The following is a 72,089-nucleotide window of genomic DNA, read 5'->3' on the forward strand; positions in this document are numbered from 1 at the left end:
GTGCAGCAAGGTGGCCCAATCCTTTTTGTAGCAAAGGACAAGCCTGGACAAATTCTTATAATGAGAAAAGCGCTCCCGAGAACACATGGGAATATCGTCAAGCTAGTTTTCGTCACGTTCAAATGATTCGTGTTCGGTACTTTGATAATCTGATATGTGGGTGGACCAGTGCTTGGGTACTGCACTTACTTGGACAAGCATCCTACTTATGATTAACCTCTATTGCAAGCATCCGCAACTATAACAAAAGTATTAAGGTAAACCTAACCATAGCATGAAACATATGGATCCAAATCAGCCCCTTACGAAGCAACGCATAAACTAGGGTTTAAGCTTCTGTCACTCTAGCAACCCATCATCCACTTATTACTTACCAATGCCTTCCTCTAGGCCCAAATAATGGTGAAGTGTTATGTAGTCGACGTTCACATAACACCACTAGAGGCTAGACAACATACATCTTATCAAAATATCGAATGAATACCAAATTCACATGACTACTAATAGCAAGACTTCTCCCTTGTCCTCAGGAACAAACGTAACTACTCACAAAGCATAATCATGTTCATAATCAGAGGGGTAATAATATGCATAAAGGATCTGAACATATGATCTTCCACCAAATAAACCAACTAGCATCAACTACAAGGAGTAATCAACACTACTAGCAACCTACTAGCACCAATCCCGGACTTGGAGACAAGAATTGGATACAAGAGATGAACTAGGGTTTGGAGATGAGATGGTGCTAGTGAAGACGTTGATGGAGATTGCCCTCTCCCGATGAGAGGAGCGTTGGTGATGACGATGGTGATGATTTACCCCTCCCGGAGGGAAGTGTCCCCGGCAGAACAGCTCTTCAGGAGCCCTAGATTGGTTCCGCCAAGGTTCTGCCTCGTGGTGGCGGAGTCTCGTCCCGAAAGGTTTCTTCTTATTTTTTTCTCATCGAAAGACTTCATATAGGAGAAGATGGGCGTCGGAGAGCCACCAGGGGCCCCACGAGGTAGGGGGGTGCGCCCAGGGGGGCACCCCCACCCTCATGAGCAGGGTGTGGGCCCCCTGGCCTTCATCTTTGGCGACGATTTTTCTTTATTTATTTTAAGGTATTCCGTGAGTTTCAGGAATTTTGGAGTGCATAGAATAGGCCTCCAGTATTTGCTCCTTTTCCAGCCCAGAATTCTTGCTGCCGGCATTCTCCCTCTTCATATAAACCTTGTAAAATAAGAGAGAATAGCCATAAGTATTGTGACATAACGTGAAATAACAGCCCATAATGCAATACATATTGTCATAAAAGCAAGATGTAAAATGGACGTATCACCTGTTGGGCCCACGTGTCAGTCAGCCAACTACACCAGCAGTTAAGTAGAAGCAACATTCTTCTCCAGCGCAGCTCTCCGACTCCACGTCGCTGCCAAGAAGCTAATCGGCCGTCAATGGTCAACCCGCCTAGCTTGGCTTCAATCAGAGGATAGCAGGGGTGGCCTTACTTGGACCCGAGCGGCGGCGACCTACCGTGTTCTACTCTTCCTTGTTTTCTGTGTGGCGCGGCCTCGTTGGCAGCGGGGCAGGGCCTCGGCGGAGCCGGCGATGTCCTCTGTCTCGTTGCCGACGGGCGGCGCCTCAGCGGAGCGGTGGAAATCCTCCCCCACGTTGCTAGCAGGGTGGGGCCTCAGCTGAGCCGGCGATGTCCTCTACCTTGTTGTTGGTGGGGTGGGGCCTCTACGGAGCCAGCGGTGTCCTCTGCCTCGTTGTTGGTGCCGCGGGGCCTCGGCGGAGCAGGGCCTCGTCAACGCCAGCAAAGCGGGGACTCGTCGGAGCTGGCATTGTCCCCTGCCTCGTCCTCGGTCTCTCCAAATAGCGCCTCGCCCACTTCATCGACCTCTTTGCTAGCCTCTTTGTAGGCGGCCGCAGCCTCCGCCACCCGTATGCGGTACCGCCAGCACTCGAGACAGCCCTTGCGGGCGGAGCGGTACGAGTCGTGCAGCGCCTCCAGCTCCGCCTGCTCCGCGGCGATCTGCTCCTCCGCCTGCAGGTGCTCCTGGAGGAGATGGTGGTTGTAGGCGGCGTCAGCCTGCGCCTCCCAGAACTGCTCCTCACACATCTGCCTCACCCTGTCCATATATTGGGCACGGGCCTCACCGATGGTCATAGTGCAATGCACCAGCGAGGATGGCGCTGAGGAGGGGGTTGGCGCCGGATCGTCGACTACCATGTTCTCCATTGGGACGTCGTCGTCCTCCGGCTGCCTGCCGGCCAGCCGGTCGGCAACAATGACTGCCATCTCCTTGTGGTCCGTCGTCCGCCCGTCCCAAAGAGCGCTGGAACGCGAGGAAGCCATGGTGGGCAGTAGTGGTGTGGACAGGAGAAAGGGAACAGATGCGGATGACTGCGGCTATGGCGGGCGCAACAGTTTATATAGCAATGGTGGGCGGGCGGAGGGACGGACATGTGGCGCCGGAGTAGCCGCCTCAGCAACCGCGTACCATTAATGTGGGCGGCAGATGGACGGACGGACGACACGTGTGTCGTTTGAAGGTGGAGAAATCACCTGCACCGAGAAGCTGGGCAAGCGACGCTGACTGTTTCGGGCGGGAAGTGTGCGCGGGCGAGGAGATGACTTTACTTGGAGAGGATGACAATGGGGACCCACCAGGTCCATGGCCTCACGTATGCAAGTGCCTCCTTATTATATATATATATATATATATATATATATATATATATAACTATAGTTTATTTTGCTTCTTCCTGGTTTCCTGACATCACGGTCCCACACCATTGTCAACCTATGTACTCCCTCCTTTCCGGTTTATAGGGCTTATCTCAAAAGTTTAGTTTTTCCATTTTGTAAGGCTCAATTTGGTTGTTTTCCATCACATGTTCAAATTCCAAGGTGCATTAAATCATTGCATGCAAGTATTAAGAGAAAATTGACCAATGCATGTACTTTATGCATGCATGCATTACAATTAATGCATTGATAAACATATTTTTTTGAGGACAACAAGAGCATTAATTAGGTGCTTTTGCAAAACTATAAAAAGTATTCCACCACTCGCCATCTACCTTGATTGGTGAGATTTTTGAATTGAGCACTATAAACCGGAAAGGAGGGAGTAGTCAATAAATGAGAGAATTGCACAAGAAGCGGCCGACAGCTGGGACCAAGTAGCTCGAGCAGTATTTGTGTTTTTGAGGTGTGAGCACTGCAGAGTTTTTCGATGTTTAGCCCAGATATTAATTTTTCTCCTCTGAACAACAACGAAAACATCGCTGTAGGTATTAACTGGGCGGGTTGTGGCCCGTCTAGCCCAGGCCAGATATCCAGCCCAGATATTGATTTTTTTCAAGCTGAAAATGGCTAGCCCAACTATCCTTTTTTTAGGAATACCCAGGCAAGGTCAAGTTGTTATTCTCCGTCCCGCTGGGCTGCAAATCTTTCCTAGGAGGGATGCATTAGGCTTAACAAGAAAATAGGCTTTAAGAAATAATAAATGGGATGTAATTATAAAAACTGAGCAGTAACTTAAAAAAATGCACCAAACACGTGATTACTTTATAAAATATTATTTTTGGATATTGAAATTTTTAATTTCATTAATTGTTGCGAGCGCAATGTTTCATTGGATATTTACGTAATATAAATTTATATTGAAATTGTATTTAATCTGACTAGAAATTTCGGGATAAAAATATTTCGGATCCCATCAAAATGTGGGAAATTTAATTGAATTCTGCTTTGAATGGTTGGTTGAAATGGGCTGTACTTTTAACAAACTGTAAATGGGCTGTAGTAAATTCCATTAGAATTCAAAAATGGGCTACACATTCTTAAAAATCTCAAATGGGCTATAAGTTCTCTGCCACACACTTCTGGCCTTACTAAGTTGACGCGTCCCCTAAAAAAACAGAGTTGACGCGTATGCAAGGCTTTGTCAACTTATAGTCAACACACGGTTCTAGCAGTAGTGGCTGTTGGATGTCCATCCAACGGATGCCGTGCTTCTTCTTCAATCTCGGATATTCTAGCTTCACCCGCCCAAAAAATGATTCCTCCCCCTAACATCTGGGGCACACCGTTTCGGAAGCTGACCTGTGGGCCTACTAAGTTGACGTACCAAGGGCTTTGTCAACTTAGTCAATATAAACGATTCTAGCTGCAGGGACCGTACGATGTCCATCCAACGGCCGTTGTGCTTCTTCAACCTCTGGTCTTCTTGCTCCAGCCGCCCAAAGCAGCGCCGGTCGTGCCACCTGCTCCTGTCTCCCGTGGCCGGCTGTGCTGCCGCGGAGGCCTCACCGCCCCTACTACTCCCACCGCTGGACATGCCATCCCTCCACTCACCCACACCCCCTGTTATTCTACGGCGATGGCAGTGCAGCCGAACCAGTGAACCCTCGTACCTCTCTCCGCGTGTGCATCCACTATCGCGTCTTCCCCGGCTCCGTGTTGTCCCCTTCCTAGGTCTCACCATCGTCCACCGCCGTGGTGCTCTCGGCACGGCATGGTCAACGTGGTCAAGGAACGACTTCCATCGGACGTGGACTGTGCGTGGAGAGGCCGACAGCTGGGTCCATGGCAGCCGCAAGGAAGTGCCTCCTTATTACGCGCAAAATAATTATTCCTCCACCTGACAGCGGGGACCCACCGGACGGGCCACCGTATTTCTCGAAAAAAATGATTCGCCCCCTAACTGCTGGGACCCACAAGCTACATCTTCGCACGCAAGGAAGTGCGTCCAAAAAAACGATTCACCCCCCTGACTGCTGGGACCCACCAGCTACATCTTCGCATGAAAGGAAGTGCGTCCGAAAAAAACGATTCGCCCCCCGACTGCTGGGACCCACCAGCTACACCTTCGCACGCAAGGAAGTGCATCCGGGCAAAAAAAAAACGATTCGCCCCCGTGACTGCTGTGACCTAGCAGCTACACCTTCGCACGCAAGGAAGTGCGTCCAGGCAAAAAAAACCAAAACGATTCGCCCCCCTGACTGCTGGGACCCACCAGCTACATCTTCGCAGGCAAGTAAGTGCCTGACAGTCGGGACCCACCTGGTCAAAGCGTATGTAGCATTGTCATTCTGGTCGCGAACGTGTACGTACATATATACTGGTCGATGTAGAGGCGCGCATGTGTCATAGTAGAGGCACGCACGTAGCATGTACACGTACGTACAACGGCCAGGGTGCAAGAAAGAAAATACGACCACGCACATACATACGGACAGGGTCTCGAATGCCTACTCGTGCATACGTACATGGCTAGGTCGGAACGGAGAAACAACATCATCGTCGTGTTCATGGGGAGCCAACCGGCTGGGTCGGAATGGAATGCGTGGTCGTGTTCATCGGGAGGGCTAGGACGGAACAGGCGATGGGAATGAGGCCTGGCTTACCGCAGAACGGAGGGAACGGACCTCCTACGTTCGGAACGGGGTCCTGTTGATCGGGAGGGGTGTGGGGTACCGCAAAACAGAGAAACGGACCTCCTACAGTCAAAATGGGGGTCCTATTGATCGGGAGGGGTGTGGCGTATCACAAAATAGAGGAGACAGACCTCCTACGATCGAAACGGGGGTCCTGTTGATCGAGAGGGGTCTGGCGTACCGCAAAACGGAGGAAACAGACCTCCTACGGTCGAAACGGGGGTCCTGTTGATCGGGAGGGGTGTGGCGTACCGCAAAATGGACGAAATGGACTTGTGTTGGAGCGCTACGGTCGAAACGGGGGTCCTGTTCATCAGGAGGGGTGTGGCGTACTGCAAAACGGGACTCCACGGGATACTGTTCGTCTCCACCGTCGACCTCCTCCAGCCTCCACGGGCTCCTGTTCATTCAGCCTCCACCGCGCGCTACTCCACCGGCTACTGTTCAACCACCCCTCCACCATCTACTGTTCATCCAACCCTCCACCAAACCATTGGGTCTTGTTCAACCACCCCTCCACGGGCACCCCTCCACCGTCTACTATTCATCCAGCCCTCCACACCACGGGGTATTGTTCATCCGAAGGCAACACCACCGCTTACTGTTCATCCACCCCCCCCCCCCCCCCGCAATGCTCACTGTTCATCCAATCGATCAGCTTCAGTTAGCAGCATTAGCAAAGGAATCGCTCGATCGGGTTCAGTTAACAACCATCGATCGATCGCTCGGGTTCAGTAACACGTAGCCTGCAGTGCAATCGCTCGGGTTCAGTTAGAGCCCAACGCCTTGCTCGGGTTCAGTTAGAGCCAACGCCTCGCACACACGCGCGTACGTGTACAAGAGAAACGCACATCGCTCGGCCCTCGGCCTCCCACCATAACCGGGAACTCCCCGAAATTTTCCTCGCCCTTGCTTCTACCATTGTTTTTTCCGTCATGGACATCCCAAAGAATGTCATGCAGCTGCGTCTCCGGCCCGTCTAGGACGAAAATCCCATTTTCTGTCATGATTTTTTGTCATAGAAGTAGGAGCCCACCACATCCATGATGATACCGGGTTTTGTTACAATTATCGTCATAGAAGTGTCATATGTATGATAGAAAAAAAATTCGTTCGGCCCAAAATGTCACAGATGTGTCTTTTTTTTGTAGTGCTTACTGAAAACCGCTTGTCATTTCCTTTTGCTCCTCGTTGGGTTCGACACACTTACTTATCGAAAGGACTACGATAGATCCCCTATATTTGTGGGTCATCAACCACCAGGACAATGATCGGTCACACGGTTGGTGGACGATGATGTAAAGGACTAGGGGATCCCTCTCGGCCCAGTCGGAGAGGATTGGTGGCGTGAAGAGAAAGCACTTGAGGCCATCAAAGGTTGATTACATCCCATCATTACACTCAAAGGAATCAAACTTCTTGAGGAGTTAGTAGAGTGGCAGTCCCTTCTCGCCAAGCCTGGAGATGAACCGACTGAAGCTGCAATGCACATGGTGAATCACTAAGCATCCTTCAGATTATTTTGTGTGGCCATCTTCATGATTGCTACAATCTTCTCCGGGTTGGTCTCGATCTCTCATCCAGAAATGACGAAACCAAGGAGCTCCCTTGCAGGTACTTTGATGATACATTTCTATGGGTTCAGCTTCAAGTTAATCTGCTTGAGGTCTACGAAGGTTTCTACCAAATCCGCCAGGAGATCATCCCTACACTTTGACTTACCACGATGTCGTCGACATAGGTGTGGACATTTCTATTGACCTGGTAGTGTAATTTTTTTTGAATACGCCACTAGTAAGTCGCACTAGCATTTTTCAGATCAAATGACATCAAAATGTAGTAGAACGTTCCATAGGGCGGGATGATGAAGGAAGTCTTGCTATCGTCTGACTACTTCATTTTTATCTAATGATAGCCTAAATATGCATCCAAAAAACACAAACGCTCGCAACTTGCCATGTAATTGATCACTTGGTTCAGGGGTTGGTAGTCAACACACATGCGCCAAGTGTGGTTCTTCTTGGGATATGGTGCGACCAAGGAGGCCGGGGATTGAGAGAACGATCAAGAGAGAAAAGGAATCGAGGATTGACAGGGAGAAACAACCAGTGGCAGAGGCATCGGGTGGCCAGTATTGGCCAGGAGCCTCCCCAACATGATGATTTTGCTTGTATATACACAAAAGTACCATCATTTTTTTGTATTTTAGGGTTTAGGGTGGCAGAGGCATGGGGTGGCCAGCATGCTCCCTCCCTCAACACAAGTACTTGAAGAATCCTGCACCGCCATGATGACCCACAAGTATAGGTGATCTATTGTAGTTCTTTCGATAAGTAAGAGTGTCGAACCCAACGAGGAGCGGAAGGAAATGACAAGCGGTTTTCAGTAAGGTATTCTCTGCAAGCACTGAAATTGTAGGTAACATATAGTTTTGTGATAAGATAATTTGTAATGGGTAACAAGCAATGAAAGTAAATAAAGTGCAGCAAGGTGGCCTAATCCTTTTTGTAGAAAAGGACAAGCCTGGACAAATTCTTATAATGAGAAAAGCGCTCTCGAGGACACATGGGAATTATCATCAAGCTAGTTTTCATCACGCTCATATGATTCGCGTTCGGTACTTTGATAGTTTGATATGTGGGTGGACCGGTGCTTGGGTACTGCCCTTACTTGGACAAGCATCCCACTTATGATTAACCCCTATTGCAAGCATCCGCAACTACAAAAGAAGTATTAAGGTAAACCTAACCACAACATTAGACATATGGATCCAAATCAGCCCCTTACGAAGCAACGCATAAACTAGGGTTTAAGCTTCTGTCACTCTAGCAACCCATCATCTACTTATTACTTCCCAATGCCTTCCTCTAGGCCCAAATAATGGTGAAGTGTCATGTAGTCGACATTCACATAACACCACTAGAGGAGAGACAACATACATCTCATCAAAATATCGAACGAATACCAAATTCACATGACTACTAATAGCAAGACTTCACCCATGTCCTCAGAAACAAATGTAACTACTCACAAAGCATATTCATGTTCATAATCAGAGGAGTATTAATATGCATTAAGGATCTGAACATATGATCTTCCAGCAAGTAAACCAATTAGCATCAACTACAAGGAGTAATCAACACTACTAGCAACCCACAGGTACCAATTTGTGGTTTTGATACAAGATTGGATAAAAGAGATGAACTAGGGTTTTGAGAGGAGATGGTGCTGGTGAAGATGTTGATGGAGATTGACCCCCTCCCGATGAGAGGATCGTTGGTGATGACGATGGTGATGATTTCCCCCTCCCGAAGGGAAGTTTCCCTGGCAGAATCGCTCTGCTGGAGCCCTAGATTGGTTCTGCCTCGTGGCAGCGGAGTTTTGTCCCGTAAGCTTGCCTCTGGTTTTTTCCAGGGTAAAAGCCTCCATATAGCAGAAGATGGGCACCGGAGGGCCACCAGGGGGCCCAAGAGATAGGGGGCGCGCCTAGTAGGGGTGGGCGCGCCCCCACCCTCCTGGCCAGGGTGTGGGCCCCCTTTGGTGTTTCTTTCGCTCAATAATTCTTATTAATTCCAAAACTGACTTCCTTGGAGTTTCAGGATTTTTGGAGCTGTGCAGAATAGGTTTCCAATATTTGCTCCTTTTCCAGCCAGAATTCCAGCTGCCGGCATTCCCCCTCTTCATGGTAAACCTTGTAAAATAAGAGAGAATAGCCATAAGTATTGAGATATAACGTGTAATAACAACCCATAATGCAATAAATATTGATATAAAAGCATGATGCAAAATGGACGTATCAACTCCCCCAAGCTTAGACCTCGCTTGTCCTCAAGCGGAAGGCAAGATCAAAAAATATGTCCACATGTTTAGAGATAGAGGTGTCGATAAAAATAAAATACGGACATGAGGGCATCATGATCATTCTTAATACAGCAACATAAATAGATTTTATCATATGATTTCTTATGCTCAAGTAACGATCAATTCACAATGTCAAGTATGGTTCAGAAACTTCATTGGGAACTAACAAACTATAATCTCAGTCATTGAAGCAATTGCAATTTATCATAACATCAGAAAGAGTCAAGAATAGAGCTTTTCAGCAAGTCCACATACTCAACTATCATATAGTCTTCTACCATTGCTAACACTCATGCAGTACTTGTGGTTATGGAGTTTCAAACGGACATTGAGAAAGATAGGGGCTTATTGTGTTGCCTCCCAATGTATTCACCTTTGGGTGATGTCAACAATAATAATTCATGCTAACTTACATCCAATTGGATATATATATATCAAGATCTTTCAAACACGAGGAGCTTGCCAAAGGATAAAATGAAAAAGGGAAAGGTGAAGATCACCTTGACTCAAGCATAAAGTAAAAGCATAAAGTAAAAGATAGGCCCTTCGCAGAGGGAAGCAGAGGTTGTCATGTGCTTTTAGGGTTGGATGCACAAAATCTTAATGCAAAAGAACGTCACTTTATATTGACACTTGTATATGGACCTTTATTATGCAGTCCGTCACTTTTATTGCTTCCATAACAAGATCGTATAAAGCTTATTTTCTCTGCACTAATAAGTCATACATATTTAGAGAGCAATTTTTATTTCCTGCAACATGACAACTTACTTGAAGGATCTTACTCAATCCATAGGCAGGTATGGTGGACTCTCATGGCAAAAACTGGGTTTAAGGATATTTGGAAGCACAAGTAGTATCTCTACTTGGTGCAAGGAATTTGGCTAGCATGAGGGGGAAGGGCAAGCTCAACATGTTGGGAAGATCAATGACAATATACTTTAACTGAGATGTGAGAAAACATAAACCAGTATGTTGTCTTCCTTGTCCAACATCAACTCTTTTAGCATGTCATACTTAATGAGTGCTCACAATCATAAAAGATGTCCAAGATAATATATTTGTATGTGAAAACCTCTCTTTCCTTATTAATTACTATTAATTGCAACGATGACCAAAACTACGTTTGTCAACTCTCAACGACTTTTATGCATCATACTTTTTATGTGTGAAGTCATTACTATCCATAAGATCAATATGAACTCTTTTATTCTTTTTATTCTTTCTACTTTCTCAAGATCATGGCAAGATAGCAAAGCCCTTGACTCAACACTAATCTTTATTATAGATAGCTCATGGACTCAATTACATAAAGAGATCACAAAGCAAAACTCAAAACTAATTGATACTAAAACTTCAATCTACTAGATCAAGATACTACTAAAAGGATAGAACTAAATAAAACGGTAAAGATAGGAGTGTCATGGTGATACGATACCGGGGCACCTCCCCGAAGCTTGGCAGTTGCCAACGGGAGTGCCCATACCCATGTGATTATGTCCTCGGAGGTGGTGAAGTAGGAGTTGTTGATGATGTAGGCTTGTCGTCCATCTTCCAAGGCATAGGCTCACCATCATAGAAGGATGATCGAGTCCCCGGGGTCCTTAAATCTGCAGCCAAACTCATCCTCTTGAATCTATATTCATACTCACTATTTTGGTTTTGCAGGTCATAGATCTGGGCTTGGAGGTGCTCGATTTTCTCTTGAAGCTTGAAGATGGTCTCCCCAATGACCTTGACATCTAGCTTGTGGTTGTTGGTGAACTGCGTGATCATCATCTGGTCGTTGAGTCCACGCTCCACCATCCCTTGGCACTTGAAAACTTGTTGCTCCATGGCTTCGAGCTTTGTCTCCACGCTTCCGGTACGCCTTGGTCCCTCCACATCGTGGATGTGCAGCACCCCTTCGTGCATCTCAATGGTTTGAGGGTGTTGCAGCACCTCCGCGATATAGGGGTTGATAACCCTCTTGAAAAACTTGTCCTTGGGAGCCCTTGGAGATGTCATGATGCTGTAGATCTGTCAGAAAAACAGCTCGAAATGAAAACAGAGGATATTTGCGTGATACGGTGGTAAAAGCCTTCGGGAGATTATATAATGAATTTTCACCGACCAAAATTTGTAACGTGCAAGAAAACGGAGTCCGGGAGGCACACGAGGTGGCCACGAGACAGGGGGGCGTGCCCAAGAAGGGTGGGCGCGCCCTCCACCCTCGTGGTGGCCTCGTGTCCTTCCCGAACTACTTCTTTCTTTCCAAAATTCTTAAATATTCCTAAACGGATAAAAATTGCCATTAGAATTGTTTTGGAGTCGGTTTACTTACTTTACCACATACCTATTCCTTTTCGGAGTCTGAAACGTTCTGGAAAGTGTCCCTTATGTATTCCTCCGGGGTTACGGTCTCAACAATTTTAGTTTCAACATTGATAGGATTACTTGAGATAAAATGTTTAATTCTTTGGCCGTTCACCACCCTTGGACTTGTGCTTTCGAAGTTGTTGATTTTTATGGCACCGGAACGATAGACCTCCTCGATAATGTAAGGACCTTCCCATTTAGAGAGAAGTTTTCCTGCAAAAAATCTTAAACGAGAGTTGAATAATAACACATAATCACCTACGTTAAACTCACGCTTTTGTATCCTTTTGTCATGCCAACGTTTGACTTTTTCTTTGAATAGCTTGGCATTCTCATAGGCTTGGGTTCTCCATTCATCAAGTGAGCTAATATCAAATAACCTCTTCTCATCGACAAGTTTAATAGCCCAATATGCTTTATGTTCAAGTTCAAGAGGTAAGTGACATGCTTTTCCATAAACCATCTTATACGGAGACATACCCATAGGATTTTTGTATGCGGTTCTATAGGTCCATAATGCATCATCAAGTTTTTTGGACCAATTCTTTCTAGATCTATTGATAGTCTTTTGCAAAATTAATTTGAGCTCTCTATTGCTCAACTCTACTTGACCACTAGACTGCGGGTGATAAGGAGATGCGATTCTATGATTAACATCATACTTAGCAAGCATCTTACAGAAAACATCATGAATAAAATGTGAACCACCATCAGTCATAAGATATATAGGGACTCAAACCTCGGAAAAATAACTTCTTTAAGCATTTTAATAGAAGTGTTATGATCAACACTACTAGTTGGAATAGCTTCTACCCACTTAGTAACGTAATCAACAACAACTAAAATATGCGTGTAACCATTAGAGGTAGGAAAAGGTCCCATATAATCAAAGCCCCAAACATCAAATGAATCAATAACAAGAGAATAATTCAGAGGCATTTCTTGACATCTACTAATATTACCAATTCTTTGACATTCATCACAAGATAAGACAAACTTACGAGCATCTTTGAAGAGAGTAGGCTAATAAAAACCAGATTGCAATACCTTATGTGTAGTTCTATCTCCAGCATGGTGTCCTCCATATGATTCAGAGTGACACTTGCGTAGGATCTATTCCTGTTCATGCTTAGGTACACAACGTCTAATAACACCATCTACTCCTTCTTTATAAAGGTGTGGGTCATCCCAGAAGTAATGTCTTAAATCATAAAAGAACTTTTTCTTTTGCTGGTATGTGAAACTAGGTGGTATAAATTTAGCAACAATATAATTAGCATAATCAGCATACCAAGGAGCAGTACGAGAAGCATTAACAACCACTAATTGTTTGTCAGAAAAACTATCATCAATAGGCAGTGGGTCATCAAGAACATTCTCTAACCTAGACAAGTTGTCAGCAACGGGGTTCTCAGCTCCCTTTCTATCAATAATATGCAAATCAAATTCTTGGAGCAAGAGAATCCATCTAATAAGTCTAGGCTTAGCATCTTTCTTTTCCATAAGATATTTAATAGCAGCATGATCAGTGTGAATAGTAACTTTGGAATCAACAATATAGGGTCTGAACTTATCACATGCAAACACAACTGCTAAGAGTTCTTTCTCAGTGGTAGCATAATTTCTCTGGATAGAATCAAGAGTTTTACTAGCATACTGGATAATATTCAATTTCTTATCAACTCTTTGACCTAGAACAATACCTACATCATAATCACTAGCATCACACATAATTTCAAAGGGTAAATTCCAATCAGGTGGCTGAACAATAGGTGCAGTGATCAAAGCTTTCTTAAGTATTTCAAATGCTTCTACACAATCATCATCAAAGACAAAGGAATATCTTTTTGCAATAAATTAGTTAGAGGCCTAGAGATTTTAGAAAAGTCCTTAGTGAACCTCCTATAAAAACCGGCATGACCAAGGAAACTTCTTATACCTTTTATGTCCTTGGGACATGGCATCTTTTCAATATCATAAACTTTAGCTTTATCAACTTCAGTACCTCTCTTAGAAATCTTATGCCCCAAGACAATGCCTTCATTAACCATAAAGTGGCACTTTTCCCAATTCAAGATGAGACTAGTGTCTTCGCATCTCTACAAAAAGCGATCAAGGTTGCTCAAGAAATCATCAAAAGAGGATCCGTAAACGGAGAAATCATCCATGAATACCTCACAAATCTTTTCACAAAAGTCAGAGAATATAGGCATCATGCATCTTTGAAAGGTAGCAGGTGCATTACATAAACCAAAAGGCATATGTCTATAAGCAAAGGTACCAAAAGGGCAAGTAAAAGTAGTTTTTGATTGATCCCCCGCTGACACAGACATTTGAGAGAAACCAGAATAACCATCTAGAAAGCAGAAATGTGTGTGTTTGGATACTCTTTCTAGCATTTGATCAATAAAAGGTAAAGGGTAATGATCTTTCTTAGTAGCTTTATTTAATTTATGGAAATCAATTACCATCCTATAACCTGTAATAATTCTTTGCGGGATCAATTCATCTTTATCATGAGGAACGACAATAATACCTCCCTTTTTAGGGACACAATGGACAGGGATTACCCAATCACTATCAGCAACGGGATAAATTATACCTGCCTCAAGGAGCTTTAGTACCTCCTTTCTTACCACTTCTTTCATCTTAGGATTTAATCATCATTGAGGATCTCTAACTGGTTTGGCACCTTCCTCCAATTTAATTTTGTGTTGGCATAAGGTGGGACTAATGCCCTTAAGATCATCCAGAGTATATCCGGTAGCAGCATGACGCTTCTTCAGAGTTTTCAATAATCTTTCTTCTTCTTGCTCTGAAAGGTTAGCACTAATAATAACAGGATATATTTTCTTTTCATTAAGATAAGCATACTTAAGATTATCAGGTAATGGTTTGAGTTCAAACACGGGATCACCCTTGGGTGGAGGGGGATCCTCTAGAATTTCAACGGGTAGGTTGTGTTTCAGAATAGGTTCCTATTGAAGGAACCCTTCATCTATTTCCCTTCTTTCATTCATAAACATATCACTTTCATGGTCTTGAAAATATTGTTCTAACGGATCAGTAGGAGGCATGTCAATAGAAGCAAGACCAATAATCTCATCCTTACTAGGTGATTCTTTATCACGGGGCTGTCTACGAAACTTAGCAAAATTAAACTCATGAGACATATCCCCTAAGACAATTGTAATAGTATCCTTTTCGCAATCAATCCTATCCTTAACAGTATTCAAGAAGGGTCTGCCAAAAAATAATGGGACAAAAATCATCTTGTGGGGAACTAAGAACAAGAAAATCAGCAGGATATTTAACCGTCCCGCACAAGACTTCAACATCTCTAACAATCCCAATTGGTGAAATAGTTTCTCTATTGGCAAGCTTGATAGTAACATCAATACCTTCCAATTCAGCGGGTGCAATATCATGCATAATTTCTTTATATAAGTCATAGGGTATTGCACTAGCACTAGCACCCATATCACATAAGCCATGATAACAATGATCTCCTATTTTAACAGAAGTAACAGGCATGCCTACAACAGGTATATGTATCTTAGCATCAGGTCTAACAATATTAGCAGTCTCACCACAGAAATAAATAACATGCCCATCTAAATCATCATCCAAGAGATCTTTAACCATAGCAATACTAGGTTCAACTTTGATTTGCTCAGGAGGTGTATAAGTCCTAGTATTACTCTTACGAACAACAGTCGAAGTTTTAGCATGATCCTTTATCCTAACAGGAAAAGGAGGTTTCTCAACATAAGTAGTAGGAACAATAGGATCACTATAAGTGACAATCTTTTCTTCAACTGTAATAGGTGCAACTACTTTTAATTCAATGGGAGGATTATATTTAAACCACTTCTCCTTAGGGAGATCAATGTGAGTAGCAAAAGATTCACAAAAAGCAGCTACTATCTCAGAGTCAAGTCCATACTTAGATGCGTTGGCTCGATGAAGAACCACCTTTCTTCATTGGGTTAGCTCGATGAAGACTAGATGATTGCTCCCCCATAGTTCACTATGGGTGAGCCACTCTTCGGCACATCTTCACAAGTCCATTGACACCACAATGGATGGCAATATTCAATCACTTGATCTCTTCGTGATGCTCCAATTGAACTTGCACATGGCAATCTTGATGATGATCACCACTTGATGTCATTCTTTCCATGGGTTGTATGATATCTTCCTCTTGACGCACGCCCATGGATACGTACCTAACCCCACAAAGAACTCTCACATAGACCATGGGTTAGTACACAAAGTGCAATGGACAATGCTTACCATACCATGGGATCACTTGATCCCTCTCGGTACATCTTCTACGCTTTGTGAGTTAATCAACTTGATTCACTCTTGACTTAGTCTTGATCAACCTTGAATCTTTGCAACTCTTCATTTGGATGATGTCTTGAAGGTAAACATGAATGATCACACAACCTTCTTCTTTAAGACATGCTTGCAATAAGCTCAACACTCACATGACCAATCTTTGGATAATTCCTTAATAGCACCTTGGTCAACTCATAAACTCCTTGAAACCAACACATGGACTTCAAGAAAAGCCTATGGACAAATCCTTCAAATATAACTCAAGACAACCATTAGTCCATAGAGATTGTCATCAATTACCAAAACCAAACATGGGGGCACCGCATGTTCTTTCAATCTCCCCCATTTTGGTAATTGATGACAATCACTTTCAAGAGAGTTTATATAAGGAATTATGCATCACCATGCAATGCAACAACCAATACTGCATGCGAATGAGATGCAAATGCTAAGGAACAAAACCAAAGCAAGAGGAGATAACTCTCTAAACTTCTCCACAAAACTCTCTGAAACTTCTCCCCCATTGGCATCGATTGCCAAAATGGGTGAAAATCTAAGAAGGCCGATATAAATTGTGTTCCTCCATAAATTGTGTATTTCTCAACAAGAGAGTGGAATGCAATACACATACCCAAAGGTAAATACTTGGAGGAACACAAACTATATTGAGGCACAAAGATTGCTAAAGAATGATATGCCACCAAGACCTAACAATGAGAGACACAAGCAATGAAGCAGCCAAAATATACCAATTGAAGCAAGCAATCAAAGGATATCAACTGAACCAACTAGACCAAGGATCCTATGATCCACAAGAATAAATGATATTACGATATGAGCAGAGGAGTGTTCTAAAGAAACTAGAGAGGCTCACCATGATTTGTGCAAAAATAACAATATTTGTATTGGATACAAAGTGCACAAAATAGGATCAATAGAAACTCACAACCAGTGCGAGTGAGCATATAGGAAACAAATCCTAGCACTTGCAACAAGCACATGGTTGAGCAACATGTAAAAGAGGCAACTTAATAATAGGCTCAACCAAAATGATGTGTGTGAGTCATGACAAAGCACTTGAGAAGACTAATATAAGGATGAGCGTGAAGCATCAACATAGTCTTGGGTTAATGAGATACACGGTGCATGACATGTCATCCCCACACACACACCAAGCAAACGGGTTCACAAGCACACTAAAAATGCAAAAAGAATAACCAACACTTGTGACAACCCGTGGTGAAGAAAGAAAAAGAAAGCCTTATCAAGACGAGGGATACCAATTAAGATGGCAAAAGCCTCATAAAGACAAGCATGAGGAAAAAAATCTTCACCACACAAGAGTGCATCAAGATGCAACGAGATAAGACCCGCACTCAAGACAAGATCTTTCACGGAGCCACCAAAGAAATAACAAAAGAAAGACAAGGTGGACGTGAAAGAAAGGATATCATCTAGAGATGTAATTTCTCTCAGGTGTATAAGGTTCTAGGTAGACGAAATCAGGATGATATATGTCTACAAAGAAGGGTGTACACCCGACATAGTTACAACACGAAGGAATACGATATCCAAAAGGAAGTCATACATATACCAATAAGATATTTGCTTGGAAGCATAGCACATGGCTAGATATGGTTTTATTGTATATAAATGAATTCCTACCACACAACCATAAAGGGCATCACAACTATCAACATGACATCATTGTTGGGATGCTTTGAGAAAGGAAACAAGTATCACAAGAAAGAATGAATACATGCCATGATACAACCTACACAAGGTTGATGCAAGAAATGTGTGCATGAAGTAGATGATGATACTTGTTACCGAGATACCATTGGAAGGATGTAGTAGATACCAATTGAAGGTAGCTAGTAGTTCATTGATCATCCTAGCTTAACTCCAATAAGCACATGGTGACAACACCTTCCTTGTGAGTGAGCCGAGCATCCAATGCATCTCCAAATGTTCCTAGAAGAACAACACAAACTAAACGGTACCCAAACTCATTGGGACCAAATAGTTAGAAGCACCAATACATAGGACAAACTCCACATAAATATGTGCATATAGATATGAAAATGAATTTCATGCACATCTCATCCAAATTGAGACTAGGTGGAGTTTCCTGATATATTGGGTCAAAGAAAGAAAGCATGCCAAATAAAATACATGAAGTAAGCATGCATGCTCAAAACTTTCAAGAACCGACACCAAATGAAAATGAAATGCCAAGAGAACAAGGATACCAAATAGAGAAATCATCACTTGGAAGATATCATTAAAGATACATCAAGGAATGAGATATTCATTGATACACACTGAATTAAAGATATCAAACTCCCAAAGAGAGGATGGTTCCAAACAAACCAAGCTCTCAAAAAAGTTTCATGATGGCACAAGGTACCAAAAATAAAACGGTTTGCCTTCGACAACACACACTTGATAAGGGTCACAAGATGAGCGTTTTATAGAAAATAGGATAGCTCCCCCACGAGTTGTGCATTATAGAGAATTTGCATTTGAATACAAAATGCACAAGGGGGGATCACCACTTTCACTATATCTAGAAAACACTAGACAAGAACAAGAAATAAACAAGATACACAAGTGGTATGGAAGACAACGGGAGTTGACACAATCCTTGGCAAGAGAAAAGGCAAGTAATACAAAAGCCAATGTAAAGATGATCAATAAATTCTACCACACATAAGTGACTACCAATTGTCAAAAGACAAGAAGTAGATGGAAAGAATTCCCGATGGTAGATAGCAAGGATATCCAACATCATCTTCACACCACACACAAGCAAATTGCAACTTGTAGAGCTAACATGACACCTAGGAACAAGATAATTTACAATATCAATTCTAGGTGACAATATCTCAAATGTACACATTTTCTAGGCTTGTAATATGCACATATCATATTACTCCCCCATAATGTGATACCAATAAGAACTTAACAAGAGGCAATAAGAGGATCCAACATGAGATAATCAATGGAATTTTTAGAATTTGAATTTCTCATGAGATATATACCACCTAGCGACTAGATAATCTTGTAATATCAATACTAGATGGCATTCCTCATGTACAAACATTTAAAGGATTGTGAGGTGCACAAAGCACGTCACTCCCCCAAAATAGTATTCCTCATATACAAACACATGCAAGGAACAAAACCAAAACATGCATGGGGGAAAGTAACTTTCAATGTAAACAATAAAAGTACAAGTTACCGGAAGGAGGCACATTGGATATAAGATAGAAACTTGATAATCCAATTGACTTGGCTTGAGACAAAAGGAATGATGAAGTCCCATTAATTCTTCATAATGTAGCCAAGTATCCAATGCCCTCCAGACAACACCTATTGATCAAGTTTGAGCTTGGTGGTCCCCAACCAAGTTGGGTCCTAAGAGGTTAGTCACAATAGGCTTGGCTACCCAAATGGTTCTTTTCTTGACACCACTTTGAGTACCAACAAACTTGGCAAACACATTGCCAACATTATCCTTCCCAAGAGAATAGATATCATCAATAACAATTGGGTTGGATAAGTTACCACTAGTGCATGAAGAAGCGACATGGCCTTTCTCATGACATAAGTAGCAACGTCTACTCTTCACTTTCTTCTCACTTGATTTCTGAACAAGAGAAGCATTAACTTGAGTCTTCTTGGAAAGTGGCCTTTCTTTAACTTGAGGTTGAGCATGAGATTGAACTTGTGCCCTCTTTCCTTGTTGTTTGTCACTAATGGCCTTCTTCTTCAATGGGCAAGATCTCACATGATGCCCTTCAATTTTGCACTTGAAGCAAACAATCTTGGTCGAATTCTTGACTTGTTCTTGGCCCTTCTTCTTGTTCAACTTGGACTTCTTCTTATTGTTGGAGTTGAATCCAAGTCCACCTTTGTCATTGGGGGATTTTTGCACACTCAATATATTGTTGAGTGTGGATTTCCCTTCATGACTCTTTTCCAAGTCTTTCTTCAAAGAAGTGACTTGGGCCTTGAGCTCTTTGATTTCCTCTACATGGTTAGTCTCAACACAAGTACTAGAGGAAGTATAAGCTTCATCATTAGAGCAACAAGGCAAGGAAAGCAATTCATCACAAGATGTACCAATGTTATGCATAGACGAATTACGAGGACTAGCACAAGGCAATATAGCATTTTGACTAAAAGTAGTGCTAATATCCACATGAGGCTCACTATATGTTAACTTAGCAATCATAGCCTCATGATCTATTTTTAGCACATTATGGGATACAAGAAGATCATCATGAGAGCTAGAAAGATTTTCACGACTTTCTTCCAATTTCCCATACTTGCCAGATAGCAACTCAAGTTGAGCCCTTAGCTCAACATTCTCCTTTAAAATGGATGCTTCACAAGAAATAGAGTTAGTAGCACAAGCATCATCATTAACAAAAATATGAGAAGGCAACTTGGCAAGCTCTTTCAAATAGGAAGCTTTAAGTTGAGCATGAGACTCGATGAGTTCGATGAGCTCACTCTTAATGACCCTAGAGCCATTTTCGAGGTGCTCAAGGTCCTCAAGGAGTCTAGCACGAGCAACTTAAACCTTAGCATTTTTAGTTTTGAAATCATTGGCCACCTCAAGAGATATATCATGAGATTCTCTCAGTCTAGATAATTCTAGAGCAAAAGTCTCCTCAAGAGATTCAGAGGTGGTTTGTTCATGTTCAAGAGCATGAGATAGCTCCGCGGTCTCATTTGCGTAATCACGCTCATGAGCTTCCATTTTCTCAATGGTGACCTCATGCTCCTCTAGATGAGATTCCAACTCCTCAATGTATTTCTTGCCATCAATGGCAATGGACATTATTTCCATGAAGCTGGAACGAGCAATTTTATTTTTATGAAGAGCTTTAAAAATCATTTCCACCTTTGTTTTTAAGGAGGCAACATTATCATTCTCTTCATCATTATGCTCATCATCATTAGCATCAACATCATCATGAAGAGACATATTGGGGTACAAAGTACGAGATACCTTTGACGCCTTAGCCATAAGGCAAAAAGCAATAGATGATGATGTAGGATCCCTTGAGGCACCATTAAACACCACATCTTGTTCCATGGAGTGTTCGGTTTCCTCTACATTGTTAGCACAACAATTCGAGGAAATACATGCACTTTTATCATGTCAACAAGATATAGCAAGCATATCATCATGAGATTTAGTCAAGCAATTTCTACATGATATGCAAGAACTATCAACACAAGCATGTGAAACATTTGGAGTGCTCGAAGTGCTAAAGTCCAAAGATGAAGCATTGCAATAAGAAAGTGATGAAGGATTATCAACAATAAGCCCACTATCATCATTGCAATGAACACCACTACTCACCATGTCATTACCTTGTGGAAAACCACATGTAGGTGAAGTAGAAGAAGTTGAGAACGCAACACGGTCGGAGTTGGAGGGAGAACGATCATCCTTACAAATCTTGGACACACCATATTTATCTTGAAGCTTTGTCCACAACTCATGAGCATCCCGGAACGGCATGAGTTCAAATATAACTACATTGCTCAAAGCATCGAAAAGCACATTAGAAGCATGAGCATTGAGCTAAGAGTTTTTCTCATACTCTAAAGATAAGCTTTGGGGATCCTTTGGAGGAGAAAAACCCATATCTACAATTCGCTCTAAATTTGGGTCCATGACTGTAGGTGTCAAAACCGGCGGATCTCGAGTAGGGGGTCCCAAACTGTGCGTCTAGGCGGATGGTCACAGGAGACAAGGGACATGATGTTTTACCCAGGTTCGGGCCCTCTTAATGGAGGTAAAACCCTACGTCCTGCTTGATTGATATTGATATTGTGGATGTTTACAAGAGTGGATCTACCACGAGATCAAGGAGGCTAAACCCTAGAAGCTAGCCTATGGTATGATTGTAATGATTGTTGTTGCGTCCTACGGACTAGAGCCATCCGGTTTATATAGACACCGGAGAGGGCTAGGGTTACATAGAGTCGGCTACAATGGTAGGAGATCTACGTATCCGTATCGCCAAGCTTGCCTTCCATACCAAGGAAAGTCCCATCCGGACACGGGACGAAGTCCTCAATCTTGTATCTTCATAGTCTTGGAGTCCGGTCGATGATGATAGTCCGGCCGATGATAGTTCGGCTGATGATGGTAGTCCGGCTATCCGGACACCCCCTAATCCAGGGCTCCCTCAGTAGCCCCTGAACCAGGCTTCAATGATGATAAGTCCGGTGCGTATATTGCTTGGCATTGCAAGGCGGGTTCCTCCTCCGAATGATAGAAGATTGTGAACACCAGGATAGTGTCCGGCTCTGCAAAATAAATTCCACATTCCACCATAGAGAGAATAATATATACACAAGTTCAATCTGCTGACGTTTTTTGCGGCATGACGTCACGCCACTACCAAGCCATTACTTGAATCGTTTTTTACTTTACCACCTCAGCGCATTTAGCGAAGCGGTCTCCTTGGCACGTCTTGTCGAAGCAGAGATCGTGTTCCCCCTTAATCCAGGATTCTCATCAATACGGACGTGGGTAACCCAACTGCGCCATTGATGGTGACGCTTGGGGGATAAGCGAGTTTTACCAGGCCGGTGGGGGACGCGTAGACTTCGCCCGCCCATATAAGGGATAAGGATTCACCTTTTCACCTGCGCCTTCTTCCTCCTTTGCTTATCCATCTCCGCGCACTCGAGCTCCAGTGCCCAAGCCCGCACATCTCGTCTCAACCTTCCCCAGTTATGTCCGGAGCGGGAGGCAAGTGGATGACCTCCTCCGTTACGGAGGAGCACATCGAAAGACTGCGCAGTGCCGGCTACCTGTCTAGCGACATCGCGCACAGGCTGCCCGACGAGGGGCAGCTCATCCCCACCCCTAGGCCCCATGAGAGGGTCATTTTCCTTCCCCACTTCCTCCGTGGACTGGGTTTTCCACTTCACCCCTTTGTCCGGGGGCTCATGTTCTACTACGGCCTGGATTTCCATGATCTGGCGCCGAACTTCATCCTCAACATCTCGGCGTTTATCGTCGTGTGCGAGGCCTTCCTTTGCATCCAGCCCCACTTCGGTTTGTGGCTCAAGACCGTCAATGTCAAGCCGAAGGTAGTGAAGGGCACTCAAGCGGAGTGTAGAGGCACCATGTTGGGTAAGATGCCCAATGTCCTTTGGTTCGAAGGGGCCTTCGTGGAATCCGTCAAGGGGTGGCAATCGGGGTGGTTCTATATCATCGAGCCGCGCGACCCTAAGTGGGTGGCAGCCCCCGAGTTCAGATCTGGTATCCCCACGCAGCTCACCTCCTGGAAAGAGAAGGGCTTGCTGTGGGGTAGTTCAGAGGAGCTGACGGGACTCCAAGCCTGTATCCAGAAGCTGGTGAAGAAGCTCAGGCTGGTTAACGTGGTCCAAGTCATGCTCGTCTGCCGGATTCTCTCATGCCAAGAGCGGGCATTCAATCTGTGGGAGTTCAATCCGGAACAGCACCAGGCGCTGAGCGGGCTCTTCGACACGATGTACGAAGGCGCCTGGAGGGTGCTGTTTAAGGGCGCCGAAGCCCCCGCATCCGCGACTGAAGATCGCGGATTTCGCTCGCAACGCCAAGCCGACGAGGTAAGTGATTCTACCCCTTTACGGGACACTTGCTTTTCATAGTTTTACTTTATGCGGGTTTTAATTTCCCCTTTTCCTTTGACAGGACTGGATGAGGAAGGCGGAGCAGATTATCTGCCCGGCTCCCATGCCAGAAAACCCAGTAGACGCCCATCTAGCGAGGTTGTTGGTTCCGGCACCGCACGTGGTGCCGGAGAAGAAGGCCAAGAAGGAGGCCACGGGTGCTCAAAAGAGTTCCCGTTTTCAGGTGTCCGACGACTCCGGGGCGGACTCCTCCCCCGAAAACAAGGAGGAGAAAGAGGACTCTCTCCCAGAGGAGGGAGAGAGGAAGAGGAAGGCTTCCCCAACAGGGGAGGCCGAAGGGTCCAAGAGGGGAAGGACTATTCCCCCGGACAGCTCCGCCAACATCAATGTTGGCGAGGAAGAATGGCCTGCAAGGGCCAGGCCTCCAGCGAGATCGTAAGTATCCGGATTCCTGAGTGATTTATAATTTCTTTTTCTGTGTCACATAGTGTCATTCTGATGCCGCATGCTGCCTGTAGTCCAGCCAATGATGATCTCCCTGCTTCATCGAGTGGGTCGTTGGCTCCGTCGGATGTAGACTCCATCCCGACCGCCTCCACCCCTCGCGACACCGAGGACGCCGAGGTGCGATCCCAAGAAGGGACCCATCAGGGGGAGGCTCCGAAGGCGCCACAAGGTGTCCTCCCGGACTTTGCACCGAACTCCATATCAGAACCCGCAATGGTTCCGGAGTCCGGTCGGCGGCCCCTTCGCACGAAGGGCAAGACCGTGACGCCGGCGGCTTCCGTCCAACCGGAGGCGCCGGACAATTTGTTGGAGGCGCTGCAGAGCGCTTCCATCGAGGAAGAACACCGCAGTATTATGAGTGCGGTGATTCAGAAGGTACAGCTTGCCAAGAGCGGGCTGACCGAAGCCTGCAGTAGCCTTCTATCAGGCTTTGAGGTAAGAAGTTAAAAATATGCAATGTAATACCACATAGACAGTAGCCCCTGATGCTCGGTTCGGTGTTCGGAAAGAAAAGCCGGACTAAGGATCTGGAAAAAAAAGAAGATATACGCAGGGTTGCTAAAAAATTATGTCAATATTGACTGCGGAGGTCGGTGCTTTGAAGCAGGAGCTCGAGCGGTCTGAGCAAGAGCTCGGCCACGCTAAGAAGCAGCTCCAGGACAAAGAAGGTGAGTAACACCACTTTGAACTTGTACCTTATAGAAAAGGATTTAGGTTGAAACAAAAAATAACAAGGATAACATGGGTACTGCAGGGGCCACGAACGAGGTGGCGATCCTGAAGGAGGCCGTGTCTACGGCCGAACGCAATGCGGCCGCGGAACGGGTAGAGCGAGAAAAGCAGGAGGTGCAGGTGGCGGTGGTTCGGCAAGAGCTCCAGGCTCTCATGGAAAAGCATGAGAGTTTGGAGCGTGACTCAAAGACTCGAGAGTCTGAGGTTGCCTCGGCTCTCGAAAGTGCCAAGACTGCCAAGGCCGATGCCCATAAGTCCCTTCAGGAGATTGAGTTGGTGAGGAAGATAGCGGCGGGTAAGGCATTTTTCATGCAAAGCAAGCATGTGAATGTAAATTATGTGTTACTTACCCGAATTCGGAGCTCTCCAGGGGCGTTTGCAGATCTGCCTTGCAGCGTGTCTGATGCCGCCGCATTCTACCGAGCCGAGGAGGGGAGCTCAACAGAGAAGGTCTTCTGGTCTCAGTATGCTGAGGCCGGCCATCCGGTGCCCCCTAGCGACCAGCTGAAGCAGCTGGTCGAGCTCCACAAGGTGGCTGAGTAGGCCATGAAGGGCCTCATAGTCCGGCTGTGGCCTGGAGAGGCCATGCCTGGGAGCTACTTCGGCCTCGTGAGACGGTTGGTGGATGCGTGCCCCTGGGTGGAGGTTATCAAGCGCTCCGCCTGTATGGAAGGTGCTCGTCGGGCCCTTGCCCGCGCAAAGGTGCATTGGGGCAAGCTGGATGCAGAGAAGCTAATCACTGACGCGCCACTAGCGGGCAAGGAATATCGTACGCCCGAAATGTACTATAAGACTGTCCTGAAGGGTGCCCGCAAGATTGCGGATGAGTGCCCCAAGGATGTAATTATTGAGTAAATTCGCAATGTGTTATCATGTGCGCTGAAAACTTTGTTCATATGCGCTAAGCAACGCTTGTTAATTTAAAATATTACCTTCTATGCGGCCGTTTATTAAATCTGAGAGATGGCAAGTCGTCGGCTTCAGCCCCCATGCCACGAGTGCTGGGGTGTTCGGGATAAACTTGAGCACTCTTGTTCCCATTTTTGGGTCCATCTAGGGAGGCGCTCAACACAACGAACAAGGCAACCGGACTTATAGTGCTTGAACACTCTCACTTAGCCATAGAATTCTATAATTTTAAATTTCGGCGAAGCGCCTAGTATTCGGAAGACCGAATTAGGGGCCCTATCCACGCCTTCGTCGGACATTATCCAGAACTTCGCTTGAAGCGGCGTAGGTCTTTAAGGACCCGAAAGGACCTCTCGAACAGCGACCAGTCTCTCGCCTTATCATGACAGTCAGTTTAAGCTTTCTCCATTGAGGCATTAACCCGGCTCAACCGGGGCGCAATTGCAGTGGTTCTCCCAGTGCTACCTTAGCCGATAGAATGGAACGTAAGGTGCCAAACATGGGAGCCGGCAAACCCAACTATTGACCCAAGACATGATTCGGAGCCGATTCATATAATGCTATAAGTTCGGGGTGCCGCACTTGTGAAAGTGTTCGGACTTTATCACACCATAATGCGGGGAACATAAGCCCCTGGTGTATTTGGCCGTACCAAAATCTACGGATGCAACATGTCGTAAATGAACATATATATATATATATATAAGGTAATGCAATTATGGGCAAAAAGTGCTGCATTTTATTCGAGAAGATCTGCTATGAATGCGGAATGATACAAATAGTGCGGAAAGCAAGGGATTGGACGAATTAAAGGCGTCTCCCTCCAGGGGTAGGCCGCGGAATGGTGTATTTAACAAATTTAATGCTCGTAATGGAGACCACCTGAGTGTTCGTCGCGGCCTTTGTCCCTCCCTGGCTGTTGCATCATGAGTTCGGCAGGTTCGCCGCCGGACAGAGTTCTATATAAAAAAGAGAGAAATAAAAGATAAAAAGAGCGACACACTTGGAGCCCCTGGTGTGGTCGAACCGCACTCTGGATCTGTTGTGGTTGTGCCTCTTCCCCTATGCCCATGGTATCTCCAGGGCGTAATTATGTACGCGGAGAGTTTGTCTTACAATTGTGCGAGGGCTGGGGTTGAGGCTGCATTGCTACGCATGCTCGGAACGTGCCAGGTGGTCTTGGTTGATGTTGCTCCGGGCGCGTTTGGCCGTGTCCGGTCGTTTAACGGCCGGACTCGAAAATTGCCTTAAAAGGCTGCTCTGTACTTCTGCCGCGAGAGCCGCTGTATGTTCCTCCGTTCGGAGGGAGCGTTCCGTGTTTCCATTGACCGTGATGACTCCACGAGGGCTTGGCATCTTGAGCTTAAGGTATGCATAATGCGGCACCGCGTTGAATTTTGCGAACGCGGTTCGTCCGAGCAGAGCATGATAGCCACTGCGGAACGGGACTATGTCGAAGATTAACTCCTCGCTTCGGAAATTATCTGGGGATCCGAAGACCACTTCCAGTGTGACTGAGCCTGTAAAACTGGCCTCGACACCTGGTATGACGCCTTTGAAGGTTGTCTTTGTAGGTTTAATCCTTGAAGGGTCTATGCCCATCTTGCGCACTGTATCCTGATAAAGCAGGTTCAGGCTACTGCCGCCGTCCATCAGGACTCTCGTGAGGTGAAATCCATCAACGATTGGGTCTAAAACCAATGCGGTGAATCCGCCATGGCGGATACTGGTCGGATGGTCTCTTCGATCGAAAGTGATCGGGCAAGAGGACCATGGGTTGAATTTTGGGGCGACTGGCTCCATCGCGTATACGTCCCTTAGTGCACGCTTCCGCTCCCTCTTGGGGATATGCATTGCGTATATCATGTTTACCGTCCGAACTTGAGGGGGGAATCCCTTTTGTCCTCTGTTGTTCGGCGGCCGGGTCTCTTCCTCGTCATCACTGTGTAGCCCCTTGTCATTGTTTTTGGCGATTAATTTGCCTGCCTGCTTGAATACCCAACAATCTCTGTTGGTGTGGTTAGCTGGCTTTTCGGGGGTTCCATGTATTTGACAGGAGCGGTCGAGTATTCGGTCCAAATGGGACGGGCCCGGAGTGGTTCTTTTGAATGGCTTCTTCCGTTGACCGGGCTTGGAGCCTCGGAATCCGGCGTTGACTGCCGTATCCTCATTGCTGTCGCCATTAATGCGGAGTTTGTTTTTGTTTTGACGCGACCTGCCATTGCGGTCCTTGGTATCCGGACTGCCAGCGTTTTTGCTGAGGTTGTTGCTGCGAGCTAGCCAGCTATCCTCTCCCGCACAGAAGCGGGTCATGGGTGATGTGAGGGCTGCCATGGATTTTGGCTTTTCCTGTCCTAGGTGCCGGGCTAGCCACTCATCGCGGATGTTATGTTTGAAGGCAGCGAGGGCCTCTGCATCCGGACAGTCGACGATTTGATTTTTCTTTGTTAAGAATCGTGTCCAGAATTGCCTGGCCGATTCGTCTGGCTGCTGGATTATGTGGCTTAGGTCATCTGCGTCCGGTGGTCGCACATACGTGCCCTGGAAGTTGTCGAGGAATGCGGCTTCCAGGTCTTCCCAGCATCCAATTGACTCTGCGGGCAGGCTGTTAAGCCAATGCCGAGCTGGTCCTTTAAGCTTGAGTGGGAGATATTTGATGGCGTGAAGGTCGTCGCCGTGGGCCATATGTATATGGAGGAGATAATCCTCAATCCAAACCGCGGGGTCTGTTGCGCCATCGTAGGATTCGATATTAAAGGGTTTAAACCCTTCAGGGATTTGATGATCCATTACTTCGTTAGTGAAGCATAGTGGGTGTACGGCGCCTCTGTATTGAGCAATATCGTGACGTAGCTCGAGAGAGCGTTGTCTGCTGTGTTCGGCCCGGCCGGAGTAGTTGTATCCAGTGCGACGGTATTCGTCGTGGGTCTTGGGGTGCCCACGTGATCCATAGATAGATCTGGATTGTCTTGCCTTGTCCTCCAATATATCCCGCAAATCCGGCCCATTCCCCCGTGGCTTCATTCTTTTTGAGCGATGCCGGGGTACGGTTTTGGTGGAGGGCTTGCATGCCTCTCTGTCACGGCCACGAGGTGGTCGGTCTGCCGTACTGTGCACTGGTGATGCAGGTTTGTACGCTTCCTCCTCTAGTCGGGGGAGCAACTTGCGTTTTGGGTAACTTTTGGAGGGGCGTTCGAGTTCATACTCTTCGGCCGCGAGGACCTCGGTCCATCTGTCGGCCAGTAGGTCTTGATCAGCTTGAAGTTGTTGCTGCTTTTTCTTTAGGCTGTTTGCCGTGGCCATTAGCCTGCGTCTGAAACACTCTTGTTCGACGGGATCCTCAGGCACGAAGAATTCATTGTCATCGAGGCTTGCCTCGTCTCCGGAGGGAGGTAAGTAATTATCATCCTCGACCTCTTGGTCTGCCGCCCTCTCGTGAGGGCTTGCTTCTGCCTCCTCCTGCGCTGGATCGTGCTAGAGGGGGTTGTCTTCGGCACTTTCCGGGGTGTTATTATCTCCTGTGCCGGAATCTCCATTCTTGCTGTGGCGGGATTTAGAGCGGCGCCGCTAACGCCGGCGCTTGGGCTGTTTCTTTAAGGAATCGGCCTCCGTTGCTTCTTCACCATCCCCATCTTTTGGGGTGTCCACCATGTATATGTCGTATGACGAGGTGGTCTTCCAGTGTCATGTAGGCACTGGCTCTTGATAGTCTCCGGCATCGTCGTCCATACCGTCGATGTCTTCGGAGTCGTAGTCGAGTACGTCGGTTAGATCGTCGATGGTGGCTACGAAGTGGGTGGTGGGTGGGCTCTGAATTTCTTCGTCGTCCGCGTCCCAACCATCCTGGCCGTAGTTCGGCAAGGGCTCTCCGGATAGCGAGAGATGCTTCAGCGAATTTAAGATATCGCCAAAGGGTGAGTGCTGAAAGATGTCCGCAGCGGTGAATTCCATGATCGGCGCCCAATCGGATTCGACTGGCAGGGGCGCAGGAGGTTCGGAGTCCGGCAGAGAGTCCGGCACCTCGGAGTCATGAGCTTTATGCGGGACAAGGTAAGTGTTCGGCTCCATCGCCGTAGAAGTAGCTCCCGAGGCGGTGTCCAGCCATCCGTCCTCGATCTGAGCGATCCGCTCCGGACTATGGATCGGAGCGGATTCGTGTGCGGCCTCCAAGGTGCTGTCCGGCGGCAGAGTTAGGTCGTGCCCTTCGTGACAGCGCGGCACGCTCGGCTGTGGCTTAGATCCATCGAAGTTCAAGTCCCCGTGGATATCGGCCGTGAAGTTTAGGCTTCCAAACCTGACCTGACGGCTAGGGGCGTAGCTTTCGATCTGCTCTAGATGGCCAAGTGAGTTGGCCCGCAGTGCGAAGCCGCCGAATACGAAGATCTGTCCGGGGAGAAAAGTCTCACCCAGGACTGCATCGTTGTCGACTGAGGAGGCCATCAAGCCTATCGGTGACGACACAGAGGAACTCTCAATGAAAGGACCAATGTCGGTGTCAAAACCGGCGGATCTCGGGTAGGGGGTCCCGAACTGTGCGTATAGGCGGATGGTAACAGGAGACAAGGGCCACGATGTTTTACCTAGGTTCGCGCCCTCTTGATGGAGGTAAAACCCTACGTCCTGCTTGATTGATATTGATATTGTGGATGTTTACAAGAGTGGATCTACCACGAGATCAAGGAGGCTAAACCCTAGAAGCTAGCCTATGGTATGATTGTAATGGTTGTTGTTGCATCCTACGGACTAGAGCCATCCGGTTTATATAAACACTGGAGAGGGCTAGGGTTACATAGAGTCGGTTACAATGGTAGGAGCTCTACATATCCGTATCGCCAAGCTTGCCTTCCATGCCAAGGAAAGTCCCATCCGGACACGGGACGAAGTCTTCAATCTTGTATCTTCATAGTCTTGGAGTCCGGTCGATGATGATAGTCCGGCCGATGATAGTTCGGCTGATGATGGTAGTCCGGCTATCCGGACACCCCCTAATCCAGGACTCCCTCAATGACCCTAAAGAGATTAAGCATGCGAATTACCCAAACATCAAAATTTGTGCCATCGAAACTAAGAGTGTCAGAGAATCCTAATCCCCTAATCGACATCTTTACTCTCTAGGCGGTTATGCCCAACAAAGAGAGATGAGGCTCTGATACCAATTGAAAGATCGAGGATGTCGCCTAGAGTGGGGGTGAATAGGCGCTTTAAAATAATTACGGTTAAGGCTTGAACAAATGCGGAACAAACCTAGCGGTTAATTTGTCAAGCACAAAACCTAAAACAACTAGGCTCACCTATGTGCACAAACAACTTATGCTAAGCAAGATAAGAAACTATGTGATAGCAAGATATATGACAAAGAACAATATGGCTATCACAAAGTAAAGTGCATAGGTAAATGGCTCGGGAAAGAGATAACCGAGGCACGTGGAGACGATGATGTATCCCAAAGTTCACACCCTTGTGGATGCTAATATCCATTTGGAGCGGTGTGGAGGCACAATGCTCCCCAAGAAGCCACTAGGGCCACCGTAATCTCCTCACGCCCTTGCACAATGCAAGATGTCGTGATTCCACTAAGGGACCCTTGAGAGCGGTCACCAAACCCGTACAAATGGCGACCCTTGGGGGCAGTCACCGAACCCGTACACTTTGGCAACCCTTGGGGGTGGTCACCAATACCCGTCAAATTTCTCGGGGCGATCTCCACAACCTAATTGGAGACCCCGATGCTTGCCCGGAGCTTTACACCACAATGATTGAGCTCCGAACAACACCAACCGTCTAGGGCGCCAAGGCACCCAAGAGGAACAAGCTCTAGGGTGTCCAAACACCCAATAGTAACAAGCTCAAGGGTGCCAAGCACCCAAGAGTAATAAGCTTCTCAACTTGTAACTTCCACGTATAACATGGAGAACTCGAATCGATGCACCAAATGCAATGGCAAGGGCACACGGAGTGGCCAAGTCCTTCTCTCTCAAATCCCACCGAAGCAACTAATGCTAGGGAGCAAGATGAGAGGAAGAACAAGAAGGAGAACACCAAGAACTCAAAGATCAAGATCCAAGGGGTTCCCCTCACATAGAGGAGAAAGTGATTGGTGGAAATGTGGATCTTGATCTCCTCTCTCTTTTCCCTCAAAAACTAGCAAGAATCCAAGGAGGGATTGAGAGTTAGCAAGCTCGAAGAAGGTCACAATGGGGGAACAACACGAACTCAAAGGATGAGGTTCATTGGGGAAGAAGACCCCCTTTTATAGGTGGGCAAAAATCCAACCTTTATCCTCACAGCCCGCACAAAGCGGTACTACCTCTCCAAGGAGCGGTACTACCGCTCGTCCTCACGGTACTACCACTAGGGAATGCGGTACTACCACAGAAGGGTAGCGGTACTACTGCCTGCGAGCGGTACTAAAAAAATACATCCGTGCCTACCACCGCATGACTTGGGATGAGTTTTTGGTCCGAAGCGGTACTACCACTATAGGAGCCGCGGTAGTACTGCTCTGGAGCGGTAGTAAAAAATTACATCCGCTCCAATTCGCGGTAGTACCGCTGCAACCTTTTCAGAACACCAAAACTGCCACAACTTCTGCAAACGGACTCCGAATTCGATGAAACCAAGTTTGTTGGAAAGCTAGCGACAAGGGATAACACAATCTTGATAGAAATATCAAAAGAAGTAAATAAGAAACGGCCCATAAGAAAATGGTGAGAACCTTTCCTCGGATAAGATTGGTAAAACCTCCAACACCAAAAACATCATAGAAGACGCATGCGAACTCCGTTTTCGATGAACTCAAGCTTGTCATCAAGATGACCATAAGCTCTAAGACTCACAAAGAGAACCAAACAAGAACCAAGAAACATGATGCAAGGATGCAATGATTTGAGCTCTCTACTAAAGATACGATCAAGCTATCAACTTGAGAGCCCCCCTTGATAGTACGGCAAACGATCCTATAACCCGGTCTCCCAACTACCACCATGAGACCGGTAAAATAGAAAACCTATAAATGGCAAACCTTTACCTTGCACATGGTCCACTTGAGCTAGATGATGACGATCTTGACTCCCTCAAGTTGGACCACCTTTCTTGATTGCGTTGGCTCGATGAAGACTAGATGATTGCTTCCCCAGAGTGCACTATGGGTGAGCCACTCTTCGGCACATCTTCACAAGTCCATTGACACCACAATGGATGGCAAGATTCAAGCACATGATCTCTTCGTGTGCTCCAATTGAACTTGCACACGGCAATCTTGATGACGATCACCACTTGATATCATCCTTTCCATGGGTTGTATGATATCTTCCTCTTGACGCACGCCCATGGATACGTACCTAACCCCACATAGAACTCTCACATACACCATGGGTTAGTACACAAAGTGCAATGGACAATGCTTACCATACCATGGGATCACTTGATCCCTCTCGGTACATCTTCTACGCTTTGTGTGTTAATCAACTTGATTCACTCTTGACTTAGTCTTGATCAACCTTGAATCTTTGCAACTCTTCATTTGGATGATGTCTTGAAGGTAAACATGAATGATCACACAACCTTCTTAAGACATGCTTGCAATAAGCTCAACACTCACATGACCAATCTTTGGATAATTCCTTAATAGCACCTTGGTCAACTCATAAACTCCTTGAAACCAACACATGGACTTCAAGAAAAGCCTATGGACAAATCCTTCAAATATAACTCAAGACAACCATTAGTCCATAGAGATTGTCATCAATTACCAAAACCAAACATGGGGGCACTGCATGTTCTTTCAATCTCCCCCATTTTGGTAATTGATAAAAATCACTTTCAAGAGAGTTTATATAAAGAATTATGCATCACCATGCAATGCAACAACCAATAGTGCATGCGAATGAGATGAAAATGCTAAGGAACAAAACCAAAGCAAGATGAGATAACTCTCTAAACTTCTCCACAAAACTCTTTGAAACTTCTCCCCCATTGGCATCGATTGCCAAAATGGGCGAAAATCTAAGAAGGCCGATACAAATTGTGTTCCTCCATAAATTGTGTATTTCTCAACAAGAGAGTGGAATGCAATACACATACCCAAAGGTAAATACTTGGAGGAACACAAACTATATTGAGGCACAAAGATTGCTAAAGAATGATATGCCACAAAGACATAACAAAGAGAGACACAAGCAATGAAGCAGTCAAAATATACCAATTGAAGCAAGCAATCAAAGGATATCAACTGAACCAACTAGACAAGGATCCTATGAGCCACAAGAATAAATGATATTATGATATGAGCAGAGGAGTGTTCTAAAGAAACTAGAGAATCTCCCCATGATTTGTGCACAAATAAGAATATTTATATTGGATACAAAGTGCACAAAATAGGATCATAGCTCCCCCAAAATCAATAGAAACTCACAACCAGTGCGAGTGAGCATATAGGAAACAAAGCCTAGCACTTGTAACAAGCACATGGTTGAGCAACATGTAAAAGAGGCAACTTAATAATAGGCTCAACCAAAATGATGTGTGTGAGTCATGACAAAGCACTTGAGAAGACTAATATAAGGATGAGCATAAAGCATCAACATAGTCTTGGGTAAATGAGATACACGGTGCATGACATGTCATCCCCACACACACACCAAGCAAACAGGTTCACAAGCACACTAAAAATGCAAAATGAATAACCAACACTTGTGACAACCCGTGGTAAAGAAAGAAAAAGAAAGACTTATCAAGACGAGGGATACCAATTAAGATGGCAAAAGCCTCGTAAAGACAAGCATGAGGAAAAAAATCTTCACCACACAAGAGTGCATCAAGATGCAACGAGATAAGACCCGCACTCAAGATAAGATCTTTCACGGAGCCACCAAAGAAATAACAAAAGAAAGACAAGGTGGACGTGAAAGAAAGGATATCATCTAGAGATGTAATTTCTCCCAGGTGTATAAGGTTCTAGGTAGACGAAATCAGGATGATATATATCTACAAAGAAGGGAGTACACCCGACATAGTTACAACACGAAGGAATAAGATATCCAAAAGGAAGTCATACATATACCAATAAGATATTTGCTTGGAAGCATAGCACATGGCTAGATATGGTCTTATTCTATATAAATGAATTCCTATCACACAACCATAAAGGGAATCACAACTAGCAACATGAGATCATTGTTGGGATGCTTTGAGAAAGGAAACAAGTATCACAAGAAAGAATGAATACATGCCATGATACAACCTACACAAGGTTGATGCAAGAAATGTGTGCATGAAGTAGATGATGATACTTGTTACCAAGACACCATTGGAAGGATGTAGTAGATACCAATTGAAGGTAGATAGTAGTTCATTTATCAACCTAGCTTAACTCCAATAAGCACATGGTGACAACACCTTCCTTGTGAGTTAGCCGAGCATCCAATGCATCTCCAAATGTTCCTAGAAGAACAACACAAACTAAACGGTACCCAAACTCATTGGGACCAAATAGTTAGAAGCACCAATACATAGGACAAACTCCATATAAATATGTGCATATAGATATGAAAATGAATTTCATGCACATCTCATACAAATCGAGACTAGGTGGAGTTTCCCGATATATTGGGTCAAAGAAAGAAAGCATGCCAAATAAAATACATGAAGTAAGCATGCATGCTCAAAACTTTCAAGAACCGACACCAAATGAAAATGAAATGCCAAGAGAACAAGGATACCAAATAGAGAAATCATCACTTGGAAGATATCATTAAAGATACATCAAGGAATGAGATATCCATTGATACACACTGAATTAAAGATGTCAAACTCCCAAAGAGAGGATGGTACCAAACAAACCAAGCTCTCAAAAAAGTTTCATGATGGCACAAGGTACCAAAAATAAAATGGTTTGCCTTCCACAACACACACTTGATAAGGGTCACAAGATGAGCGTTTTATAGAAAATAGGATAACTCCCCCACGAGTTGTGCATTATAGATAATTTGCATTTGAATACAAAATGCACAAGGGGGATCACCACTTTCACTATATCTAGAAAACACTAGACAAGAACAAGAAATAAACAAGATCCACAAGTTGTATGGAAGACAAGGGAGTGACACAATCGTTGGCAAGAGAAAAGGCAAGTAAAACAAAAGCCAATGTAAAGATGATCAATAAATTCTACCACACATAAGTGACTACCAATTGTCAAAAGACAAGAAGTAGATGGAAAGAATTCCCGATGGTAGATAGCAAGGATATCCAACATCATCTTCACACCACACACAAGCAAATTGCAACTTGTAGAGCTAACATGCCACCTAGGAACAAGATAATTTACAATATCAATTCTAGGTGACAATATCTCAAATGTACACATTTTCTAGGCTTGTAATATGCACATAGCATATTACTCCCCCATAATGTGATACCAATAAGAACTTAACAAGAGGCAATAAGAGGATCCAACATGAGATAATCAATGGAATTTTTAGAATTTGAATTTCTCATGAGAGATAAACCACCTAGCGACTAGATAATCTTGTAATATCAATACTAGATGGTATTCCTCATGTACAAACATTTATAGGATTGTGAGGTGCACAAAGCACGTCACTCCCCCAAAATGTGATGTTCCATTAATCTCTTACACGAGCCAACTAGGATACAGCCAAGAAACAAAAAAGGCTCAATGCACGACGCACACGTACATGATGTGCAAACCAACACACACATACTTGATTGCTCAAGATAAGCAAGTTGGAAGCACAACGTATACAAACACATGCAAGGAACAAAACCAAAACATGCATGGGGGCAAGTAACTTTCAATGTAAACAATAGAAGTACAAGTTACCGCAAGGAGGCACATTGGATATAAGATAGAAACTTGATAATCCAATTGACTTGGCTTGAGACAGAAGGAATGATGAAGTCCCCTTAATTCTTCATAATGTAGCCAAGTCTCCAATGCCCTGCAGACAACACCTATTGATCAAGTTTGAGCTTGGTGGTCCCCAACCAAGTTGGGTCCTAAGAGGTTAGTCACAATAGGCTTGGCTACCCAAATGGTTCTTTTCTTGACACCACTTTGAGTACCAACAAAATTGGCAAACACATTGCCAACATTATCCTTCCCAAGAGAATAGATATCATCAATAATAATTGGGTTGGATAAGTTACCACTAGTGGATGAAGAAGCGACGTGGCCTTTCTCACGACATAGGTAGCAATGTCTACTCTTCACTTTCTTCTCACTTGATTTCTCAACAAGAGAAGCATTAACTTCAGTCTTCTTGGAAAGTGGCCTTTCTTCAACTTGAGGGTGAGCATGAGATTGAACTTGTGCCCTCTTTCCTTGTTGCCTGTCACTAATGTCCTTCTTCTTCAATGGGCAAGATCTCACATGATGCCCTTCAATTTTGCAATTGAAGCAAACAATCTTGGCCGAATTCTTGACTTGTTCTTGGCCCTTCTTCTTGTTCAACTTTTACTTCTTCTTCTTGGTTGAGTTGAATCCCAGTCCACCTTTTTCATTGGGGGATTTTTGCACACTCAAGATATTGTTGAGTGTGGATTTCCCTTCATGACTCTTTTCCAAGTCTTTCTTCAAAGAAGTGACTTGGGCCTTGAGCTCTTTGATTTCCTCTACATGGTTAGTCTCAACACAAGTACTAGAGGAAGTATAAGCTTCATCATTAGAGCAACAAGGCAAGGAAAGCAATTCATCACAAGATGTACCAATGTTATGCATAGACGAATTATGAGGACTAGCACAAGGCAATATAGCATTTTGACTAAAAGTAGTGCTAATATCCACATGAGGCTCACTATATGTTAACTTAGCAATCATAGCCTCATGATCTATTTTTAGCACATTATGGGATACAAGAAGATCATCATGAGAGCTAGAAAGCTTTTCACGACTTTCTTCCAATTTCCCATACTTGCCAGATAGCAACTCAAGTTGAGCCCTTAGCTCAACATTCTCCTTTAAAATGGATGCTTCACAAGAAATAGAGTTAGTAGCACAAGCATCATCATTAACAAAAATATGAGAAGGCAACTTGGCAAGCTCTTTCAAATAGGAAGCTTTAAGTTGAGCATGAGACTCGGTGAGTTCGATGAGCTCACTCTTAATGACCCTAGAGCCATTTTCGAGGTGCTCAAGGTCCTCAAGGAGTCTAGCACGAGCAACTTAAAGCTTTGCATTTTTAGTTTTGAAATCATTGGCCACCTCAAGATATCTATCATGAGATTCCCTCACTCTAGATAATTCTAGAGCAAAAGTCTCCTCAAGAGATTCAGAGGTGGTTTTTTCATGTTCAAGAGCTTGAGATAGCTCCGTGGTCTCATTTGCATAATCACGCTCATGAGCTTCCATTTTCTCAATGGTGACCTCATGCTCCTCTAGATGAGATTCCAACTCCTCAATGTATTTCTTGCCATCAATGGCAATGGACATTATTTCCATGAAGCTGGAACGAGCAATTTTATTTTTATGAAGAGCTTAAAAATCATTTCCCCCTTAGTTTTTAAGGAGGCAACATTATCATTCTCTTCATCATTATCCTCATCATCATTAGCATCAACATCATCATCAAGAGACATATTGGGGTACAAAGTAGGAGATACCTTTGACGCCTTAGCCATAAGTCAAAAAGCAATAGATGATGATGTAGGATCCCTTGAGGCACCATTAAACACCACATCTTGTTCCATGGAGTGTTCGGTTTCCTCTACATTGTTAGCACAACAATTCGAGGAAATACATGCATTTTTATCATGGCAACAAGATATAGCAAGCATATCATTATGAGATTTAGTCAAGCAATTTCTACATGATATGCAAGAACTATCAACACAAGCATGTGAAACATTTGGAGTGCTCGAAGTGCTAAAGTCCAAAGATGAAGCATTGCAATAAGAAAGTGATGAAGGATTATCAACAATAAGCCCACTATCATCATTGCAATGAACACCACTACTCACCATGTCATTACCTTGTGGAAAACCACATGTAGGTGAAGTAGAAGAAGTTGAGAATGCAACACGGTCAGAGGTGGAGGGATAACGATCATCCTTACAAAGCTTGGACACACCATATTTATCTTGAAGCTTTGTCCACAACTCATGAGCATCCAGGAACGGCATGAGTTCAAATATAACTACATTGCTCAAAGCATCGAAAAGCACATTAGAAGCTTGAGCATTGAGATAAGAGTTTTTCTCATCCTCTAAAGATAAGCTTTGGGGATCCTTTGGAGGAGAAAAACCCATATCTACAATTCGCTCTAAATTTGGCTCCATGACCCTAAAGAGATTAAGCATGTGAATTACCCAAACATCAAAATTTGTGCCATCAAAACTAAGAGTGTCAAAGAATCCTAATCCCCTAATCTACATCTTTACTCTCTAGGCGGTTAAGCCCAACAAAGAGAGACGAGGCTCTGATACCAATTGAAAGATCGAGGATGTCGCCTTGAGGGGGGGGGGTGAATATGTGCTTTAAAATAATTACGGTTAAGGCTTGAACAAATGTGGAATAAACCTGGTGGTTAATTTGTCAAGCACAAAACCTAAAACAACTAGGCTCACCTATGTGCACCAATAACTTATGCTAAGCAAGATAAGCAACTATGTGATAGCAAGATATATGACAAAGAACAATATGGCTATCACAAAGTAAAGTGCATAGGTAAAGGGCTCGGGAAAGAGATAACCTAGGCACACGGAGACGATGATGTATCCCAAAGTTCACACCTTTGCGGATGCTAATCTCCGTTTGGAGCGGTGTGGAGGCACAATGCTCCCCAAGAAGCCACTAGGGCCACCGTAATCTCCTCACGCCCTTGCACAATGCAAGATGCCGTGATTACACTAAGGGACCCTTGAGAGCGGTCACCGAACCCGTACAAATGGCGACCCTTGGGGGCGGTCACCGAACCCGTACACTTTGGCAACCCTTGGGGGTGGTCACCAGTACCCGTCAAATTGCTCGAGGCGATCTCCACAACCTAATTGGATACCCCGATGCTTTCCCGGAGCTTTACACCAAAATGGTTGAGCTCCGAACAACACCAACCGTCTAGGGCGCCAAGGCACCCAAGAGGAACAAGCTCTAGGGTGTCCAAACACCCAAGAGTAACAAGGTCAAGGGTACCAAGCACCCAAGAGTAATAAGCTTCTCAACTTGTAACTTCCACGTATCACGTGGAGAACTCAAATCGATGCACCAAATGCAATGGCAAGGGCACGCGGAGTGGCCAAGTCCTTCTCTCTCAAATCCCACCGAAGCAACTAATGCTAGGGAGCAAGATGAGAGGAAGAACAAGAAGGAGAACACCAAGAACTCCAAGATCTAGATCCAAGGGGTTCCCCTCACATAGAGGAGAAAGTGATTGGTGGAAATGTGGATCTAGATCTCCTCTCTCTTTTCCCTCAAAAACTAGCAAGAATCCATGGAGGGATTGGGAGTTAGCAAGCTCGAAGAAGGTCACAATGGGGGAAGAACACGAGCTCAAAGGATGAGGTTCATTGGGGAAGAAGACCCCCCTTTTATAGGTGGGCAAAAATCCAACCGTTATCCTCACAGCCCGCAAAAAGCGGTACTACCTCTCCAAGGAGCGGTACTACCGCTCGTCCTCATGGTACTACCGCTAGGGATCGCGGTACTACCACAGAGGGTAGCGGTACTACTGCTTGCGAGCGGTACTAAAAAATACATCCGTGCCTACCACCACATGACTTGGGATGAGTTTTTGGTCCGGAGCGGTACTACCGCTGTAGGAGCCGCGGTAGTACTGCTTTGGAGTGGTAGTAAAAAATTACATCTGCTCCAATTCGCGGTAGTACCGCTATAGCCTTTTCAGAACACCAAAACTGCCAGAACTTTTGCAAATGGACTCTGAATTCGATGAAACCAAGTTTGTTGGAAAGCTAGCGACAAGGGCTAACACAATCTTGATAGAAATATCAATAAGAAGTAAATAAGAAACAGCGCATAAGAAAATGGTGCGAACCTTTCCTCGGATAAGACCGGTAAAACCTCTAACACCGAAAACATCATAGAAGACGCATGCGAACTCCGTTTTCGATGAACTCAAGCTTTTCATCAAGATGACCATAAGCTCTAAGACTCACAAAGAGAACCAAACAAGAACCAAGAAACATTATGCAAGGATGCAATAGTTTGAGCTCTCTACAAACGATACGATCAAGCTACCAACTTGAGAGCCCCCCTTGATAGTACGACAAACGATCCAATAACCCGGTCTCCCAACTACCACCACGAGACCGGTAAAATAGAAAACCTATCAAGGGAAAACCTTTTCCTTGCACATGGTCCACTTGAGCTAGATGATGACGATCTTGACTCCCTCAAGTTGGACCACCTTTCTTGATTGCGTTGGCTCGATGAAGACTAGATGATTGCTCCCCCATAGTTCACTATGGGTGAGCCACTCTTCGGCACATCTTCACAAGTCCATTGACACCACAATGGATGGCAAGATTCAAGCACTTGATTTCTTCGTGATGCTCCACTTGAACTTGCACAGGACAATCTTGATGACGATCACCACTTGATGTCATCCTTTCCATGGGTTGTATGATATCTTCCTCTTGACGCACGCCCATGGATACATACCTAACCCCACATAGAACTCTCACATAGACCATAGGTTAGTACACAAAGTGCAATGGACAAAGGTTACCATACCATGGGATCGCTTGATCCCTCTCGGTACATCTTCTACGCTTTGTGAGTTAATCAACTTCATTCACTCTTGACTTAGTCTTGATCGACCTTGAATCTTTCCAACTCTCTACATTTGAATGATGTCTTGAAGGTAGACATGAATGATCACACAATCTTCTTCCTCAAGACATGCTTGCAATAAGCTCAACACTCACATGACCAATCTTTGGATAATTCCTTAATAGCACATTGGTCAACTCATAAACTCCTTGAAACCAACACATGGACTTCAATAAAAGCCTATGGACAAATCCTTCAAATATAACTCAAGACAACCATTAGTCCATAGAGATTGTCATCAATTACCAAAACCGAACATGGGGGCATCACATGTTCTTTCACCTTGTGTGCTATCAAATGTTACAACGTAACCGGGTGACTATAAAGATGCTCCACAAGTATCTCCGAAGGTGTTTGTTGGGTTCACATAGATCGAGATTAGGATTTGTCACTCTGAGTATCGGAGAGGTATCTCTGGGCCCTCTCGGTAATGCACATCATATGAAGCCTTGCAAGCAATGTGACTAATATGTTAGTTACAGGATGATGCACTGCGGAATGAGTGAAGAGACTGTCGGTAACGAGATTGAACTAGGTATGAAGACACCGACGATTGAATCTCGGGCAAGTAACATACCGACGACAAAGGGAATAACGTATGTTGATATTGTGGTTCGATCGATAAAGATCTTCGTAGAATCTGTGGGAACCAATATGAGCATCCAGGTTCTGCTATTGTTTATTGAGCAGAGAGGTGTCTCGGTCATGTCTACATAGTTCTTGAACTCGTAGGGTCCACACGCTCAACGTTCGACGATGATATGTATTATATGAGTTATGTGTTTTGGTGACCGAAGATTGTTCGTAATCCCGGATGAGATCGCGGACATGATGAGGAGTCTCGAAATGGTCGAGAGGTAAATATTGATATATTGAAAGGTTATGTACAGACACTGGAATGGTTCCGAAGATGTTCTAGGATTTTTAGGAGTACCGTGAGGTTACCAGAACCCCCCGGGAAAGTTAATGGGGCTCATGGGCCACAATGGAGAGGAGGAGGCAGGCCACGGGAGGTGGCGCCCCCCAAGGGAGACCGAATTAGACAAGGGGGAGGGCCCCGTTTCCTTCTCCCTCTCCACCTCTTTCCCCTTTCCCCTCTCCGTTGGAAGGAAGGGGGGAGCCGACTAGGACTGGGAGTCCTAGTGGGACCCCCCCCACTTGGCGCGCTGCTACCTCCTGAGCATGCGTTGGTTTTCCCTTGAAGAGGAAAGGGTGGTGCAGCAAAGTAGCGTAAGTATTTCCCTCAGTTTTTGAGAACCAAGGTATCAATCCAGTAGGAGGCTACACTCAGATCCCTCGTACCTGCACAAACAAATAAGAACCTTGCAACCAATGCGATAAAGGGGTTGTCAATCCCATCACGGCCACTTGCAAAAGTGAGATCTGATTGAGATAATAAGATAAATATTTTTGGTATTTTTATGATATAGATTGGAAAGTAAAGATTGCAAAATAAAATAGATCGGAAACTTATATGATGGAAAATAGACCCGCGGGCCATAGGTTTCACTAGTGTCTTCTCTCAAGATAGCATAAGTATTACGGTGGGTGAACAAATTACTGTCGAGCAATTGATAGAAAAGTGCATAGTTATGAGAATATATAGGCATGATCATGTATATAGGCATCACATCCGCGACAAGTAGATCGAAATGATTATGCATCTACTACTATTACTCCACACATCAACCGCTATCCGGCATGCATCTAGAGTATTAAGTTCATAAGAACAAAGTAACGCATTAGGCAAGATGACATGATGTAGAGGGATAAACTCAAGCAATATGATATAAACCCCATCTTTTTATCCCCAATGGAAACAATACAATACGTGCCTTGCTGCCCCTGCTATCACTGGGAAAGGACACCTCAAGATTGAAACCAAAGCTAAGCACTTCTCCCATTGCAAGAAAGATCAATCTAGTAGGCGAAACCAAACTAATAATTCGAAGAGACTTTCAAAGATAACAAATCCTACATAAAAGAATTCAGAGGAGATTCAAATATTGTTCAGAGATAATCTTAATCATAAACCCACAATTCATCAGATCTCGACAAACACACCGCAAAAAGAATTACATCGAATAGATCTCCAAGAAGATCGAGGAGAACTTTGTATTGAGATCCAAAGAGAGAGAATAAGCCATCTAGCTTATAACTATGGACCTCGAAGGTCTGAGGTAAACTACTCACACTTCATCGGAGAGGCTTTGGTGTTGATGTAGAAGCCCTCCATGATTGATTCCCCCTCCGGCAGAGCACCGGAAAAGGCCCCAATATGGGATCTCACGGGTACAGAAGGTTGCGGCGGTGGAAATAGGGTTTCGTCGTGCTCCCGGATGTTTTCAGGGTATATGAGTATATATAGGCGAAAGAAGTTGGTCAGGGGAGCCACGAGGGGCCCACGAGGATGGGGGCACGCCTCCCTGCCTCGTGGCCGCCTTGTTGCTTCCTTGACGTCCACTCCAAGTCTCCTGGATTGCGTTTGTTCCAAAAAACGACTCTCCCGAAGGTTTCATTCCGTTTGGACTCCGTTTGATATTCCCTTTCTGCTAAACACTAAAATAGGCAAAAAAAACAGCAATTTGGAGTAGGCCTCCGGTTAATAGGTTAGTCACAAAAATAGTATAAAAGTGTATAATAAAGCCCATTAAACATCCAAAACAGATAATATAATAGGATGGAACAATAAAAAATTATAGATACGTTGGAGATGTATCAAGCATCCCCAAGCTTAATTCCTGCTCGTCCTCAAGTAGGTAAATGATTAAAACAGAATTTTTGATGTGGAATGCTACCTAGCATAATTCTCAATGTAATTTTCTTTATCGTGGCATGAATGTTCAGATCCGAAAGATTCAAGATAAAAGTTTAATATTGACATAAGAGTTATAATACTTCAAGCATACTAACAGAGTAATCATGTCTTCTCAAAATAACGTGGCGAAAGAAAGTTATCCCTACAAAATCATATAGTCTGGCTATGCTCTATCTTCATCACACAAAATATTTAAATCATGCACAACCCCAGTTTCATCCAAGCAATTGTTTCATACTTTAGTATTCTCAAACTTTTTCAATCTTCACACAATACATGAGCATGATCCATAAACATAACACTATAGGTGGAATAGGATGGTGGTTGTGGAGAAGACAAAAAAGGAGAAGATAGTCTCACATCAACTAGGCGTATCAACGGGCTATGGAGATGCCCATTAATAGATATCAATGTGAGTGAGTAGGGATTGCCATGCAACGGATGCACTAGAGCTATAAGTGTATGAAAGCTCATCAAAAGAAACTAAGTGGGTGTGCATCCAACTTGCTTGCTCACGAAGACCTAGGGCAATTTGAGGAAGCCCATCATTGGAATATACAAGCCAAGTTCTATAATGAAAAATTCCCACTAACATACGAAGGTGACAAACATAGGAGATTCTCTTTCATGAAGATCACGGTGCTACTTTGAAGCACAAGTGTGGTAAAAGGATAGTAACATTTTCCCTTCTCTCTTTCTCTCTCATTTTTTGGTGGGCTTCTTTGGCCTCTTTTTTTATTTGGGCTTCTTTGGCCTCTTTTATTTTTCATAATGTCCGGAGACTCATCCCAACTTGTGAGGGAATCATTGCTTCCATCATCCTTTCCTCACATGGGACAATGCTCTAATAATGAAGATCATCACACTTTTATCTACTTACAACTCAAGAATCTTAGAACAAAATATTACTCTATGTGGATGCTTCCGGCGGTGTACCGGGATAATGAATCAAGAGTGACATGTATGAAAGAACTATGAATGGTGGCTTTGCCACAAATACGATGTCAACAACATGATCATGCAAAGCAATATGACAATGGTGGAGCATGTCATAATAAACGTAATGGTGGAAAGTTGCATGGCAATATATCTCCGAATGGCTATGGAAGTGCCATAATAGGTAGGTATGGTGGCTGTTTTGAGGAAGGTATATAGTGGGTGTATGATACCGGATGCGTGGCACAAGAGAGGCTAGCAATGGTGGAAGGGTGAGAGTGCGTATAATCCATGGACTCAACATTAGTCATGAAGAACTCACATATTGCAAAAATCTAAAAGTTATCAAAACAAAGTACTACACGCATGCTCCTAGGGAAAGGGTTGGTAGGAGTTAATCATCTTGCAATCCCGACCTCCACACATAAGGAAGACAATCAATAAATAAATCATGCTCCAACTTCATCACATAACGGTTCACCATACATGCATGCTACGGGAACCACAAAATTTTAACACAAGTATTCCTCAAACAACTACTCAACTAGCATGACCCTAATATTACCATCCTCATATCTCAAAACAATCATCAAGTATTAAACTTCTCATAGTATTTAATGCACTTTATATGATAGTTTTTATTATACCTATCTTGGATGCTCATTATATTAGGACTAAAATTTTAACCAAAGCAAATTACCATGCTGTTCTAAAGGACTCTCAAAATAATATAAGTGAAGCATGAGAGATCAATAATTTCAATAAAATAAAACCGCCGCCGTGCTCTAAAAAGATATAAGTGAAGTACTAGAGCAAAATTATCTAGCTCAAAAGATATAAGTGAAGCACATAGAGTATTCTAACAAATTCCGATTCATGTGTGTCTCTCCCAAAAGGTGTGTATAGCAAGGATGATTGTGGTAAACTAAAAAGCAAAGACTCAAACCATACAAGACGCTCCAATCAAAACACATATCATGTGGTGAATAAAAATATAGCATCGAGTAGAGTTACCGATGGACGAAGACGAAATAGGGGATGCCTTCCGGGGCATCCCCAAGTGTAGGCTTTTGGTTGTCCTTGAATTTTACCTTTAGGTGCCTTGGTCATCCCCAAGCTTAGGCTCTTGCCACTCCTTATTCCATAATCCATCAAATCTTTACCCAAAAACTTGAAAACTTCACAACACAAAACTCAACAGAAATTCTCATGAGCTCCGTTAGCAAAATAAAACAAACCACCACTTTAAGGTAATGTAATGAACTCATTATTTACTTATATTTGTGTTAAACCTATTGTATTCCAACTTATCTGTAGTTCATACCCCCCCCCCCCCGATACTAGCCATAGATTCATCAAAATAAGCAAACAACACACGAAAAACAGAATCTGTCAAAAATAGAATAGTCTGTAGCAATCTGTAACTTTCGAATACTTCAGGAACCCCAAAAATTCTACCAAAATAGGAAGCCATATATAATTTGTTTATTAATCTTCTGCAAAAATAATCAACTGAAAATCACGTTTCTGTCATTTATGAAAATTATTCTCGTGCGTGCAAAAGTTTCTATTTTTCAGCAAGATCAAATTAACTATCACCCAAGAAGATCCTATAGGTTTTACTTGGCACAAACACTAACTAAAACAGAAAACCACATCTAACCAGAGGCTAGATGAATTATTTATTACTAAACAGGAACAAAAAGCAAAGAACAAAAATAAAATTGGGTTGCCTCCCAACAAGCGCTATCGTTTAACGCCCCTAGCTAGGCATTGATAAATTCAATGATGCTCACATAAAAGATAGCAATTGAAACACGAAGAGAGCATCATGTAGCATAAGAAAATCACATCTAAGTCTAACATACTTCCTATGCATATGCATTTTATAGGAAAACAAATTAGCAAGACAAGCAAGATCTAGCATATGCAAGGAAGAAGAAAGAAACATTAGCAATCTTCACATAACGAGAGGTAATTTAGTAACATGAAAATTTCTACAACCATATTTTCCTCTCTCATAATAATTACATGTAGGATCATAAGAAAGTTCAACAATATAGCTATCGCAAAACATATTCTTAACATGATATACATGTATGCAAAGTTGACACTCTTCCAAAATAGTGGGATTAACATTAACTAAAGTCATGACCTCTCCAAACCCACTTGTATCAAAAACTTCATAAGATTGAACATTCTCCAAATATGTGGGATCTAAAGTTGACACTCTTCCAAACCCACTTTTAGTATTATTGCAAACATTATTTTCAATCTCATATTCATCATGGGGCGTAAATAAATTTTAAGATCATAAGAAGAATCACCCCAATCATGATCATTGCAACAAGTAGTAGACATAGAAAAACTAGCATCCCCAAGCTTAGGGTTTTGCATATTATTAGCACAATTGACATCAAGAGAATGTATAATAACATCATTGCAATCATGCTTTTCATTGAAGGAACTGTCAAGTATGGGTGCAATAGCAACGATCTCATGTTTAACATAAGGAACTATAGCAAATTCATCTTCATAAATATTGGCATCATGGCCACAAGAATAGCAAGCATCATGTTCATCAAGGGACATTTCAATCAAATCATTGGAATCATAATTATCTATTGATTCATGCATATCATTATTTTCTTCCAAAGCAACGATCATTCTCTCAATAAATTCCTTAACATGGGTATTATGAGCATAGTTTTCATAGCAATATTTAAGTATGTCGGAATTTTCAGATTTGTAGAGAGTAATATCATACTTTTCAATCAAAGAAGCACCCTTAAAAATGACAAATTCTTAAATTTGTTTGATATCAAAGTAACTATAAACACCCTTTCCATAAGAAGATAAGATTTCATTATCATTAAACTCACATAGGTAGGGAAGGTGTTTTTTAGGGTTCTTAGAGCAACAAGTAAAATCATAAATTTCACAAAGATTCCAAGCATAGCATAGCAAACTATTTATTTGATACCATAAGAGCTTCCCCTTTTCAGACAAATGATGACGCACAAAATGAGCATGCTCATCTAAAGATCTTCCCTCAACTAAACTAGTTGGGGTTTCAGCACGAGCACAAAAAGATCGAAGATGATCCAAGTAGAACACTTTAAGTGGATCCATATCAATAGATTTTTAGCAAGCAAAAATGCAAGCAAAAAGAAGGCACATGGAAACACAAACAAAAAGACATACGGGAAGAATGTGAAGAAAAGGCAAAGGCTTTCGAAAATCGTTTTAGAAGTGGGGGAGAGGAAAACGAGAGGCAAATGGCAAATAATGTAATGCGAGGGATAAGAGTTTGTGATGGGTACTTGGTATGTCTTGAATTGTGCGTAGACTCCCTGGCAACGGCGCCAGAAATCCTTCTTGCTTCCTCTTGAGCATGCGTTGGTTTTCCCTTGAAGAGGAAAGGGTGATGCAGCAAAGTAGTGTAAGTATTTCCGTCAATTTTTAAGAACCAAGGTATCAATCCAGTAGGAGGCTACACTCAAATCCCTCGTACCTGCACAAACAAATAAGAACCTTGCAACCAACGCGATAAAGGGGTTGTCAATCTCTTCACGACCACTTGCAAAAGTGAGATCTGATAGAGATAATAAGATAAATATTTTTGGTATTTTTATGATATAGATTGGAAAGTAAAGATTTCAAAATAAAATAGCTTGGAAACTTATATGATGGAAAATAGACCCGGGCCCCATAGGTTTCACTAGTGGATTCTCTCAAGATAGCATAAGTATTACGATGGGTGAACAAATTACTGTTGAGCAATTGATAGAAAAGTGCATAGTTATGAGAATATCTAGGCATGATCATGTATATAGGCATCACGTCCGCGACAAGTAGATCGAAACGATTCTGCATCTACTACTATTACTCCACACATCGCCGCTATCCAACATGCATCTAGAGTATTAAGTTCATAAGAACAGAGTAACGCATTAGGCAAGATGACATGGTGTAGAGGGATAAACTCAAGCAATATGATATAAACCCCATCTTTTTATGCTCGATGGCAACAATACAATACGTGCCTTGCTGCCCCTGCTCTCACTGGGAAAGGACACCGCAAGATTGAACCCAAAGCTAAGCACTTCTCCCATTGCAAGAAAGATCAATCTAGTAGGCCAAACCAAACTGATAATTCGAAGAGACTTTCAAAGATAACAAATCATACATAAAAGAATTTAGAGGAGATTCAAATATTGTTCATAGATAATCTTAATCATAAACCCACAATTCATCAGATCTCGACAAACACACCGCAAAAAGAATTACATCGAATAGATCTCTGGTACGTCTCCAATGTATCTATAATTTATGAAGTATTCATGCTATTATATTACCCATCTATGGTGTTTTATATGCATTTATATATCATTTTATATGATTTCTGGGACTAACCTATTGACCTAGAGCCCAGTGCCAGTTTTTGTTTTCTCCTTGTTTTGTGTTCTACAGAAAAGGGATACCAAACGGAGTCCAAATGACGTGCCAATTTTTTGAGGACTTTTTATGGACCAAAAGAAGACCAAGGAGCATCGGAGTTGGGCCAGAAGAGCTCTGGGCTGCCCACGAGATAGGAGGGCGCGCCCCTAGGGGGGCGCCCCCCTTTCTCGTGATCGGCCCGGAGACCCCCTTGACATGAAACCAACGCCAATAATTCCTATAAATACTGAAACTTTCGGGAATTAACCCAGATCGGAAGTTCCGCCGCCGCAAGCCTCTGTAGCCATGAGAAATCAATCTAGGCCCTCTCTAGCACCCTGCCGGAGGGGGGCCATCATCACCGGAGGCCATGGAGGAGGATCTCGGAGGGGCCATCATCGCCTTGAAGGCCAAGGACCAGAGGAGGAAAGCCATGGAGGAGGAAGCACAAGGGGGAGAACCTCTCCTCCTCTCCCTTGGTGGCACCGGAGTGCCATCGGGAGGGGAATCATCACCGCGGTGATCGTCTTCATCAACATCACCATCATCATCACCATCCTCATCTCTTTTACGCGGTCCACTCTCCTGCACCCCGCTGTAATCCCTACTTGAACATGGTGCTTTATGCCACATATTATGATCCAATGATGTGTGGCCATCCTATGATGTTTTGAGTAGATATCTTTTGTCTTTGGGTTGATTGATGATCTAGATTGGTATGAGTTTTATGTTTTACTTTGATGTTGTCCTACGGTGCCCTCCGTGTCATGCAAGCGTGGGGGATTCCCGCTGTAGGGTGTTGCAATACGTTCATGATTCGCTTATAGTGGGTTGGTGAGTGACTGAAACACAAACCCGAGTAAGAGGAGTTGTTGCGTGTGGGAATAAAGAGGACTTGATGCTTTAATGCTATGGTTGGGTTTTACCTTAATGATCTTTAGTCTTTGCGGACGCTTGCTAGAGTTCCAATCATAAGTGCATATGAGCCAAGTAGAGAAAGTATGTTAGCCTTATGAAATTGCTACGATGATTCCCTGCACTTGGGGATTATCAAGCTCTTTTCTAGCGCTGTTGCCGGGGAGGAATAGCGTGGGGTTGATATTTTCGTGTGTGCTTGTTTGCTTTCTTCACTTAGTAGATTTTGTTTTTCCTTTTTATCCCTGTTTAGTTGTGGGTGAAACATACAAAAAAATTTAAAAAAAATGAAAATACCAAAAAGGAATTGCTTGCCTCTCATGCCTAAAAAAGATTTTCAAAAAGAGAAGTGATTGGAAAGTTATGTATTGAAGAAGTGAGGGTCGACCTTGAGCACTTGTGTTCATGCTCACGGAAACAATGTAGAATTTTTCATGGAAGTTTCTCTGTAAATAATTATCCCCTTGTATATATCCTTTGTATTATAAAAATAATGTGCCAAGCTTGGGTTTTAGTGTGATAAGATGGCTTGCTTACTATGTGCAGAACAAAAACAGAAACTTTGGCTGTAGTGCATGAATTTAATTTTTTTACTGGAAGGTCAAATGGGTCTGAAACTTTTTTCACATTACTTCTGTACAAATTGTTAAAATTTTAAAATTTATTTCATAATTTTTGGAGTTACAGAAGTTTACTAAACTTCCAGATTACTAGACTGTCCTGTTCTTAACAGATTCTGTTTTTCGTGTGTTGTTTGCTTATTTTGATGCATCTATGGCTAGTAACAGGGGGGGGTTGGGGGGTTATGAACCATTGAGAAGTTGTAATACAGTAGGTTTAACACCAATATAAACAAAGAATGAGTTAATTACAGTACCTTAAAGTGGTAGTTTGCTTTATTACACTAACAGATCTCACAAAGTTTTTGTTTAAGTTTTTGTGAATGAAGTGTTTGAAGAACGAGGAGTTACCGATGTGAGAAGAATAAAGAGAGACAAGAGTTTAATCTTGGGGATTCCCAAGGCACCCCAAGTAAATATTTCAAAGGATACTCAAGCATCTAAGCTTGGGGATGCCCCGGTTGGCATCCCATCTTTCTTCTTCGACAAATATCTGTATACCTTGGTTTTTGTTTTGTTCACATGACTTGTGTCCTTTGTGTTTGTATTTTCCTTTAAGATTAATGCTAGTATGAGATAGCTCTTCATTGATTTATATAATACTTCATGTGCTTCACTTATATCTTTTAAGTATGATCTTATAGAATTGCTCTTTGTGCTTCACTTAAATCGTTTGAGTATGGTTTTATAGAATGCTTCGTACACTTCACTTATATATTTTGAGCTTGTATGTTGGCTAGTCTATATTAATGGTAAAATGCTCCAGGAACTTCACTTATATCTTTTGGAGTATGAATAATACTATAGTTTAAAGTGGGTTTGGAAGAGTGTCAACTTTAGGAATTAGTGATCCCACTATCTTGGAGGGTGTTGAATCTCTGTATGATATTTATGAAAGTGGATTTGGAAGAGTATCAACTTTAGTTAGTATTCCACTATTTTGGAAGAGGTTCCAATTGAGTATGAGAACAAAGTTGTTATCATGTTGCTACTGAAAAAATTATTATGAGGGAGGAATATGTGCTTGTAGGAGTTGCAATAATATCAAGTTTCCTCTCTATGTGCTTAAAGTTTTGAAGTTATACTTGTTTTGCCTTCCTATGCTAGTTGATTCTTGTTCCTATAAATTGTGTGCTCACAAATTCCCTAGGCATAGGAAGTGGGTTAGATTTAAATATGCTAGTCATATTCTTCATGATGCTCTTTTTATGTTTCAACTCTTATCTTCTATGCGAGCATCATTGAAATCATCATGCCTAGCTAAAAGGCATTAAAGAAAAGAGCTTGTTGGGAGACAACCCAATATTTATACTTACTATTTTTGTGTGTATACATGATTAAACTACTGTATTAATCATGTTTTATAGCTTTTGTTTCAATAAAGTGCCAAGTAAGACCTTTGAGAAGACTTGGGTGAAAGTTAATATGATCTTGCTGTAAAAAGGAGAAACTTTGCACTCACGAGATTAGCTGTCATATTTTACATAAGAGGGCTTTTGAGTTGATTCTTTTTGAAGAAGATTAATAGACAAATTACTCACGTCCACCAATTTATTTCATAATTTTTGGAGCAGCAGAAGTATGGTTATTGTTCATATCATTACAGACTGTTCTGTTTCTGACAGATTCTGTTTTCATTGCATAGTCTGCTTGTTTTCTAGTTTCTATGGCTTATATTTCTCAATATAATTTGTAGAATGATATGGTACAGTAGGTTTTATTTGAAAACAATTATGAACCTTGTATTTTACAGTACCCAAGTGCATGGTTTACTATTTATCGTACTAACCTATCTCACGAAGTTTGGTTGAGTTTTGTGTGGTTGAAGTTTTCAAGTTTTGGGTAAAGATTCGATGGACTATGGAATAAGGAGTGGTAAAAGCCTAAGCTTGGGGATGCCCAAGGCACCCCAAGGTAATATTCAAGGACAACCAAGAGCCTAAGCTTGGGGATGCCCCGGAAGGCATCCCCTCTTTCATCTTCGTTCATCGGTAACTTTACTTGGAGCTATATTTTTATTCACCACATGATATGTGTTTTACTTGGAGCGTCATTTTATTTTGTTAGTATTTGCTTGCTGGTATTTAGATTAATGTTTTTCATCTTTATTTTCAATAAAAAAAGTCAAGGATAAGCCTTTGCCATGTTTATTTTGCTAGTATACATGTTGCTGTTTGAAAACAGAAAGTTTACCGCTGTTGCAAAAATACCCTAGAAAAGTCAGAGAATGGTATAACGTTGAATATTTTTGCATATTAAGATCTGATAAATTTATTACAGTGGGAATTTTAGTTCATAATTTTTGGAGTTAGGGAAGTATTGATACTCTTGCATTCTTTACAGACTATACTGTTTTGGCAGATTGCTGTTATGGTTGTATTGTTTGCATATGTTTGCTTGTTTAATGATTCTATTTGAGGATAGGAGTATTAAATATGCGGAGAAATTTATTATGCAAGGTTGAATAATAATTTAAGTGATTTATTACAGTATAAAATGATAAGGTTTTGCATTGGTTTATACTAACCTATCTCACGAGTTCTTGTTGAGTTTGTTGTGAATGAAGCTTATGATAAAAAGAGAAACCGTGATATGAGAGGAATTAAGGAGACATAAAAGCTCAAGCTTGGGGATGCCCAAGGCACCCCAAGATAATATTTCAAGAAGTCTCAAGCATCTAAGCTTGGGGATGCCCCAGTAGGCATCCCACCTCTCTTGTTCAACAACTATCGGTTAGTATCGGTTGAGCCTAAGTTTTTTCTTCTTCACATGAGTTGTGCTATACTTGCAATGTCATTTATTTCAATTTTACTCGCTGTTTGAATAAAATCTTTGGATCTGAATTATTGAATAAAAAAAGGGAACCCTTCCATGGCTAGTTAATTATTTGACTACTCAGTGTCCTTCACTCATATCTTTTGGAGTAGTTTGTCATTTACTCATGTGCTTCATGTATATCCTATGAGTAAATGGGGGAATGAATTGAATGTCATAAATCTGAATTTTTATATGTTACATATGCTTATAACATGGTTAGTGATGACTTCACACATAGAAAGTATGAGGCATAAAAGTTGTTGAGAGTTGATAAACGTAGTTTTGGTCATCATTGCAATTAGTAGGAAGTAATAAGGAAAGTGAGGTTCACATACAAATATATTATCTTGGACATCTTTTATGATTGTGAAGCACTCATTAAGTATGACATGCTAAAAGAGTTGACGTTGGACAAGGAAGACAACATAATGGTTTATGTTTTCCGACATCTCAGTTAAAGTATATTGTCATTGACCTTCCAAACATGTTGAGCTTGCCTTTCCCCCTCATGCTAGCCAAAAATTCCTAGCACCAAGTAGAGATACTACTTGTGCTTCCAAATATCCTTAAACCCAGTTTTGCCATGAGAGTCCACCATATCTACCTATGGATTGAGTAAGATCCTTCAAGTAAGTTGTCATCGATGCAAGAAATAAAAATTTCTCTCTAAATATGTATGACTTATTAGTGCAGAGAAAATAAGCTTTGTATGATCTTGTTGTGGAAGTAATAAAAGCGACGAACTGCATAATAAAGGTCCACATACAAGGGGCAATATAAAGTGACGTTCTTTTGCATTAAGATTTTGTGCATCAACTCTAAACACGCATGACAACCTCTGCTTCCCTCTGCGAAGGGCCTATATTTTACTTTATGTTTTTACTTTATGCTTGAGTCAAGGTGATCCTCACCTTTCCCTTTTTCATTTTATCCTTTGGCAAGCTCCTCGTGTTTGAAAGATCATGATATATGTATCCAATTGGATGTAAGTTAGCATGGTCTATTATTGTTGACATCACCTAAAGGTGAATATGTTGGGAGGCAACACAATAAACCCCTATGTTTCTCAGTGTCCGGCTGAACCTCCATAACCACAAGTATTGCGTGAGTGTTAGCAATTGTAGGAGACTATATGATAGTTGAGTATGTGGACTTGCTGAAAAGCTCTATTCTTGACTCTTTCTGATGTTATGATAAATTGCAATTGCTTCAATGACTGAAATTATAGTTTGTTAGTTCTCAATGAAGTTTCTGAACCATACTTGACATTGTGAATAGATTGTTACTTGATCATGAAAAGTTTTATGAGATAAGCTACTATTATGACACATATTGATGCTAGAAAAGGTGATTGAAATTATCATTGATCAAACTTGTGCACCTACTAGCATTCACACTTCATAAATTATTTCTTTTATCATTTACCTACTCGAGGACGAGCAGGAATTAAGCTTGGGGATGCTGATACGTCTCCAACGTATCTATAATTTATGAAGTATTCATGCTATTATATTACCCATCTATGGTGTTTTATATGCATTTATATATCATTTTATATGATTTTTGGGACAAACCTATTGACCTAGAGCCCAGTGCCAGTTTCTGTTTTCTCCTTGTTTTTGTGTTTTACAGAAAAGGGATACCAAACGGAGTCCAAATGGCGTGCCAATTTTTGAGGATTTTTTTATGGACCAAAAGAAGACCACGGAGCATCGGAGTTGGGCCAGAAGAGCTCCGGGCTGCCCACGAGATAGGAGGGCGCGGCCACCTGGCTCGTGGACGACCCGGAGACCCCCCTGACATGAAACCAACGCCAATAATTCCTATAAATACTGAAACTTTCGGGAATTAACCCAGATCGGAAGTTCCGCCACCGCAAGCCTCCGTAGCCACGAGAAATCAATCTAGGCCCTCTTTGGCACCCTGCCAGAGGGGGCCATCATCACCGTAGGCCATGGAGGAGGATCTCGGAGGGGCCATCATCGCCATGAAGGCCAAGGACCAGAGGGGGAAAGCCATGGAGGAGGAAGCACAAGGGGGAGAACCTCTCCTCCTCTCTCTTGGTGGCACCGGAGTGCCATCGGGAGGGGAATCATCGCCGCGGTGATTGTCTTCATCAACATCACCATCATCATCACCATCCTCATCTCTTTTACGCGGTCCACTCTCCCGCACCCCGCTGTAATCCCTACTTGAACATGGTGCTTTATGCCACATATTATGATCCAATGATGTGTTGCCATCCTATGATGTTTTGAGTAGATATCTTTTGTCTTTGGGTTGATTGATGATCTAGATTGGTATGAGTTGTATGTTTTACGTTGATGTTCTCCTATGGTGCCCTCCGTGTCGCGCAAGCGTGAGGGATTCCCGATGTAGGGTGTTGCAATACGTTCATGATTCACTTATAGTGGGTTGGTGAGTGACTGAAACACAAACCCGAGTAAGAGGAGTTGTTGCGTATGGGAATATAGAGGACTTGATGCTTTAATGCTATGGTTGGGTTTTACCTTAATGATCTTTAGTATTTGCGGATGCTTGCTAGAGTTCCAATCATAAGTGCATATGATCCAAGTAGAGAAAGCATGCTCGCTTTTGCCTCTCCCTCATATGAAATTGCAATAGTGATTACCGGTCTTGTTAACAATTGCCTAGGACAATTCCGCACATCGATCCACCATTATTCCACACTCGCTATTTATATTATTTAGTAATATATTCTAACCTTATGGTAACAGCACCTACTTTTATATTTTAGCTCTCCGAATCATACAAAGTTATCCTCTTCATACTCACAACACAGTTTTATTTCTTGTTTCTAGTTGGAAGCAAACGTTCCGTGCACGTAGAGTCATATCAGTGGCAGATAGGGCTTGAGAGAATTTTGATCTTACCTTTAGCTCCTTGTGGGTTCGATACTCCATACTTATCACTTCCACCTTTGGGAATTGCTACGTTGATTCCCTGCACTTGGGGATTATCACTGCTCCCGCGCGAGTTCGCGCCCGCGGCCCTGAGCTGCCGTGCTGAGAGCTGCCGCCCACCTTGCCGCACGAATCACCTTCGCCACTGTGATCACAGCCGCCGCCACTAACCACGAGCACCACGACCTCATCTTGCTTGGGCACGAATTGCCGTCTCCAATGTGGTCGCCTTGTCGTGTCCTCTACTCCTCCATCAGCACCTCGCGCTACCCTGCGGCTCCGACTCCTCGCCTCTGCGGTCGTGCCTGCCCGGCCTCCGCGTTTGAGCCGGCCTTGTCTTGTTGGTTTGCCGTCGTTGCCATGACTATGAGCCACCGGGGTCCACCCTGCTATTTCCACGACAGTTAAGTTGCCGCCACCGGAGAGCCGCCCCGCGCCTGTGAGCAGCCACAACCGTCGCGGCCTCTTAACTGTCCTCGTCGGTGTGCCAAGTCACCAAGCTGCCGCTGAGGTCGGCCTGTTTCCAGTAGCCGCCGCGACCTTTTACCAATTCACATCGGTTGATGCGGGTTGCTTCTGCTGTGGCTTTGCCTCGTCGTCCGCTATTGCTTCCGTGGCTGGTTTCTATCGCGTGTTGCTGTTGCCCTGAGCCGCCGTCGCTCTCAAATTGGTGCGCTCCAATGACAAGTGTGGAGGCATTATTTCTCCTTTGCCTGTTAACGAGACTGCTAGGAGGCGTAGATTTTAAACAATGCGAACGGATGATGCCTCAGAAGAAAAGCACTGTGGGTGCTCTATTGCAGAGAGCTCATGCCAAATGGAAAGGAGGGTCAAACCGGATACTTGTTTGACTCCCATACTCATGCATGGAAGCAAAATCGATTAGTACTCCACAGTACTACTACGGGAACAGAGCAATGAGTCATCATTTGCTCGTTCACCCAGTTTACATCCAACAATATCTAGCGCTAGCGTTCACGTTCATCCGACAAAAAAACCAGGTGCTATCTTTTCTATACATTTTTATACTGTTTTCATCAAAGAACAGTTATTTTTGTATGCAGGACAAATTGCTCACTGCAAAAGTGATGGTCATATAGCTCGCGTCATCATTATCATGTGCCAGCATTTGACCATGCCATAATGCTCAGCGAATATATGTGCAAGCCGCCGCCTCTATGGCCCAGTCTAATTCAACACGACGCGACTGACTCGCCCGATTGCGCGGCTTACCGCACCTGCGATTGACTCGCCCGTCCGCACCGGCTTACAACACCGCAGCCGGCTCATTTGTTGCTCCCGCGGCTGACTCACCCGTGATTAACTTCAGCGTCACCATAGTGATCATCAACTCCATGATAGTTAATTTCCGGCTTATCAGGTGAAATCCGTCCGGTATATTTTTATATTACATATTGCTTTCTTTAAAAGAGCAATTACCCTGGTTTGCAAGTTCTCTAAATGCAGGGTAAGTTGTCCACTATCAAAGGGACAGTGTTCCACTGTTTAAATTCTTTACCGGTTTATATCATGATCAAGCATGGAGAGTCTCAAGCCAACTCCTCGAGTAGTCTTAAGACTCGGGGGCTACATGGACATGGCTCAGTAAATATTGTCAGTTTGATGGTCGTCAGAAAATCTCCGGCTTAAAAAGAAGGATTCCAATTCAAAATCCGGTTCAAGGGAAACTTATCTCCCACAAAGCTCTGAAGCTCTCAAATCTGGTTTAAACTTCCGGATCAAAAAAAATTAATCTCTCGCAAGTTCGAGCTCTCAGAAAATTAAAGGGACCAAAGAGAGTTTGTTGCAAAGCACTACTCAAACATAGGTACCCTGCTTCAAATGGCCATTGGGGGTTGATCATATTCAAATCTCGCTTAACCCCTTTTGGTCCGACCCTGATCGTATTCGAATCAGAGTCATTAAATATTCTCAAGGTCACTTGGGGGGCTTCCTGTTCAAACATAGGTCGTATTCGAACCAAAGAGAACATAGTTGTCGGTACCCTCTTGATCGGCGCAATGCCAAAACCCACTTGGCAGCTTCTTGATCGTATTCGAATCATAGCTTAACCCCTCTTGGGTCCGACTCTGATCATATTAGAATCAGGGTCATTAAACACTTCTCAAGGTCATTTGGGGGCTTCCTGTTCAAACATAGGTCGTATTCGAACCAAAGAGAACATAGCTGTCGGTACCCTCTTGATCGGCGCAATGCCAAAGCCACTAGGGGCTACATGGTCGTATTCGAACCCTAGCTTAACCCCTTTGGGACGGTTTACTGATCATATTAGAATCAGAAGCCTTGATTTGTCTTTCTATTCTTTTTTGCTTAAATCTTTTTGAAAGCACTTTTTGAGTTTGTTTTGAGACCTTTTCTGTGTTCATGTTTTAAGACATATAAGGTTTCTGTTTAAGCCAACTTGACTTTGAACAATAAGTCGCCAGGCATGTGACAAACTCCAATTGAAGTCATGACTGCTAAAACAAGTGGGTTATCACCCTTACTACACAAGTCACATAAACTGGCAGTACAATTCAATATCACATGTATGATATTGTTATTATAGTTATGTTTAAAGTTCTGGTTCATACCATCCTTATCTATGCCTATTTTAAATATCAGTGGTTATATGTGAGATATTATGACCCGCCCTATGGTAAACCACCAGGGTATATGTTGTTTAAGCTCTGTGCGGGATTTGCAGAACTATGACTTATATAAATGATTAAGTTCAAGATCATCATCAAAATTGATGCTTCAAAATGATTACCCATTCTGGATTTTCTCAAAGGCTATAAGCCGCCAGGTTATAAAAATTCCGGCTTACAATGAATGCGCGTTAAGTCACCATCGACTAAGAGCCGCCGAGTGGTTAAACTTTGGATTTACTTGTGAACCGATAAGTATTATGATTGAGGTTTTTCAAAGTCGCTTTAAGCGCAATGGCTATCAATGGATATGATTGTTTATACAATGGAAGGAATAGTCCCGAGTCGTTGCAGGCTTACGACCCGAAACTTGGGGGCTACATTGTTCAAATTAAGATTATATCAATTATACAAGTCCCATGTCACTGCCAGCATGCACCATGGCACTTGGGGGCTAATGCAAAGTCATTTTTTGCTCAACTTATTGAAGACCCGACTCATCACATTATAATGAGCCGGCCCTTGGGGGTTACCAATTGCTTCTATCAAAAATTCAAGGTACACAAGCCTTTGTCCATTATATTGAAAGATCCACTACTCAGTTGGTAGAGTACAAATCTCTTAACCTTATGGACGTGGGTTCAAGCCCCATGGTGGAGATTACATCATATGATGTTATTATCAATGAATTAATTACAAAGTCCTAGCTCAGTATTATCTTACTGAGCCGGCCCTTGGGGGCTACGCCTTGCTTCTCAAGTCTACATGATCATATTTACAAAGTCCCTGCTCATTATTAAATAATGACCCGGCCCTTGGGGGTTACAATGATTGAAGTTTTTATGAGGATAAAGCAATTACAAGTCCCAGGTTGCTGCAAGCATGACAACCCGACACTTGGGGGCTACAGGTGATATACATATAAGGGAGAAAAATCTTTAAATTCTCAGTTTTGAGCAAAATAGGTATTATATTATTATTGGAGAAATCTGCAAATTTTATGACCCGACATCATTTAGTTATGACCCGGTAATTTTGCCAATCATAAATTGACAATATCTACATCTTTAAGTCGGATGAATATCAGTTGAATATTTCAAGACCAATCTTTTTGTCAAGTCAGAGCATTGAAGGCCGACTCAAATGGATTATTTCTCTACAAGAGCCAATGTCAGCAAATTGATTATGAAGCTGGCCTATTGAACCAGATTTTTTCAGAAGAAGTGCCCAGATTTTTTGCATTGGTGATATTTGAACACATCTGTTAAAGGAGATTTTCTATGAGATCATGAATATGCATCTAGAAGGATATGACAAGGACTTAAGGATGATTAGGTGCCGGTTCAGGAAAATATTTAACCCGTAGCACAACCTATCAAGTTTATTCTTGTGTTTATTTTACAGGATCAGTTTAACATGGATAAATCCAAATTAAACTAGGGGCTAATGTCGGCGATATACCCCGCGGTATGACCTGGCCGGACTTGGCGTTTCATTGGTAACCGGCCGGAGGATTGGCAACTCACCGGACTGGCGGCTCACTGGTCTGACGACTCATGAGCCTAGTGACACAATGGTTCCGGCGGCGGGTCAGATAGAAGACTAGGGCCAAGGCTCAGAAGGCCGCTTCATGTTAATGATGGGCCGGTTTAAGAGGAAAGACATGAGGAATATTTCCTTTACAAGGAGTCAGACCCGGACTTTATCTGGCTTGTATTAGAAGATAGAATAGTCCTAATCCTATTTGGACTCCACATGTAACCTGCCCCTTCAACTTATATAAGGAGGGGTAGGGCACCCCAAGAAGGTAGAGACAAGGAATAATATCTAGGGCTAGACACAACTAGAGGAGAGCCGATTTACGGTGACTCCCTCGTGATGACAATGAGACCTAGCCACAAACAGCATGTAGGGTTATTACCGGATGATGTTTCCCGGGGCCCGAAGCTATCTAAATCTTTGTCTTGTGTTGGTTATCTTGATTCCGCTCAACCCCTCTCAAGCTACCACATAGATGCTCTGGCCTTACGACTAAGTCCTCACATTAAGGACATCTGACGTGTTAATTCCACGACAACGAACATGATGCCTTTGTTCATGATCATTGCCTTAGATATCGTCATAACTTTGCGCTCTTCTATCAATTGCTCAACAGTAATTTGTTCACCCACCGTACTATTTGCTATCTTGAGAGAAGCCACTAGTGAAACCTATGGCCCACGGGTCTCTTTTTCCATCATATAAGTTCTCTGTTACATCATACTGGTTTTCGATCTACTATTTTGCAATCTTTTACTTTCCGATCTATAAACCAAAAATACCAAAAATATTTACTTTACCATTTATCTATCTCTACGAGATCTCACTTTTGCAAGTAACCAGGAAGGGATTGACACCCCTTTATCGGGTTGGGTGCAAGTTGTTGATTGTTTGCGCAGGTATTAACTTGTGCGTTGTCTCCTACTGGATTGATACCTTGGTTCTCAAACTAAGGGAAATACTTACTCTACTTTGCTGCATCACCCTTTCCTCTTCAAGGGAAAAACCAACGCAAGCTCAAGAGGTAGCAAGCATCAAGTGTTGATGGTTAACAGGACCACTAGTTTCAAGAAAAAGGGCAAGGGTAAAAAGAAGGGGAACTTCAAGAAGAATGACAAGCAAGTTGTCACTCCTGGGAAGAAACCTAAAAATGGACCCAAGCCTGAAACTAAGTGCTTCTACTGCATAGGGAGTGGTCACTAGAAGCAGAACTTCCCCAAGTATTTGGCGGATAAGAAGGATGGCAAATTGAGCAAAGGTATTTTTGATATACATGTTATTGATGTGTACCTTACTAATTCTCGTAGTAGTGCCTGGGTATTTGATACTGGTTCGGTTGCTCATATTTGCAACTCGAAGCAGGGACTACGAGTTAAACGAAGATTGGCTAAGGACAAGGTGACGATGCATGTTGGAAATGGCTCCATGGTTGATGTGATCGCCGTTGGCACGCTACCTCTACATCTACCTTCGGGATTAGTTTTAGGCCTGAATAATTGTTATTTGGTGCCAGTGTTGAGCATGAACATTATATCTGGATCTTGTTTAGTGTGAGACGATTATTCATTTAAATCAGAGAATATTGGTTGTCCTATTTATATGAGTAATGTCTTTTATGGTCATGCACCCTTGAAGAGTGGTCTATTTCTGTTGCATCTTGATCGTGATGACACACATATTCATAATACTGATGTCAAAAGATGTAAAGTTGATAATGATAGTGCAACTTATTTGTGGCACTGCCATTTGGGTCATATCGGTGTAAAGCGCATGAAGAAACTCCATAAAAATGGACTTTTGGAATCACTTGATTATGAATCATTTGATACTTGCGAACCGTGCCTTATGGGCAAGATGACTAAAACTCCGTTCTCCGGAACAATGGAACGAGCTAGTGACTTATTGGAAATAATACATACCGATGTATTTGATCCAATGAGTGTTGATGCTCGTGGCGGGTATCGTTACTTCCTGACCTTCACAGATGATTTGAGTAGATATGGGAATATCTACTTAATGAAACACAAGTCTGAAACATTTGAAAAGTTCAAAGAATTTCAGAGTGAAGTGGAGAATCATCGTAACAAGAAAATGAAGTTTCTACGATCTTATCGTGGAGGAGAATATTTGAGTTACGAGTTTGTCCTTCATTTAAAACAATGTGGAATAGTTTCACAGCTCACGCCACCTGGAACACCACAGCGTAATGGTGTGTCCGAACATCGTAACCGCACTTTATTGGATATGGTGCAATCTATGATGTCTCTTACCGATTTACAACTATCATTTTGGGGTTATGCATTAGAGACAACTGCATTCACTTTAAACAGGGCACCATCAAAGTCCGTTGAGACGACACCGTATGAACTATGGTTTGGCAACAAACCTAAGCCGTCGTTTTTTAAAGTTTGGGGATGCGATGCTTATGTCAAAAGGCTTCAGCCCAATAAGCTTGAGCCCAAATCGGAGAAATGTGTCTTCATAGGATACCTTAAGGAAAAAAATTGGGTACACCTTCTACCACAAGTCCGAAGGCAAGATTTTTGTTGCTAAGAACGGAACTTTTCTAGAGAAGGAGTTTCTCTCAGAAGAAGTGTGTGGGAGGAAAGTAGAACTTGATGAGGTAATTGTACCTACTCTCAATTTGGAAAGTAGCTCATCCAAGAAATCTGTTCCCATGATGTCTACACCAATTGGAGAGGAAGCTAATGATAAAGATCATGAAACTAAGATCAAGTTGCTACAGAACCTCGTAGGTCTGGTAGAGCACGATCTGCACCAGAGTGGTATGGTAATCCTATTCTTGAGGTCATGTTACTTGACCATGACGAACCTACGAGCTACGAAGAAGCTATGATGAGCCCAGATTCTGATAAATCTAAGATAGGATCCATGTATGAGAACATAGTGTGGACTTTGGTGGATCTTCCCGATGATCGGCGACCCATAGAGAATAAATGGATCTTCAAGAAGAAGACTGACGCTGATGGTAATGTTACTGTCTATAAAGCTTGACTTGTTGCAAAGGGTTTTTGACAAGTTCAAGGAGTTGACTACGATGAGACTTTCTCACCCGTAGCGATGCTTAAGTTCGTCCGAATCATGTTAGCAATTGCCGCATTTTATGATTATGAATTCCGGCAAATGGATGTCAAAACTGCATTCCTTAATGGATTTCTTAAAGAAGAGTTGTATATGATGCAACCAGAAGGTTTTGTCGATACTAAAGGTGCTAACAAAGTGTGCATGCTACAGCGATCCATTTGTGGACTGGTGCAAGCATCTTGGAGTTGGAATATACGCTTTGATGAGGTGATCAAAGCATATGGTTTTATACAAACTTTTGGTGAAGCCTGTATTTACAAGAAAGTGAGTGGGAGCTCTATAGAATTTCTAATATTATATGTGGATGACATATTGTTGATTGGAAATGATGTAGAATTTCTGAATAGCATAAAAGGATACTTGAACAAGAGTTTTTCAATGAAAGACCTCAGTGAAGCTGCTTATATATTAGGCATCAAGATCTATAGAGATAGATCAAGATGCTTGATAGGACTTTCACAAAGCACATACCTTGATAAAGTTTTGAAGAAGTTCAAAATGGATCAGTCAAAGAAAGGGTTCTTGCATGTATTACAAGGTGTGAAGTTGAGTCAGACTCAATGCCCGACCACTGCAGAAGATAGGGAGAAAATGAAAGTCATTCCCTATGCCTCAGCCATAGGTTCTATCATGTATTCTATGCTGTGTACCAGACCTGATGTGTGCCTTGCTATAAGTTTAGTAGGGAGGTACCAAAGTAATCTAGGAGTGGATCACTGGACAACGGTCAAGAACATCCTGAAGTACCTGAAAAGGACTAGGGATATGTTTCTCGTTTATGAAGGTGACAAAGAGCTTGTCGTAAGTGGTTACGTCGATGCTAGCTTTGACACTGATCCGGATGACTCTAAGTCACAATCCGGATACGTATTTTATTGAATGGTGGAGCTGTCAGTTGGTGCAGTTCCAAGCAGAGCATCGTGGCGGGATCAACGTGTGAAGCGGAGTACATAGCTGCTTCAGAAGCAACAAATGAAGGAGTCTAGATGAAGGAGTTCATATCCGATCTAGGTGTAATACCTAGTGCATCGGGTCCAATGAAAATCTTTTGTGATAATACTGGTGCAATTGCCTTGGCAAAGGAATCCAGATTTTACAAAAAGACCAAACACATCAAGAGACACTTCAACTCTATCCGAGATTTGATCAAGTAGGGAGACATAGAGATTTGCAAAATACATACGGATTTGAATGTTGCAGACCCGTTGACTAAGCCTCTTCCACGAGCAAAGCATGATCAGCACCAAGACTCCATGGGTGTTTGATTCATTACAATGTAATCTAGAGTATTGACTCTAGTGCAAGTGGGAGGCTGAAGGAAATATGCCCTAGAGGCAATAATAAAGTTGTTATTTTATATATCCTTATTCATGATAAATGTTTATTATTCATGCTAGAATTGTATTAACCGGAAACTTGATACATGTGTAGATACATAGACAAAACACTGTGTCCCTAGTATGCCTCTACTAGACTAGCTCGTTGATCAAAGATGGTTAAGTTTCCTAGCCATAGACATGAGTTGTCATTTGATAAACGGGATCACATCATTAGTGGAATGATGTGATGGACAAGACCCATCCGTTAGCTTAGCATAATGATCGTTCAGTTTTATTGATGTTGCTTTCTTCGTGTCAAATATATATACCTCTGACTATGAGATTATGCAACTCCCGGATACTGGAGGAATGCCTTGTGTTCTATCAAACGTCACAACATAATTGGGTGATTATAAAGATGCCCTACAGGTATCTCCGAAGGTGTTTGTTGGGTTGGCATAGATCGATATTAGGATTTTTCACTCCGAGTATCAGAGAGGTATCTCCGGGCCCTCTCGGTAATGCACAAGATATGAAGCCTTGCGAGCAATGTGACTAATGAGTTAGTTGCGGGATGATGCACTACGGAATGAGTAAAGAGACTTGCCGGTAATGAGATTGAACTAGGTATGAAGATACCGACGATCGAATCTTGGGCAAGTAACATATCAATGGCAAAGTTTGCAATACCTTTTGATGAAAGAAAGGGCTCCGGTGTATAGAGAGGGCCTCACCATTTTTCAATCGAAAAGATGGGTTCCTTTTTTGTCTCGGGAATAACGTATGTTGACATTGCGGTTCGACCGATAAAGATCTTAGTAGAATATGTGGGAACCAATATGAGCATCCAGGTTCCGCTATTGGTGATTGACCAGAGAGGTGTCTCGGTCATGTCTACATAGTTCTCGAACCCATAGGGTCTGCACGCTTAACGTTCGATGACGATATGTATTATGTGAGTTATGTGTTTTGGTGACCGAAGGTTGTTAGGCGTCCCGGATGAGATCATGGACATGCCGAGGAGTCTCGAAATGGTCGAGAGGTAAATATTGATATATTGGAAGGTTATGTACGAACACCAGAATGGTTCTGAAGAGGTTCAAGAATTTTTCGAACTACCGGGAGGTTATCGGACCCCCTGGGAAAGTTAATGGGCCTCATGGGCCATAGTGGATAGGAGGAGGCAGGCCACGGGAGGTGGCGTGCTCCCCCCCCCCCCAAGGGAGTCCGAATTGGACAAGGGGGAGGGCCCCCCCTTTCCTTCTCCCTCTCCACCTCTTTCCCTTTCCCCCTCTCTGTTGGAAGGAAGGGGGAGCCGACTAGGACTAGGAGTCCTAGTGGGACTCCCCCCACTTGGCGCGCCCCTAGGGGCCGGCCGGCCTCCCCCTCCTCCTTTATATATGGGCGCAGGGGGCACCCCAGAGGCACAACAATTGTCTTAGCCGTGTGCGGTGCCCCCTCCATCGTTTACTCCTCCGGTCATATTGTCATAGTGCTTAGGCGAAGCCCTGCACGGATCACTTCACCAACACCGTCATCACGCCATCATGCTGACAGAACTCATCAACTCTTTCGTGCCTCTACTGGATCAAGAGTTTGAGGGATGTCATCCAGCTGAACATGTGCATAACTCAGAGGTGCCGTACGTTCGGTACTTGATCGGTTGATTAGAGAAGACATTTGACTACATCAACCGCGTTTAGTTAACGCTTCCGCTTTCGGTCAACGAGGGTATGTGGACACACTCTCCCCTATCATTGCTATGCATCTCCTAGATATATCTTGCATAAGTGTAGGATTTTTTTAAAATTGCATGCTACGTTTCCCAACATCCTCGCTATTCTAACTGGGCAATTAGTTGGACCTTAAGTTTTTTATTTGAAACAAGTTGGACCTTAAGTTGATGCTAACAAAATGAAAACATTGCGGAGGATACATGATCCATCTCCCTATCTGTAGCGACCAGACCTCAACCAGTCTGATCTCTGTGCTCAGTGTCATCCCTGGATCAGTAATGCTGACACCACACAGTACTTGGAGGATTTATAACAGAGTAGCAATCACACACTTATTACATCAAATGTCTCAAAAGAGAACTTATTAAAATATATATGGCTTAAGGCCATCTAAAAACAATAACAGCGGAAGACTTGGAAGATAAGCGAGTCCATCAACTCCAACGGCATCACTAAGTATAGAACCACGACCTAAGAGCACCTTACTCGTCGTCTGAAAAGTCTGCAACATGAAACATTGCAGCCCGAAAACAGGTCAGCACATGGAATATGCTGGCAATGTAACACATAGAGAATAACAATGGAATAAGCTACACTACATGCAATTTGGCTGGTGTAAAAGCTCTATGGTTACAGTTTTGCATAAAGCCAATTTTTCCCTACTGCAAAGGAATAAATTTATTTAACTATCATGGTGGTTGTTAAACATTGAGAATGGTTGACAGCATTCTCAATCCCAATTAAAAGTACTCATTAAACCCAACAATATTAAATTAGAGTAACATGATGAGATTCACATGATATCCAGGTACTAGATACTCAAAACGTCCATAACCGGGGACACGGCTAATCATGATTAGTTTATACACTCTGCAGAGGTTTGCGCACTTTTCCCCATAAGACTCGATCGCCTCCGTTTGATTCCTCGCACTACATGATGTTTGAGAAACGGATGACCGACACATAGTCTTGCGGAAGCACTAGCACCTTACATGTGGGTAGACCGGTACACCTACTTTCCCCTACATCTGCTAGTCTACCCGTAAGAGTTCGCACAACTTAGTCAACTATGCCAGAGCCCATAATGGCTTGTGGCTGCACACGGAAGTTTCTAGTTTGAATAATCTCATGATCCCTTTGAGCCTGGGTGGCGGTCCGAAGAAATACAGGCAAGTCCTGATAGAAACCAGGTGCCTCAATCCACCCAGATGTGTGTTTAAGTTGCCACCTTAAATAAACCATTAAATAACAATCTCACATCTGTCACGGATACACTCACCCAATCCACGTCTACTAGCATAGCATGACATAATAAGCAAACGTAGAAGTAACTCCCAAGGGTTTGATAATAAAACATGTAATAGGTACTACCTCAATCTACTTCCCAAACCCACAATTTAATTAGATCCTAATCATGCAATGTTTGAGGATTGATCTAATGCATAAAAACTGGGTAGTAGAAAAGGTATGATCAAAGTGTTACTTGCCTTGCTGATGATCCGCAAAACCTAGAGACTCGAAGTAACAGGCGACGCACTCCGGGTATTCTATCGCAGACAAACAAACAAACAAACATACAATAAGTACTCATCTAATGCACTGGTAAAACTCGAATAAAATATCTAACTAGAATGTTCAACTTAAGAACTCTGGTTTGCAAAAAGAACCAAATCAAACAAAGCAACGAAAGTTAAACGGCGAAAGAAAACAGCTTTGTTTAACTAATCTGGATCTAAGTCAAATTTTACAGAAGCAAAAACTTGTTTAAGTTGATTATTCGGAAAGAGGGTTTTGAGACGAAACTCCAGGCGCTTGAATCGCCTGATTCCGATAAACGAGCGAAAAGTTATACTAAAACGAAAATCGAATCAGGAATCGCGATCAGAAAAATCACGGATTAAATCCGAGAAAAAGAAAAATGACGAACAGGCTGACGAACGAACGTTCAATGACTAAACAGATCTGACGAGTACGTTCGTTAAAACGAACGAACAAGCGAATGCTCGCTATTTAACCGAACCAAAAAAAATAAAACCGATCTAACGAAAAACCGAAAAAAATCGAAGAAAAACCCGCTTGGTTTTTATAAAAAAACCGGCGACACGCGAATCGAGGCGGCGGCGAACCTCGTTGGCGGCGGCGGCGAAGTCCGGCGATGCTCCGGCGGCGGCGGCGGCTGGCGGCTGGCGGCGGCGGCTGGCGGTGGCGGCGGTGGCTGGCGGCTAGGGTTAGGGTTTGGCGCGGGTGTGGGCCGGCGGCGGCTGCGGGCTGGCGGGGCGGGGCGGCTGGGCCTGGGGCTCGGGGCGGCGCTATTTAAAGGCGCCCCCGGGCGAAGTCCCGCTCGGGCACGGCCCGTAGGTCGGTTGCGTTTCTTTTAAATAATTCTGCGCAGAAGAAAAATAAAGAGAAATACTAAACGGACTCCAAAAATCCCGAAATAAATTTTCCCCGGCTTCTAAAATCAAGCCGGACAAGATGAACATTTATTTGGGGCCTAAATGCAATTTTGAAAAACGCACATTTTTCCTAAATTCAAATAAAAGGCGAAAAACTCCAAAATAAATCTTATTTGATTTTTTTATTAAATCTTCATTATTTCTTTATTTTGGGAAAGTCATTTTATTCCCTCTCTGAATTTTTGGTAGTAGAAATAATTGAAGACAAAATAAATAAAATCAATGATCCTATTTTCAAAATTTGAGAAAAACTCAAATAAGAAAATAACGAAATCCCCAACTCTCTCCGTGGGTCCTTGAGTTGCATAGAATTTCTAGGATCGAGCCAATGATGCAACAAAATATGATATGCAATGATGATCTATGTATAACATTCCAAATTGAAAATTTGGGATGTTACAAACCTACCCCCCTTAAGATGAATCTCGCCCTCGAGATTCGGGTTGGCTAGCAAATAGGTGAGGGTGGTCCTTGAGCAGATCTTCCTCTCGCTCCCAGGTGGCTTCCTCCTCGGTGTGGTGGCTCCACTGAACTTTGCAAAACTTGATAACCTTACTGCGGGTAACTCGACTGGCATAATCCAGAATTCTAACTGGTTTCTCTTCATAAGTCAAATCATCCTTCAACTGAATTGCTTCCAGTGGCACAGTATCTCTCAGTGGTATATCGCTATTTCTGCGTGACACTTCTTCAACTGTGAAACATGGAACACATCGTGAACTCCTGACAATCCCTCAGGTAATTCCAACTTGTACGCTACTTCTCCCATGCGTTCCAAAACCTTGTATGGCCCCACAAAACGTGGTGCTAACTTTCCTTTAACTCCAAAACGCTTAACTCCTCGAAGTGGAGATACTCGAAGATAAACTCTGTCTCCGACTTCGTGTCCTGTCTCCTTGCGTTTCAAATCTGCATAGCTCTTCTACCTTGACTGAGCTACCTTGAGCCTGTCGCGGATCAACTTTACTTTCTATTCAGACTCCTTAATCAAATCCGGTCCAAACAACTGGCGGTCTCCAACCTCATCCCACAACAACGGGGTTCTGCACCTTCTTCCATACAAGGCTTCGAAAGGAGCCATCTTCAAACTGGATTGATAACTGTTGTTGTAAGAAAACTCCGCGTATGGCAAGTTGTCATCCCAACTTGATCCATAATCCAAAACACAAGATCTAAGCATATCCTCCAAAATCTGATTGACTTGCTCGGTCTGTCCATCTGTCTGCGGATGGAAAGCTGTGCTAAACTCCAGCCTGGTTCCCAATGTTTCGTGCAACTGCTTCCAGAACTTTGAGGTGAATTGGGTTCCTCTATCTGATACGATACTCCTCGGAACTCCATGCAAACATACAATCCTTGTCATGTATATCTTAGCCAATTTGGCACCGCTGTAGGTAGTCTTTATTGGGATGAAATGAGCTACCTTCGTCAAACGATCGACTACAACCCAAATCGAGTCATAGACTGAACGAGTCCTGGGCAATCCCATGATGAAATCCATGCCTAGTTTGTCCCACTTCCATTCGGGTATAGGCAATGGCTGCAACAATCCGGCTGGCTTTTGATGTTCTGCCTTCACCCTCTGACATACATCACAAACTGCTACATACTCTGCAATATCCTTCTTCATTCCGGTCCACCAGAAAGTTTCCTTCAAATCCAAATACATCTTGGTATTCCGGGGTGAATCGAATATGGTGAATCATGTGCCTCTTGCAGAATCAACTTCCTGTCTCCGGGTCATTGGGCACATAAACACGGTCCTCAAATCATAGGGTATCGTACTCATCCTCACGAAATCCCTTAGCATTTCCTTCGCTCATTTTCTCCTTTATAGAGGCAACTTCCTTATCTGTCTTTTGAGCTTCTCTGATTTTATCCATCAACGTAGACTGAATCTCCATTGCTGCTACATAGCCTCTCGGAACTATTTCCAAACATAGATAATGAAGATCCTCGGCTAACTCCTTGGGTATTCCTCCCATCATTAGTGTATTGACGTGGCTCTTACGGCTCAACGTGTCTACTACAACGTTAGCCTTCCCGGGGTGATAATGCAATCTCATATCATAATCCTTAATAAGCTCCAACCATCTCCTCTGCCTGAGATTTAACTCCTTCTGCGTGAAGATGTACTTCAAACTCTTGTGATCCGTGTACACCTCACAATGATTTCCAATGAGAAAATGTCTCCATGTTTTCAGTGCGTGCACT

Source organism: Triticum aestivum, chromosome 2B, assembly GCF_018294505.1.
Source record: "Triticum aestivum cultivar Chinese Spring chromosome 2B, IWGSC CS RefSeq v2.1, whole genome shotgun sequence".
NCBI lineage: Eukaryota > Viridiplantae > Streptophyta > Magnoliopsida > Poales > Poaceae > Triticum > Triticum aestivum.